Source organism: Dendrobates tinctorius, unplaced genomic scaffold (assembly GCF_039654945.1).
Source record: "Dendrobates tinctorius isolate UK_male_01 unplaced genomic scaffold, ASM3965494v1 ptg000014l, whole genome shotgun sequence".
Classification (NCBI taxonomy): Eukaryota; Metazoa; Chordata; class Amphibia; order Anura; family Dendrobatidae; genus Dendrobates; species Dendrobates tinctorius.
Genome location: NW_027361682.1, coordinates 25,042,509 through 25,114,597, shown reverse-complemented (window position 1 = coordinate 25,114,597; position 72,089 = coordinate 25,042,509).

Below are 72,089 nucleotides of genomic sequence, written 5' to 3'. Positions count from 1 at the left end.
AGATATCTAGCCAATTGAAAAAGTGATAGAAATAAAAATACATAAATCTTAACTCTTCCTTGAAGAAGACACATAGTATCCAGTATCAAACCCCCAAAATTATAGCGATGCAAGGATTAACTAGAGTCAATATTAATATAATCTGGGCAGTAAAGGATATAAACTGTAGGTTTAAGAATCCACTTTTCCTTCCAGCTCATGAAACTTGGATAAAATAACACAAACTTATGCAGCTTACTATTTTTTCTTTCAAAACACAATATTTTGAAATAATTTGTGGGTTTTATAAGTCTAGAAAAAGCCACAAGGGGCCAGGCTTCTGACGTAACCGTCTTTGAATTTCACAGAGTCCATTTCCATGTTGATGCGAGGGAATGATTTGACAGCACATGGGGGCTCCAAAGGAGGGGAACTGCTCCCCAAACACAAATTTCACTGTGGCTACTGGTGAAAAAACAAATAGTCTGGGCCATGATTAGATTAACCTCTCTCCCGCTGAAAGGGGCTATAATGCGGTCTATGGAGATAATCCCTATAAAATGAATCCTGCATGGTATAACATAGGTCTTACATACCTAATTGCGAAAATGGTGTCTCCAGCACGTATATTTACGTAGTCTGTTTGCTATTATGGAACTGTTTGTAAGTCACACGATCCCACACAAGTACATAAACTCAAAATGGCTGGATTTGACCCAAAGCCTCAATTATTTGGACAAGGGACCCAAATGTACCTTTGTTGTTATATTTCAATGGTTGCTTCAAAAAACTTGGCAAAAATCAATAGAGCAACGAATATAAGAAACATAATGTAATATATCCTGGTAGAAAAAATTACTTTTTATCCACGTTAACCACTTCTCCATCCTTTGCCTTCTGAACTTATTATTTTCTCAAAAAATACTGCCAAACTCCACCTTAAGAGAATAGCAAGAGTAGTTCACTTAGAGATCAGGTTTCATGGACCTCAAAGAAGTCAATGGAGAGTGAAGGGGGAAGAGGAAGGAACTGTTGTAGAGAGATACTGAGGCTAAGTGACAAGCAAAGATGCCTGCTGCTTTCTAATAAATGATATCACCCTAGAGCTGGATTCAAAGCTACACTGCTCAGCAGAGTTGAGCGACTTTTGGTTTTTTAGGGTCGAGTTTCGTTTCGTGAAACCCGACTTTTCCAAAAGTCGGGTCGAGCAAGATCGGCCTATTATAGGGAAAAGTCGGGGTCGTCCCGAAACACGAAACCCAATGTAAGTCAATGGGGAATAAAAGTCGGCAGTGAGAGGAGGACAGGAAACACACCTACAGTGCCCATTTGAATGCCAAAAGCATCAATTCTTCTTACTTAAGCTTGTCAACCTTAATTAACTTCATAATACAAGTTACGCACTGAAAAATGGGGATTATTTGGCTAAAGTTGTGGGGGGGGTAGGGCTGGCTCCAGGTTTTCATGTGCCCTGGGCGAAAGAGCGCCCCTTTAACACATACCACAACTCATCATGCTCCGATACGGCAGAGAAATAGCGGTATAGTACAATGAAAAATACTTCACTTTTTACATCTCATGACGAGGCCCATCTATTTCTCCATACAGAATCATTGGTCCCATATAATGTTTGAAACAGTATATGATGAGCTCCACATAATGCTACAGTATATGTTGGTCCCCATGGATGAAGCTCCACTGTCTTATGGGCCCAAATAATGCTCCAAACATAATGGGCCCCATTTCTAATGCTCTAGTGTATAATGGGCCCTGTAAATGCTGCTTCAGTGTCTGATGTCCACCTTTGGAATGTTCCAGTGTATGGTGGGCCCCATCTATCATTCTCCAGAGTATAGTGCTCCCCAAAAATTGCTGTCCCAACATTGAAAACAATCAAATAAGTCTCCTCGCTAGGGAATCCCTGTACTAGTCTGGACTCCTCGTCGTCCCCATCTTCCATCTCACTGCACAGTATTTCAACCTTGCAAGTGCTGTGATCCTGAGCAAGCAGGGGGGGCCCACTCGTTGGCGACGGCACTGGCACAGGGCCCCTGATAGTACGGTGGTGTGTCTGATGGCGGGTGGGCCGAACCTGCACTTTCATCTGCAGCTTCCTCTTTGTCACCGTGTAAGATGGAACTGTATATGGGAAGGGTAACCTGAGTTTCATCAGGGTCAGATTCAGGCCGGGTAGCGTGCGAAGGGAATGTAGTGGTCTGGGTCAATGTACCAGCAGATTCATCGAGCAGTGGCTGGGCATCAGTGCACTTGTGTCTCCCCCAGGAGTACGGTCGCCACAGTGGCGTTACCTTCCTCCTAGGGAGTGTGATGTCATGCTTGGGAGCAACGAAGGATCTCTCTCGCAGGTTAACTGATTGGGCGGCGTTATTCCCACGAGTCATGACCCTCCTAACAGCGTTCATGAAGGCAAAGTGTTTGTTTTACGTGGGCAGTATGGTTGCAAAGCTGAACCTTAAAGGAATGTCCAGAAGGGCACCACCAGGAGTGGAGCCTACGGCGTAATTTGACTCAACACGGGCAACTTCAACCATGCCAGCTACAGAACAGATGCACACATTGCAAGCTTAATTCCGTTAACGAACGAGACTCCGTCATGCCCCGCGGTCCGAGTCCGGCTTACTAGAGGGACACGTGAGGCTCTGGCACATGAGATTGGCCAATAACTGGTTTGTCATGCCCTTACATGTCCGTGGCTGCATGTGCGCTACACTGAAAAGGCCAGCGTTTGTCGCTTACAGGTGCAGATAACCCGCTGAACAACGTTAGTGATGGGGATCAATGATTACAATTATTACCCGCGAACGATGATTTCCTAGTAAGTGCAGGTCAACCGCAGTTCCGGAATAAGGCCTAACTGTCATTCCTGAAAAAATGAAAAACTGACGTGTGCAAACCACAGGTGCTGTAGCTTGCTTAACAGCTCGCCAGTCGTTCTCACGCCCAGTATGGATTACACGTGATTGCACAAAGGTGAGAAAGGGTACCGTATCCCCGGATAACATGTATGGATAGCGTACACATTCAAAAGATATGTCTATACATCAGGAGGCAGGCTCAGATGGTGTTAGGCCCAGTATGGCTTGCACGTGATTGCACAAAAGTGAGAAAGGGTACCGTATCCCCGGATAACATGATAACATATATGGATAGCGTACACATTCAAAATATATGTCTATACATCAGGAGGCAGGCTCAGACGGTGTTAGGCCCAGTATGGATTGCACGTGATTGCACAAAGGTAAGAAAGGGTACCGTATCCCCGGATAACATGTATGGATAGCGTACACATTCAAAATATATGTCTATACATCAGGAGGCAGGCTCAGACGGTGTTAGGCCCAGTATGGATTGCACGTGATTGCACAAAGGTGAGAAAGGGTACCGTATCCCCGGATAACATGTATGGATAGCGTACACATTCAAAATATATGTCTATACATCAGGAGGCAGGCTCAGACGGTGTTAGGCCCAGTATGGATTGCACGTGATTGTACAAAGGTGAGAAAGGGTACCGTATCCCCGGATAACATGTATGGATAGCGTACACATTCAAAAAATATGTCTATACATCAGGAGGCAAGCTCAGACGGTGTTAGGCCCAGTATGACTTGCACATGATTGCACAAAGGTGAGAAAGGGTACCATATCCCCGGATAACATGTATGGATAGCGTACACATTCACAATATATGTCTATACATCAGGAGGCAGGCTCAGACGGTGTTAGGCCCAGTATGGCTTGCACGTGATTACACAAAGGTGAGAAAGGGTACCGTATCCCCGGATAACATGTATGGATAGCGTACACATTCAAAATATATGTCTATACATCAGGAGGCAGGCTCAGATGGTGTTAGGCCCAGTATGGCTTGCACGTGATTGCACAAAGGTGAGAAAGGGTACCGTATCCCCGGATAACATGTGTGGATAGCGTACACATTCAAAATATATGTCTATACATCAGGAGGCAGGCTCAGACGGTGTTAAGCCCAGTATGTCTTACACGTGATTGCACAAAGGTGAGAAAGGGTACCGTATCCCCCGATAACATGTATGGATAGCGTACACATTCAAAATATATGTCTATACATCAGGAGGCAGGCTCAGACGGTGTTAGGCCCAGTATGGATTGCACGTGATTGCACAAAGGTGAGAAAGGGTACCGTATCCCCGGATAACATGTATGGATAGCGTACACATTCAAAATATATGTCTATACATCAGGAGGCAGGCTCAGACGGTGTTAGGCCCAGTATGACTTGCACATGATTGCACAAAGGTGAGAAAGGGTACCATATCCCCGGATAACATGTATGGATAGCGTACACATTCACAATATATGTCTATACATCAGGAGGCAGGCTCAGACGGTGTTAGGCCCAGTATGGCTTGCACGTGATTACACAAAGGTGAGAAAGGGTACCGTATCCCCGGATAACATGTATGGATAGCGTACACATTCAAAATATATGTCTATACATCAGGAGGCAGGCTCAGATGGTGTTAGGCCCAGTATGGCTTGCACGTGATTGCACAAAGGTGAGAAAGGGTACCGTATCCCCGGATAACATGTGTGGATAGCGTACACATTCAAAATATATGTCTATACATCAGGAGGCAGGCTCAGACGGTGTTAAGCCCAGTATGTCTTGCACGTGATTGCACAAAGGTGAGAAAGGGTACCGTATCCCCCGATAACATGTATGGATAGCGTACACATTCAAAATATATGTCTATACATCAGGAGGCAGGCTCAGACGGTGTTAGGCCCAGTATGGATTGCACGTGATTGCACAAAGGTGAGAAAGGGTACCGTATCCCCGGATAACATGTATGGATAGCGTACACATTCAAAATATATGTCTATACATCAGGAGGCAGGCTCAGACGGTGTTAGGCCCAGTATGGATTGCACGTGATTGCACAAAGGTGAGAAAGGGTACCGTATCCCCGGATAACATGTATGGATAGCGTACACATTCAAAAAATAAGTCTATACATCAGGAGGCAGGCTCAGATGGTGTTAAGCCCAGTATGACTTGCACATGATTGCACAAAGGTGAGAAAGGGTACCGTATCCCCGGATAACATGTATGGATAGCGTACACATTCACAATATATGTCTATACATCAGGAGGCAGGCTCAGACGGTGTTAGGCCCAGTATGGCTTGCACGTGATTGCACAAAGGTGAGAAAGGGTACCGTATCCCCGGATAGCGTACATATTCAAAATATATGTCTATACATCAGGAGGCAGGCTCAGACGGTGTTAGGCCCAGTATGGCTTGCACGTGATTGCACAAAGGTGAGAAAGGGTACCGTATCCCCGGATAACATGTATGGATAGCGTACACATTCAAAATATATGTCTATACATCAGGAGGCAGGCTCAGACGGTGTTAGGCCCAGTATGGCTTGCACATGATTGCACAAAGGTGAGAAAGGGTACCGTATCCCCGGATAACATGTATGGATAGCGTACACATTCAAAATATATGTCTATACATCAGGAGGCACGTTCAGACGGTGTTAGGCCCAGTATGGATTGCACGTGATTGCACAAAGGTGAGAAAGGGTACCGTATCCCCGGATAACATGTATGGATAGCGTACACATTCAAAATATATGTCTATACATCAGGAGGCAGGCTCAGACAGTGTTAGGCCCAGTATGGCTTGCACATTATTGCACAAAGGTGAGAAAGGGTACCGTATCCCCGGATAACATGTATGGATAGCGTACACATTCAAAATATATGTCTATACATCAGGAGGCAGGCTCAGATGGTGTTAGGCCCAGTATGGATTGCACGTGATTGCACAAAGGTGAGAAAGGGTACTGTATCTCCGGATAACATGTGTGGATAGCGTACACATTAAAAATATATGTCTATACATCAGGAGGCAGGCTCAGACGGTGTCAGGCACAGTATGGATTTGACGGCCCAGACTACACAGCGGAGGAGCAGGGAGAGGTAAAGATTGCAAATGCTGGGGCCCTGCCCAAGCAAGGGGGGCCCACTCGTGGGCGTTGGTACTGGCACTGGGCCCCTCATAGTACGGCGGTGTGTCTGACCGCGGGTGTGCACCACCACCGTCAGAGACACTTGATTGCACTATGAGGGACCCTGTGCCAGTGCCCGCACCCAAGAGTTGGCCTTCCCACCTGTCCAGGGCAACGGCACTCGCACGGTGTCGTGCGCTAGGTGGTGATCCCGGCCATGGGGGGGGAGGCAGCACAGTTAGGGAGTTTTAGAAAGTGGCATATATTGATGTTGGACATTCAGCTGATGCAAAAGGTGAAATAGGTCAAGTCCCAGGAAGAGGTGGACCAAAGCAAGCCATTTTTCGGTCACCATATGTGTCATCATGGGAAGGTGGGACAAAATCCTTGGAAACCCATGCATGGTTCATTTTAATGAAGGTTAGATCATCCACATTTTGGGTTGACAGACGGGTCCTTTTTTCTGTCAGGATTGATCCAGCTGCACTGAAGACTCTTTCCGATAGCACACTTGCAGCTGGGCAAGCGAGCTCCTGTAAGGCATATTGTGCCAATTCAGGCCAGGTGTCCAGTTTAGCAGCCCAATAGTCAAAGGGGAATGACCTGTGTGGGAGAACATCGATATGGGAGGAAAAGTAGTTTGTAACCATAGTTGACAACTGCTGTCTCCTGTCACTTTCCATCGATGCAGTATTACCAGTTGTGTGAGCGGTACTTGAAAAATCAGTCCACAACATTGTCATGAAACCCCTGTCTCCAACGCCACTTCTGCTGTGTGCACCATGAACACCTCTGCCAAGCTGCCCCCGGCCCGTACGGCTCGTGTGAGAACCATCACCGCTGCTGTGTGCTGGGAATGCCTCAAGCAACCGATTTACCAGAGTTGCTTGTTTATTAGCCAATATTAGGTCAAGGTTCTCCTGTGGCATGATGTTTTGTAATTTGCCTTTATAGCGTGGATCCAGGATGCTGGCCAACCAGTAGTCGTCATCGTTCATCATTTTGGCAATGCGGGGGTCACTTTTTAGGATCTGCAAGGCATAATCTGACATGTGGGCCAATGTTCCCGGTGTCAATGATGCACTGTGAGTGCTGGGTGGAGGAGCACTTTCTGGCAAATCCACATCCCTCCAGTCACGCACAAACCCTGTACCAGACCTTGCCACGCCAACATTTTCACTTGCCCCACGAGATGCATCCTCCTCCCCTAAGTAATCATCCCCATCATCATCATCCTCCTCTTCTTCCTCCACCTCGTCCAGGAGAGGTCCCTGAGCAGACAATGGCTGAATGTCATCAAGGATTCCCTCCTCCTCTTCCTCCTCGTCAACATTGGCTGCAGACGCCTGCTCCTTAAGGTGCGTCAAAGTTTGCATGAGCAGACGCATAAGTGGGATGCTCATGCTTAGGATGGCGTCGTTTGCGCTTACCAGCCGTGTGCATTCCTCAAAACACTGAAGGACTTTACAGAGGTCTTTCAGCTTCGACCACTGCACACCTGTCAACTCCATGTCTGCTCTCAAAGTGCCTGGCCGTGTATCCTCCCACAAATGCATTATGGCCTGCCTCTGCTCGCACAGCCGCTCCACCATGTGCAGGGTGGAGTTCCACCTTGTTACAATGTCGATAATGAGGCGGTGATTGGGAAGGTGGAGCAATCGCTGCAGCTTCTGCATACGAACGGAGTGTACAGGCGACCGGCGGATGTGCGCGCACAGTCTTCGCACCTTCTGGAGCAGGGCTGTTAACTCCGGATAATTTTTAAGGAAGCACTGCACCACCAGGTTCAAGGTGTGAGCCAAGCAATGTATGTGGCTGAGTTTTGAAAGGGCTATGGCTGCCACAAAATTACGGCCGTTATCACTAACTACCTTGCCTGCCTCAAGATGTACACTGCCCAGCCATGACTCAGTTTGTTGCTTCAAGTACTCGGCCAGCACCTCGGCGGTGTGTCTGTCGCCCAAACACATCATCTGCAACACAGCCTGCTGACGCTTTCCACTAGCTGCTCGATAGGGGGACACCTCATGTGCAACAGTGGCAGCTGCAGATGGAGTGCTCGTACGACTGCGCTCTGTGGACGAGCTTTCGCTTCTGGAGGAGGAGGAGGAGGGTCGAACGCCTACAGCCAACTGTTTCCTATACCGTGGGCTAGGCAGCACTGTCCCACCACCGCTGTCCCCTGTGGACCCTGCATCCACCACATTAATCCAGTGCGCAGTGATGGACACGTAACGGCCCTGGCCATGCCGACTGGACCATGCATCAGTTGTGAGGTGCACTTTTCCACTCACTGACTGCTTGAGTGCATGGACAATGCGGTCTTTTACATGATGGTGGAGGGCTGGGATGGCTTTGCGATAGAAGAAGTGGCGACTGGGTAGGTCATAGCGTGGTACTGCATAGGCCATGAGTTCGCGGAAAGCTGCGCTTTCCACCAACCTATAGGGCATCATCTCAAACGAGATTAGTTTGGCAATGTGGGCGTTCAAACCCAGTGTACGCGGATGAGAGACTGAGTACTTTCTTGACCTACTCATAGTGTCTGGGAGGGTGAGCTGGACTTGAGAGCTGCATATGGTGGAAGTAGCGGTGGACAGGGCAGACTGAGAGAGGGTTGATGATGGTAATGGAGTTGGTGTTCTTTCTGATGGCCTAGATTCAGTATTTCATTGATATAACAGTGGGATTCCCTGACTGCTGTGGCCTTGCAACGACACCTCAACATTTGCTGCTGTGCTAACCGGTGGACTTACAGTGGGGGAAACAATGTAGCGTTGCTGACTACCTTCTTTGTGATCAGTTGCACATGTGGCACTTGAGGTTTGGTGTTGTGTCCACGCTTGCAAGTGCATGGTGGTTAAATGTCTAAGCATGCAACTGGTATTCAAATTTTTCTGATTTTTCCCTCGGCTAAAGGTCTTTGCGCACTTCTTACAGATAACCTTGGCCTGATCATGAGGATTTTGTTCAGAAAAGTGCCACACTGCACTCTTCCTACTTTGACAGACATTTTGCGGCCTAGCACGCTGTGATCTTTTGACCCTCTGGAAAAGCTGTCCAGCAACTCTTTTGATTTTTGGAACCTGTCTTTGGAGTGCTCCGGGCCTGCCAGATAACAGCTGTTGCGATGTCGATGTCTGCTGTGGATGCTCCTCATCTGAGCTATTGGAAGCAGCACCCTCTTCCCCCAATGGATGCCAATCTGGGTCAACAACTGGGTCATCCATCACCTCCTCTTCAATGTCATGTGCACCTTCCTCTGTGTCACCGTGTATGGTGGTATAGTGTGTGGGAAGGGGCACCTGAGTCTCATCAGGGTCAGAATCTGGCTCTGTACACTGCGAGGACAATGTAGTGCTCGGTGTGAATGTAACAGCAGAATCATCTATCAGCGGCTGTGCATCAGTGCACTCCATGTCAGATTCATCTAGGCCTGGGTAATTCACCATTTCACTTGATAATCCAGGCATGGTATGTGAAAACAGCTCCATGGAGTAATCAGTAGTATGGCCTGTGTCATCCTTCAATCTTGGTTGGGGTGAAGGACACAAGGAAAGGTGTGGTTCATGAACATGAGCCTCCAATGACGACTCAGTGCTTTTTTTTTTTACAACTTCAGAAGAGGAGGCGATAGAGCTGGAGGCTGAGTCAGCAATGTAAGACAAAACTTTTTCCTGAAGCTCTGGCTTTAAAAGCGGTTTGCCAACTCCTAGAAAACTAAGTCTTCTAGGCCTTGTGGAGCCAGACGATGACGCAGGCTCAACACCTCCTGCATTCGGTCCTATTTTGCTTTTGCCACTACCATCAGATCTACCACCAACACCATCATTACTAGCTGCCAACCCCCGCCCAATTCCACGGCCTCTTCCACCAGCCTTCCTCATTTTTGGTAGAAATGTAGACAAAATCCAACAAACTATATAGTAATGTAAAACAAGGTACAAGGTGTCTATAGGACAGGGGAGATTTTGAATTTCTGCAGACACTTGTGGACACTGGACACTTTTGGATTGTGTGAGGCCCACTGAATATCAGAGCGCTATGTCACTGGCTCGATGTCGCAGGTGTGAAAAATGTCACTAGAGGGATAACAGAGATTTTGAATTTCTGCACACACTAGTGGACACTGGACACTTTTGGATTGTGTGAGGCCCACTGAATATCAGAGCGCTATGTCACAGGCTCGATGGCACAGGTGTGAAAAAAGTGACTACAGGATCACAGAGATTTTGAATTTCTGCACACACTAGTGGACACTGGACACTTTTGGATTGTGTGAGGCCCACTGAATATCAGAGCGCTATGTCACAGGCTCGATGGCACAGGTGTGAAAAAAGTGACTACAGGATAAGGGAGATTTTGAATTTCTGCACACACTAGTGGACACTGGACACTTTTGGATTGTGTGAGGCCCACTGAATATCAGAGCGCTATGTCACAGGCTCGATGGCACAGGTGTGAAAAAAGTGACTACAGGATAAGGGAGATTTTGAATTTCTGCACACACTAGTGGACACTGGACACTTTTGGATTGTGTGAGGCCCACTGAATATCAGAGCGCTATGTCACAGGCTCGATGGCACAGGTGTGAAAAAAGTGACTACAGGATCACAGAGATTTTGAATTTCTGCACACACTAGTGGACACTGGACACTTTTGGATTGTGTGAGGCCCACTGAATATCAGAGCGCTATGTCACAGGCTCGATGGCACAGGTGTGAAAAAAGTGACTACAGGATCACAGAGATTTTGAATTTCTGCACACACGAGTGGACACTGGACACTTTTGGATTGTGTGAAGCCCACTGAATATCAGAGCGCTATGTCACAGGCTCGATGGCACAGGTGTGAAAAAAGTGACTACAGGATAAGGGAGATTTGAATTTCTGCGCACACTAGTGGACACTGGACACTTTTGGATTGTGTGAGGCCCACTGAATATCAGAGCGCTATGTCACAGGCTCGATGGCACAGGTGTGAAAAAAGTTACTACAGGATCACAGAGATTTTGAATTTCTGCACACACTTGTGGACACTGGACACTTTTGGATTGTGTGAGGCCCACTGAATATCAGAGCGCTATGTCACAGGCAGAAATTGGCTAGTGTATCACAAACTACAAGGTGTATGTAGAATTGGGCAGAATAGGAATCTCCCTAGAGTGTAGGTCTGTAAGAACGGAACAAGTCCTCCACTTATCCTTCCACAGTGACACACAGCTTCACTGTGGCCGTGATAACAGCCGTTACACGGTACTGAGAGGAGCGTGCACATACACGGCTGTCCCGTGTACGTAAAATTGTCAAGCTCTGTGTTTTTTAAGTATACGGACTGACACACGCTGTCTCTCTATAGTTTTGAATGTGATCAAACAGCAAATATATTTAGCTGTTTGAAAGCTAGACAAAACTAGTAGGTGCAGGTCTGTAAGAACGGAACATGTCCTCGACTTATTCTCACAGAGTGACACACAGATAGCTTCACTGTGGCCGTGATAACAGCCGTTACACGGTACTGAGAGGAGCATGCACGTACACGGCTGTCCGGTGTACGTAAAATTGTCAAGCTCCGTGTTTTTTAAGTATACGGACTGACACACGCTGTCTCTCTATAGTTTTGAATGTGATCAAACAGCAAATATATTTAACTGTTTGAAAGCTAGACAAAACTAGTAGGTGCAGGTCTGTAAGAACGGAACATGTCCTCGACTTATTCTCACAGAGTGACACACAGATAGCTTCACTGTGGCTGTGATAACAGCCGTTACACGGTACTGTGTGAGGAGCGTACACCGCTGTATGGTGTGAAAAAATGCACGCTCAGTACCTCAGCAGGACAAAAACAAAAAATTGGGATTGCTTTTAAAAAAGCAGTTTGCAGAGCAGTGGGGAAACAGCAATGCAGCTGTCAGGAAGCCTTAGAAGGCAGCCTAACAACCAACACCGCTGATCCACCACAATATAGCCTCCCCTTGCACTGCACACACAGTGACTGGTGTGTTGTACAGGCAAAATCGCTAGCAGCAGAAGCAGTTTTTTTTCTTCTTGCCTGCCTAACGCTCTCCCTACAGAATCAGCAGCAGCAACCTCTCCCTATGCTAAGATCGGCAGAAGTAAGATGGCGGTCGGCATGCACGCCCTTTTATAACCCCTGTGACGCCCACCAAAGCAAGCCAATCACTTGCGTGCCCTTCTCAAAGATGGTGGTGACCCCTGCCTATGTCATCACATTGCCCACAGTGTCCGTGGATCCTGATTGGCTGAAAAAGAGCGCAAAACCAACTTTTGAAACGCGACTTTGGTGCGTAAGTCGCCGACCTCGTGGCCGACCTCATCCTAGGGTCGGGTTTCGTTTCATGAAACCCGACTTTGCCAAAAGTCGGCGACTTTTGAAATTGTTCGACCTGTTTCGCTCAACTCTACTGCTCAGTATTCCTGTATAATATTCTCCATGCTGTGGCATTCAACAAAATGTTTGTTTCACACCTGTCTCCTATTTAGTGCTTTGATCCTCTCCTTTTTCCTACGGATATGGCCTTTTGCTGTACTCCACATCCTATCTTACAAGTAGCCTGGCAATGGCATAATCTCCCATGGCCTTTTAAGACCACTTTGTCACACCTATAAGTCAGAGAATTGAGACTCTAATGTGTTCAATTACATTTCTTTTGAGATTGTCTCCATCTAGTTTCCTCTGTTGCTATCATCTAAGACACTTGTGATTTCTACTATTTACATGGGATGTTTCTGTGATCTTCTGGTTAACCCATTGTTTGCTGTAAGCATTACGAACTGTTATTACAGTCTGTACACATTATTTTGCAATCTGTTATAGATTCTTTAACTTGCATCTACCACTTACCGTATGTGACATGCTGGTTAACCATAGTTTTCTGTAAGCATTACAAACTGTTATTAGAGACTGCTTACATTATGCTACAATCTGTTGCAGATGTGGCTTCCTACACCTGAATGCTGCTTCTGATCTGCTTGATCCTGTTCAACTGCCCTAATTGCTCTTGGCTTTCAGTGTCTATTGCCTTGCTTGTTGTCTCCCTTCCAGCTGTTATGCACCTGTCTCCACTGGGCCCAGGTTTTGTCCCTTCTCTTTGGCAGCTGTCCTTTCATGTGCTCCACATTTTACAAATGGCCCCGCTACACCCCTGTGTCTGAGCATCGATCCGGAACAGTGTCTAAAAGACATGTATTTATACTCTGACTATATCCAAGTCCTCCCTTCCTTATAATCCCCTCAGACACCTGTGAACACTGCACAAGACAAGCAGGTTTACTCTTCTGTTGCTGTAAGCTTAGCTTCTTGTACTATTAATAAAGTGTATTTTCCCTACCTACATTTGCTGCAGTTCAACCAATTGACTGCTGTGAACATCTTGAACTGTTATTGGAGTCTGCTTACATTACCTACACCTGTGTGCCTGCTTCAGAATTGCTGTTTTTCCCACACCTGCCGTCCTGGTTCTGTGGCTTTCACCATGTCCTCCATTGGCAGATTATCTGCTGTCCAGAATAGACAGCATCATAGTTTCATAGTTTTTTAAGGTTGAAGGTAAAAATAAATCCATCAGGTTCAACCTATATCTTAAAGGGGTTGTCTGGTCAAATCCGATAACTCTTCAGTCACATTGTGTGACTGCAGACTTATGATTCCCTCCAGTGTATGCTGCAGGCATTCGCTGGTTGCAGACCTGGCAGTGGAGGGTATGTATAAGTTATACATATCCCCGGCCAGTGGGCACGGCCTCACTCTCCATACACTTGTACCCAGGGTCTGGCTGGCAAACTTTAACCTGGAGGTCAAGCACATAACACTGGCCCACGAGTTGCGCAGACCCGTCTTTAACTTGCTTACATCAGGCTGCTGTATAAAACATCAGAGGTAGCAAGGCTTTAAAAACAGTGGTTGGTGCTGTTTTCATATTGGGATCACACACACATGTGCAATTTTAGATACCGTTACATTATCGAACTGTTAGTAACCACTCAATCATTTAGAAGGACTAAGAATCAGTATTATCATTTAAATATGAAACATAAACAAGCTTACTACATAGATATGGGAACAGGACCGATCTTACTACATAAATATGAGAATGCACACAAGCTAACTACAGTAAATATTAACACCATAATAGAACAAATTTTAGTACATATATATGGGAACACACCCAAGCTTACCATATAGAAAAAACTTCCTTCTCACCCCTCAATGGGGGGGGGGGGTGGTCTTTGTTGTTTTTTCTCATTTTTGAGTCCTCTACCAGAGGCCTGGGAGTTTGAGGGTTCTGCGCAGGATCTTAGTTGTTCCCAGTATTGAGCTTTTCTTAACAGAGAGCTCAAATATTGCTCCTGGGATCTGTTGTAACCATTTTTCAAATTTAGGGGTCACTGCTCCAAGTGCTCCTATCACTACTGGAATCACTGTTGCCTACTAGTGATGGGCGAGCACTAAAATGCTCGGGTGCTAGTTGCTCGAGTCGACCATATTGAAATGCTCAGGTACTCGACCCAAACAACGAGCCCAATGTAAGTCTATGAGAAACGCGAGCATTTTTGCCCCGGCCCCCCTGGGGGTCTTTAGAGGGTCTAATAACTGTGGAAATTGATAGGAACAGTGTGCAAATGACATAAGAACATCATGGGGAAGACCCCTGAAAGCATTTCTGTCTCCCAGGTCACTGCTGTGAACATTGTTGTCAGAGTCTTACGCCACTTTTACAGGCGCACAATAAAACCTACAAAAACGAAACCAAAATGGATTTTCCTGGGAATTATGTTAAGGAACATCCTTTCCAGGGTAATGATTTGTATATAAGGCAAAATAAATAACCCAAAACAAAAATGTTCCTCCACACCATGGGCTATGTTCAGATGTAGCGTTTTTGATGCGTTTTTGAACTTTAGCATTGCTTTCAACAAATGTATTCACAGGGAAATGTCATTGTAACATTTTACAACCATATCTGGCCATGTGGTGTGTGACACATCATCAGACACATCCTGTTTCATTTATGAAGGTGCGACTCTGAAAAACACAAAGCTTATTTTTATAGGGCAATCAGGCGGCCTTTACTATTCTTAAATGGCCAGCAGTCGGTTCTCAATATTCTTAGAGAGCCATCAGCCGGCTATGCTTTGTTGTTCCCATTATTAAAGAATGGGTCTCCTATACTGTTATTGCATATGCAGTGAGTGGCAGGGCTGCCTAAAATTTGGATGCATCCCAATAATCCTTTAGGCTGTGTGCCCACGTAGCGATTTTTAAGCGTTTTTGCCGCAATTTTCGGCACGAAAACGCAGCGAAAACGTTTAAAAATCATGTACAGAATGCCCCCCATGCATTCCTATGGCATTCCGCACATGCTGTGCTAATGCTGCGCTTTTTTCCGCGGCGGAATCGCATCGCGGAAAAAATCGCAGCATGCTCATTCTTTTGTGCGGAATCGCAAAGAATTGCCGCGATTCCGCACCCATAGGAATGCATGAGAATCGCTTACTTCCCGCATGTGGCTATGCCCACCATGCGGGAAGTTAAGCGTCTCATGTGCGGTTGGTACCCACGGTGTGGAGGAGAGGAGACTGTCCTCCAGGCCCTGAGTACCATACCCCTGTAAAAAAAAGAATAAAAAATCGGGGTATATTTACCTTCCGGTGTCCCGCGCTGCATTCCCGGCCTCAGCGTTCCCAGAAATGCCTTGCGGCACGGTCCAGTGATGACGTAGTCTCGCGTGACTAGCGGTCTCGCGAGATTGCTATAGCAACGCGAGACTACATCATCACAGGTCTCGCAAGGCGGGAACGCTGAGGCCCGGGAATGCAGCGCGGGACGCCGGAAGGTAAATATACACCGATTTTTTTTTATTTTTTTTAGCATTTTAACATTCTATCTTTTACTATTGATGCCGCATAGGCAGCCTCAGTAGTAAAAACCTGGTCACACTTGTCAAACACTATGTTTGACTAGTGTGACCAACCTGTCAATCACTGCTTGAATATCGCACGCGAAAATCGCGATCATAATCGCGGTAATATCACGGTGAAATCGCGCGGAAAAAAACGCGCAATTTCTGGGAAGGAGTCCGGTTTTTGGTGTGCGTTTTAACACGCACCGTGGGCACACAGCCTTAAGGCCACGTACAGGATGGCCACCTGAAAGCATTGTTCCCATTATTAGGAAGTTGGTACTTCCATACGGGTCGAAAAATTTCAAAAGTCTCCGACTTTTGGCAAAGTCGGGTTTCATGAAATGAAACCCGACCCTAGGAAGAGGTCGGCCACGAGGTCGGCGACTTACGCGCCAAAGTCGCGTTTCAAAAGTTTGTTTTGCGCTCTTTTTCAGCCAATCAGGATCCACGGACACTGTGGGCAACGTGATGACATAGGCAGGGGTCACCACCATCTTTCAGAAGGGCATGCAAGTGATTGGATTGCTTTGGTGGGCGTCACAGGGGGTATAAAAGGGCGTGCACGATCTCAGTATAGGGAGAGGTTGCTGCTGATTCTGTAGGGAGAGCGTTAGGCAGGGAAGAAGACAAAAAAACTGCTTCTGCTGCTAGCGATTTGGCCTGCACAACACACCAGTCACTGTGTGTGCAGTGCAAGGGGAGGCTATATAGTGGTGTATCAGTGGTGTTGGTTGTTGGGCTGCCTTCTAAGGCTTCCTGACATTCCTGCATTGCTGTTTACCCACTGCTCCGCAAACTGCTTTTTTAAAAGCAATCCCAATTTTTTTTTTTTGTCCTGCTGAGAAGAAAAAAAAACTGCTTCTGCTGCTAGCAATTTGGCCTGCACAACACACCAGTCACTGTGTGTGCAGTGCAAGGGGAGGCTATATTGTGGTGTATCAGTGGTGTTGGTTGTTGGGCTGCCTTTTAAGGCTTCCAGACAGGCTGGCATTGCTGTTTACCCACTGCTCCGCAAACTGCTTTTTTAAAAGCAATCCAATCTCCCTTATCCTCTAGTCACTTTGGTCACAGCTGTGCCATCGAGCCTGTCACATAGCGCTCAGATATTCATTGGGCCTCACACAATCCAAAAGTGTCCAGTGTCCAAAAGTGTGTGCAGAGATTCACAATCTCCCTTATCCTCTAGTCACTTTGGTCACAGCAGCAGTGCCATCGAGCCTGTCACATAGCGCTCAGATATCAGTGGGCCTCACACAATCCAAAAGTGTCCAGTGTCCAAAAGTGTGTGCAGAGATTCAAAATCTCCCTTATCCTCTAGTCACTTTGGTCACAGCTGTGCCATCGAGCCTGTCACATAGCGCTCAGATATTCATTGGGCCTCACACAATCCAAAAGTGTCCAGTGTCCAAAAGTGTGTGCAGAGATTCAAAATCTCCCTTATCCTCTAGTCACTTTGGTCACAGCTGTGCCATCGAGCCTGTGACATAGCGCTCAGATATCAGTGGGCCTCACACAATCCAAAAGTGTCCAGTGTCCAAAAGTGTGTGCAGAGATTCAAAATCTCCCTTATCCTCTAGTCACTTTGGTCACAGCTGTGCCATCGAGCCTGTCACATAGCGCTCAGATATTCATTGGGCCTCACACAATCCAAAAGTGTCCAGTGTCCAAAAGTGTGTGCAGAGATTCAAAATCTCCCTTATCCTCTAGTCACTTTGGTCACAGCTGTGCCATCGAGCCTGTCACATAGCGCTCAGATATCAGTGGGCCTCACACAATCCAAAAGTGTCCAGTGTCCAAAAGTGTGTGCAGAGATTCAAAATCTCCCTTATCCTCTAGTCACTTTGGTCACAGCTGTGCCATCGAGCCTGTCACATAGCGCTCAGATATCAGTGGGCCTCACACAATCCAAAAGTGTCCAGTGTCCAAAAGTGTGTGCAGAGATTCAAAATCTCCCTTATCCTCTAGTCACTTTGGTCACAGCAGCTGTGCCATCGAGCCTGTCACATAGCGCTCAGATATCAGTGGGCCTCACACAATCCAAAAGTGTCCAGTGTCCACAAGTGTCTGCAGAAATTCAAAATCTCCCCTGTCCTATAGACACCTTGTAACTTGTTTTACATTACTATATAGTTTTTTGGATTTTGTCTACATTTCTACCAAAAATGAGGAAGGCTGGTGGAAGAGGCCGTGGAATTGGGTGGGGGTTGGCAGCTGGTAATGATGGTGTTGGTGGTGGATCTGATGGTAATGGCAAGAGCAAAATAGGACCGAATGCAGGAGGTGCTGACCCTGCGTCATCGTCTGGCTACATAAGGCCTCGAACGCTTAGTTTTCTAGGTGTTGGCAAACCGCTTTTAAAGCCAGAGCATCAGGAAAAAGTTTTGTCTTACATTGCTGACTCAGCCTCCAGCTCTATCGCCTCCTCTTCTTCAGTTGTAAAAAGTAAAAGCACTGAGTCGTCATTGGAGGCTCATGTTCATGAACCACACCTTTCCTTGTGTCCTTCACCCCAACCAAGATTGAAGGATGACGCAGGCCATACTACTGATTACTCCATGGAGCTGTTTTCACATACCATGCCTGGATTATCAAGTGAAATGGTGAATTACCCAGGCCAAGATGAATCTGACATGGAGTGCACTGATGCACAGCCGCTGATGGATGATTCTGCTGGTACATTCACTCAGAGCACTACATTGTCCTCGCAGTGTACAGAGCCAGATTCTGACCCTGATGAGACTCAGGTGCCCCTTCCCGCACACTATACCACCATACACGGTGACACAGAGGAAAGTGCACATGACATAGAAGAGGAGGTGATGGATGACCCAGTTGTTGACCCAGATTGGCATCCATTGGGGGAAGAGGGTGCTGCTTCCAATAGCTCAGGTGAGGAGCATCCACAGCAGACATCGACATCGCAACAGCTGTTATCTGGCAGGCCCAGAGCACTCCAAAGACAGGTTCCAAACATCAAAAGAGTTGCTGGACAGCTTGTCCAGAGGGTCAAAAGATCACAGCGTGCTAGGCCGCAAAATGTCTGCCAAAGTAGGAAGAGTGCAGTGTGGCACTTTTTTGAACAAAATCCTCATGATCAGGCCAAGGTTATCTGTAAGAAGTGCGCAAAGACCTTTAGCCGAGGGAAAAATCTGAAAAATTTGAATACCAGTTGCATGCTTAGACATTTAACCAGCATGCACTTGCAAGCGTGGACACAACACCAAACCTCAAGTGCCACATGTGCAACTGATCACAACGAAGGTAGTCAGCAACGCTACATTGTTTCCCCCACTGTAAGCCCACCGGTTAGCACAGCAGCAAATGTTGAGGTGTCGTTGCAAGGCCACAGCAGTCAGGGAATCCCACTGTTATATCAACGAAAGACTGATTCTAGGCCATCAGAAAGAACACCAACTCCATCACCATCATCAACCCTCTCTCAGTCCGCCCTGTCCACCGCTACTTCCACCATATGCAGCTCTCAAGTCCAGCTCACCCTCCCAGACACTATGAGTAGGTCAAGAAAGTACTCAGTCTCTCATCCGCGTACACTGGGTTTGAACGCCCACATTGCCAAACTAATCTCGTTTGAGATGATGCCCTTTCGGTTGGTGGAAAGCACAGCTTTCCGCGAACTCATGGCCTATGCAGTACCACGCTATGACCTACCCAGTCGCCACTTCTTCTCTCGCAAAGCCATCCCAGCCCTCCACCAGCATGTGAAAGACCGCATTGTCCATGCACTCAAGCAGTCAGTGAGTGGAAAGGTGCACCTCACAACTGATGCATGGTCCAGTCGGCATGGCCAGGGCCGTTACGTGTCCATCACTGCGCACTGGGTTAATGTGGTGGATGCAGGGTCCACAGGGGACAGCGGTGGTGGGACAGTGCTGCCTAGCCCACGGTATAGGAAACAGTTGGCTGTAGGCGTTCGACACTCCTCCTCCTCCTCCTCCTCCAGAAGCGAAAGCTCGTCCACAGAGCGCAGTCGTACGAGCACTCCATCTGCAGCTGCCACTGTTGCACACGAGGTGTCCCCCTATCGAGCAGCTAGTGGAAAGCGTCAGCAGGCTGTGTTGCAGATGATGTGTTTGGGCGACAGACACACCGCCGAGGTGCTGGCCGAGTACTTGAAGCGACAAACTGAGTCATGGCTGGGCAGTGTACATCTTGAGGCAGGCAAGATAGTTAGTGATAACGGCCGTAATTTTGTGGCAGCCATAGCCCTTTCAAAACTCAGCCACATACCTTGCTTGGCTCACACCTTGAACCTGGTGGTGCAGTGCTTCCTCAAAAATTATCCGGAGTTAACAGCCCTGCTCCAGAAGGTGCGAAGACTGTGCGCGCACATCCGCCGGTCGCCTGTACACTCCGTTCGTATGCAGAAGCTGCAGCGATTGCTCCACCTTCCCAACCACCGCCTCATTATCGACATTGCAACAAGGTGGAACTCCACCCTGCACATGGTGGAGCGGCTGTGCGAGCAGAGGCAGGCCATAATGCATTTGTGGGAGGATACACGGCCAGGCACTTTGAGAGCAGACATGGAGTTGACAGGTGTGCAGTGGTCGAAGCTGAAAGACCTCTGTAAAGTCCTTCAGTGTTTTGAGGAATGCACACGGCTGGTAAGCGCAGACGACGCCATCCTAAGCATGAGCATCCCACTTATGCGTCTGCTCATGCAAACTTTGACGCACCTTAAGGAGCAGGCGTCTGCAGCCAATGTTGATGAGGAGGAAGAGGAGGAGGGAATCCTTGATGACATTCAGCCATTGTCTGCTCAGGGACCTCTCCTGGACGAGGTGGAGGAAGAAGAGGAGGAGGAGGATGATGATGGGGATGATTACTTAGGGGAGGAGGATGCATCTCGTGGGGCAAGTGAAAATGTTGGCGTGGCATGGTCTGGTACAGGGTTTGTGCGTGACTGGAGGGATGTGGATTTGCCAGAAAGTGCTCCTCCACCCAGCACTCGCAGTGCATCATTGACACCGGGAACATTGGCCCACATGTCAGATTATGCCTCGCAGATCCTAAAAAGGGACCCCCGCATTGCCAAAATGATGAACGATGACGACTACTGGTTGGCCAGCATCCTGGATCCACGCTATAAAGGCAAATTACAAAACATCATGCCACAGGAGAACCTTGACCTAATATTGGCTAATAAACAAGCAACTCTGGTAAATCGGATGCTTGAGGCATTCCCAGCACACAGCAGCGGTGATGGTTCTCACACGAGCCGTACGGGCCGAGGGCAGCTTGGCAGAGGTGTTCGTGGTGCACACAGCAGAAGTGGCGTTGGAGACAGGGGTTTCATGACAATGTTGTGGACTGATTTTTCAAATACTGCTCACACAACTGGTAATACTGCATCGATGGAAAGTGACAGGAGACAGCAGTTGTCAACTATGGTTACAAACTACTTTTCCTCCCATATCGATGTTCTCCCACACAGGTCATTCCCCTTTGACTATTGGGCCGCTAAACTGGACACCTGGCCTGAATTGGCCCAATATGCCTTACAGGAGCTCGCTTGCCCAGCTGCAAGTGTGCTATCGGAAAGAGTCTTCAGTGCAGCTGGATCAATCCTGACAGAAAAAAGGACCCGTCTGTCAACCCAAAATGTGGATGATCTAACCTTCATTAAAATGAACCATGCATGGGTTTCCAAGGATTTTGTCCCACCTTCCCCTGATGACACATAGGGTGACAGAAAAATGGCTTGCTTTGGTCCACCTCTTCCTGGGACTTCACCTATTGCCTTTTGCATCAGCTGAATGTCCAACATCAACATATGCCACTTTCTAAAACTCCCTAACTGTGCTGCCTCCCCCCCATGGCCGGGGTCACCACCTAGCGCACGACACAGTGCGAGTGCCGTTGCCCTGGACAGGTGGGTAGGCCGACTCTTGGGCGCGGGCACTGGCACAGGGTCCCTCATAGTGCAATCAAGTGTCTCTGACGGTGGTGGTGCACACCCGCCGTCAGACATACCGCTGTACTATGAGGGGCCCAGTGCCAGTACCGACGCCCACAAGTGGGCCCCCCTTGCTTGGGCAGGGCCCCAGCATTTGCAATCTTTACCTCTCCCTGCTCCTCCGCTGTGTAATCTGGGCCGTCAAATCCATACTGTGCCTGACACCGTCTGAGCTTGCCTCCTGATGTATAGACATATATTTTGAATGTGTACGCTATCCATACATGTTATCCGGGGAAACGGTACCCTTTCTAACCTTTGTGCAATCACGTGCAATCCATACTGGGCCTAACACCGTCTGAGCCTGCCTCCTGAGACATATATTTTGAATGTGTACGCTATCCATACATGTTATCCGGGGAAACGGTACCCTTTCTAACCTTTGTGCAATCACGTGTAATCCATACTGGGCGTGAGAACGGCTGGCGAGCTGTTAAGCAAGCTACATCACCTGTGGTTTGCACACGTAAGTTTTTCATTTTTTCAGGAATGACGGTTAGGCCTAATTCCGGAACTGCGGTTGACCTGCACTTACTGGGAAATCATTGTTAGAGGGTAGAGTTGAGCGATACCAGCCGATACTTGAAAATATCGGATCGGAATGGATCGGCCGATCTTAAAAAAAAGTATCGGTATCGCCGATTCCGATACCGGGAACCAATGCAAGTCAATGGGGCCAAAATATCGGAATTAAAAAAAACCCTTTCTTTCCTTGTAGGTTAATTCTACATGAAGAAAAACAACTAAGAATAATGTAGAATGTATTGTGGGAGGTGGAGGAGACATTAAAGCCATAGAGGTTTAGCCCAATCAAATGGAATAGCAGGAATTAAACTTTTTTTTTAAAGATGTTAGGAGTTACAAAGATATTGACTATGTTAGCCTCATTTATATTTTGCCAGACATGTATGTCTTCTTCTTCTTTCTTCTTTCTTCTTCTTTCTTATTCTTCTTCCTTTTTTTACCTTCTTCTTCTTCTTCTTATTCCTTTTTTTACATTCTTCTTCTTCTTCTTCTTCCTTTTTTTACATTCTTCTACTTCCTTTTTTTACATTCTTCTTCTTCTTCCTTTTTTTACATTCTTCTTCTTATTCCTTTTTTTACATTCTTCTTCTTCTTCCTTTTTTAAATTCTTCTACTTCCTTTTTTTACATTCTTCTTCTTCTTCTTCCTTTTCTTACATTCTTCATATTCTTCTTATTCAACAATTATTATCCTACATATTCAACTTCTTCATCTTCTTCCTATTCTTCTTCATCATATTCTTGTTTGTGTCAGGCATTCCTGTAGTTGTTATCTAGAAAAGTTAGAAGTTTACACCTTCCGTTCTGCCTGTCACAAAAGATTTACAACAGGATTTGTCCGCGTTCAGTTTGGCCTGCAGCAGCAGGCCTTTTCCAGGGGCACCACGAGGAGGAACGGACTCACGCCCATACACTGCTTAGTCTTCTTCTGCTTATAAATAAGATAATATCATTTGCTCAGAGTATTAGTCTTATGCTTAATGTTCTTCTGCTTTGTTTTTTTTATGCTTCTTTGTCTACTCTCTCTTGTTGTTCTGCATCTTGGTGGTTGTCTTCCTGTTCTTTGTCCTCTTGAACCAGCTGACGGTACTGGCACCCGGAGGGGCAGCAGAAGGAACAAGAGCCAATGGCACAACCGAGGACCAGCTGACGGTGCTGGAACCCGGTTACTAAGCAGGAGGTACCTGTGCTACAAAGCACTACCAAGGACCAGCAGACGTTGCCGGAACTCGGATACCGAGATGGAGGCACCTAGGCCAAAGGCTCTGACGAGAACCAGCTGACGGTGCTGGAACCCGGAGGGGTAGCATAAGCTGCAAGAGCAAATGGAAATAGCGAGGACCAGCTGACAGTGCTGGCACCCGGAGGGGCAGCAGAAGGAATAAGAGCCAATGGCACAACCGAGGACCAGCTGACGGTGCTGGAACCCGGTTACTAAGCAGGAGGTACCTGTGCTACAAAGCACTACCAAGGACCAGCAGACGTTGCCGGAACTCGGATACCGAGATGGAGGCACCTAGGCCAAAGGCTCTGACGAGAACCAGCTGACGGTGCTGGAACCCGGAGGGGTAGCATAAGCTGCAAGAGCAAATGGAAATAGCGAGGACCAGCTGACAGTGCTGGCACCCGGAGGGGCAGCAGAAGGAATAAGAGCCAATGGCACAACCGAGGACCAGCTGACGGTGCTGGAACCCGGTTACTAAGCAGGAGGTACCTGTGCTACAAAGCACTACCAAGGACCAGCAGACGTTGCCGGAACTCGGATACCGAGATGGAGGCACCTAGGCCAAAGGCTCTGACGAGAACCAGCTGACGGTGCTGGAACCCGGAGGGGTATCAGAAGTTACCCCTGAAAAGCAAAGTTGGCATGCCGCAAGCTGGCCGCAGTTACCGAATCACACAGTCCTACAGGGGGTGCTTGTCCTACTGGCACTATGGAACAAGCCTTTCTTACCAGAACCCGCAGTCCACATAGGAAGCACCTAAACTGCTGGCACCCTAGCCTCGGCTAACCCAACCGCAACACGACATGGCAACTTGGGGTGGCAAACTGACATTGACACTTCCCGGAAACAGCAGGCAGGGCTGGAACCAAGCTGGGCAGGAGGGAGTACCCGTGCCAAAGTCAGTTATGAGCAGCAACTGGCGATGTAGGAGCCCAGGACAAGCACTTAGCAGGCTGAGGCCTGATGTGCTGTCAATTGGGAGGCAGCAGGACAGATTGCTATCAAAACAGCAGGGGAACAGCTGACGTTACTGAACCCCACAAACACAGGAGCTAGTGTTTTACTCTGTGAAGACGGCACTTCCGAGCAACAACTGGCTGTGTTGAAGCCCAGGGACAAGCACGGAGCAGGCTGAGGCTGCATTGAAGAAATTTTAAGATCGGTTGTAGACTACTAATTTGAACCAAGCTCCACTTAGGCCTGTGGCTTCACTGATTTTCGTATTTCCCCTGTCCTCCAACCCCGCCAGTTACAGCTCCGAAGTGGCGTCTGCACAATCCACACTTGTTCCTGTGTTACAGGTGTTCAGTCCGGTCAGTTAATCCCCTGATGTGTGTCCGGCAATGTCACCTGCTCTGTCCACATTCCCATAATGGGAATGTGTACAGAGCAGGCGACATTGCCGGACACACATCAGGGGATTAACTGACCGGACTGAACACCTGTAACACAGGAACAAGTGTGGATTGTGCAGACGCCACTTCGGAGCTGTAACTGGCAGGGTTGGAGGACAGGGGAAATACGAGAGACAGTGGAGCCACAGGCCTAATTGGAGCACGGTTAAAAATCAGTAGTGGTACGACTGTGTAGGCAGCAGGAGACTTTGCCATCTACACAGCAGGGGATCAGCTGACGTTACTGAACCCCACTGAGACACGGGAGCAAGTGTCTCTTTCCGTGTGGACGGCACTTCCGAACTACAACTGGCTGTGTTGAAGCCCAGGAAATAGGAGGGTGTAGGCAGAGGCCTACTGTATTTTGAATGAGGTGACAGCAGGAGAGACTGCCATCCACACAGCAGGGGATCAGCTGACGTTACTGAACCCCACTGAGACACGGGAGCAAGTATCTCTTTCCGTGTGGACGGCACTTCCGAACTACAACTGGCTGTGTTGAAGCCCAGGAAATAGGAGGGTGTAGGCAGAGGCCTACTGTATTTTGAATGAGGTGACAGCAGGAGAGACTGCCATCCACACAGCAGGGGATCAGCTGACGTTACTGAACCCCACTGAGACACGGGAGCAAGTATCTCTTTCCGTGTGGACGGCACTTCCGAACTACAACTGGCTGTGTTGAAGCCCAGGAAATAGGAGGGTGTAGGCAGAGGCCTACTGTATTTTGAATGAGGTGACAGCAGGAGAGACTGCCATCCACACAGCAGGGGATCAGCTGACATTACTGAACCCCACTGAGACACGGGAGCAAGTATCTCTTTCCGTGTGGACGGCACTTCCGAACTACAACTGGCTGTGTTGAAGCCCAGGAAATAGGAGGGTGTAGGCAGAGGCCTACTGTATTTTGAATGAGGTGACAGCAGGAGAGACTGCCATCCACACAGCAGGGGATCAGCTGACATTACTGAACCCCATTGAGACACGGGAGCAAGTATCTCTTTCCGTGTGGACGGCACTTCCGAACTACAACTGGCTGTGTTGAAGCCCAGGAAATAGGAGGGTGTAGGCAGAGGCCTACTGTATTTTGAATGAGGTGACAGCAGGAGAGACTGCCATCCACACAGCAGGGGATCAGCTGACGTTACTGAACCCCACTGAGACACGGGAGCAAGTATCTCTTTCCGTGTGGACGGCACTTCCGAACTACAACTGGCTGTGTTGAAGCCCAGGAAATAGGAGGGTGTAGGCAGAGACCTACTGTATTTTGAATGAGGTGACAGCAGGAGAGACTGCCATCCACACAGCAGGGGATCAGCTGACATTATTGAACCCCACTGAGACACGGGAGCAAGTATCTCTTTCCGTGTGGACGGCACTTCCGAACTACAATTGGCTGTGTTGAAGCCCAGGAAATAGGAGGGTGTAGGCAGAGGCCTACTGTATTTTGAATGAGGTGACAGCAGGAGAGACTGCCATCCACACAGCAGGGGATCAGCTGACGTTACTGAACCCCACTGAGACACGGGAGCAAGTATCTCTTTCCGTGTGGACGGCACTTCCGAACTACAACTGGCTGTGTTGAAGCCCAGGAAATAGGAGGGTGTAGGCAGAGGCCTACTGTATTTTGAATGAGGTGACAGCAGGAGAGACTGCCATCCACACAGCAGGGGATCAGCTGACGTTACTGAACCCCACTGAGACACGGGAGCAAGTATCTCTTTCCGTGTGGACGGCACTTCCGAACTACAACTGGCTGTGTTGAAGCCCAGGAAATAGGAGGGTGTAGGCAGAGGCCTACTGTATTTTGAATTAGGTGACAGCAGGAGAGACTGCCATCCACAAAGCAGGGGATCAGCTGACGTTACTGAACCCCACTGAGACACGGGAGCAAGTATCTCTTTCCGTGTGGACGGCACTTCCGAGCTACAACTGGCTGAGTTGAAGCCCAGGAAATAGGAGGGTGTAGGCAGAGGCCTACTGTCTTTGGAATGCGGAGACAGCAGGAGAGACTGCCATCTCCACAGCAGGGGATCAGCTGGCAATGATGAACCCCACTAACACTTGAACGAATGTGTTTGGCTCTGTGGAGACGACACTTCTGAACACCAACTGACGCTGTTGGAGCCCAGGATTAGGCGAGGAGCAGGCTGGGGCCTACTGGATTTTGGCAGGTGAAGGCAGCAGGAGACTTGCCATCTCCACAGCAGGGGAACAGCTGGCAGTGCTGAACCCCACTAACACTTGAACGAATGTGTTTGGCTATGTGGAGACGACACTTCTGAACACCAACTGACGCTGTTGGAGCCCAGGATTAGGCGAGGAGCAGGCTGGGGCCTACTGGAACACACCAGCAGACCTGGATACAGTTACCAACCACTAATTTAGTCTGTAAGAGGAATGGCAAAGTCTTTGGAGATCCAGGCCTTGTTCATTTTCAGAAAAGTCAGCCGGTCAACATTATCGGAAGATAGTCGCGTGCGACGGCACTTCCGAACTACAACTGGCTGTGTTGAAGCCCAGGAAATAGGAGGGTGTAGGCAGAGGCCTACTGTATTTTGAATTAGGTGACAGCAGGAGAGACTGCCATCCACAAAGCAGGGGATCAGCTGACGTTACTGAACCCCACTGAGACACGGGAGCAAGTATCTCTTTCCGTGTGGACGGCACTTCCGAGCTACAACTGGCTGAGTTGAAGCCCAGGAAATAGGAGGGTGTAGGCAGAGGCCTACTGTCTTTGGAATGCGGAGACAGCAGGAGAGACTGCCATCTCCACAGCAGGGGATCAGCTGGCAATGATGAACCCCACTAACACTTGAACGAATGTGTTTGGCTCTGTGGAGACGACACTTCTGAACACCAACTGACGCTGTTGGAGCCCAGGATTAGGCGAGGAGCAGGCTGGGGCCTACTGGATTTTGGCAGGTGAAGGCAGCAGGAGACTTGCCATCTCCACAGCAGGGGAACAGCTGGCAGTGCTGAACCCCACTAACACTCTAACGAATGTGTTTGGCTCTGTGGAGACGACACTTCTGAACACCAACTGACGCTGTTGGAGCCCAGGATTAGGCGAGGAGCAGGCTGGGGCCTACTGGATTTTGGCAGGTGAAGGCAGCAGGAGACTTGCCATCTCCACAGCAGGGGAACAGCTGGCAGTGCTGAACCCCACTAACACTCTAACGAATGTGTTTGGCTCTGTGGAGACGACACTTCTGAACACCAACTGACGCTGTTGGAGCCCAGGATTAGGCGAGGAGCAGGCTGGGGCCTACTGGATTTTGGCAGGTGAAGGCAGCAGGAGACTTGCCATCTCCACAGCAGGGGAACAGCTGGCAGTGCTGAACCCCACTAACACTCTAACAAATGTGTTTGGCTCTGTGGAGACGACACTTCTGAACACCAACTGACGCTGTTGGAGTCCAGGATTAGGCGAGGAGCAGGCTGGGGCCTACTGGATTTTGGCAGGTGAAGGCAGCAGGAGACTTGCCATCTCCACAGCAGGGGAACAGCTGGCAGTGCTGAACCCCACTAACACTCTAACGAATGTGTTTGGCTCTGTAGAGACGACACTTCTGAACACCAACTGACGCTGTTGGAGCCCAGGATTAGGCGAGGAGCAGGCTGGGGCCTACTGGATTTTGGCAGGTGAAGGCAGCAGGAGACTTGCCATCTCCACAGCAGGGGAACAGCTGGCAGTGCTGAACCCCACTAACACTTGAACGAATGTGTTTGGCTCTGTGGAGACGACACTTCTGAACACCAACTGACGCTGTTGGAGCCCAGGATTAGGCGAGGAGCAGGCTGGGGCCTACTGGATTTTGGCAGGTGAAGGCAGCAGGAGACTTGCCATCTCCACAGCAGGGGAACAGCTGGCAGTGCTGAACCCCACTAACACTTGAACGAATGTGTTTGGCTATGTGGAGACGACACTTCTGAACACCAACTGACGCTGTTGGAGCCCAGGATTAGGCGAGGAGCAGGCTGGGGCCTACTGGATTTTGGCAGGTGAAGGCAGCAGGAGACTTGCCATCTCCACAGCAGGGGAACAGCTGGCAGTGCTGAACCCCACTAACACTCTAACGAATGTGTTTGGCTCTGTGGAGACGACACTTCTGAACACCAACTGACGCTGTTGGAGCCCAGGATTAGGCGAGGAGCAGGCTGGGGCCTACTGGATTTTGGCAGGTGAAGGCAGCAGGAGACTTGCCATCTCCACAGCAGGGGAACAGCTGGCAGTGCTGAACCCCACTAACACTCTAACGAATGTGTTTGGCTCTGTGGAGACGACACTTCTGAACACCAACTGACGCTGTTGGAGCCCAGAATTAGGCGAGGAGCAGGCTGGGGCCTACTGGATTTTGGCAGGTGAAGGCAGCAGGAGACTTGCCATCTCCACAGCAGGGGAACAGCTGGCAGTGCTGAAACCCACTAACACTCTAACGAATGTGTTTGGCTCTGTGGAGACGACACTTCTGAACACCAACTGACGCTGTTGGAGCCCAGGATTACGCATGCCGCATGCAGAGGCCAATGGGCAGCGGTTTTTATGGAGGTTGTGGACTACTACTGATTCTAACCATGCTCCACTTAGGCCTCTGGCTCCACTGTCTCTACTATTTACCCTGGCCTCCAACCCCGCCAGCTACATCTCTGAAGTGGCGTCAGCACAATCTACACTTGTTCCTGTGTTACTGGTGCTCAGTCCCGTCAGTTGATCCCCTGATGTTTGTCCGGCAAGTTCGCCAGCTCTGTCCTCATTCCCACTACTGGTTATGGGAATGTGGACAGAGCAGGAGACCTTGCCGGACACACATCAGGGGATAAACTGATGGGACTGAGCCACAGGAACACAGGAACAAGTGTAGATTGTGCTGACGCCACTTCAGAGATGTAGATGGCGGGGTTGGAGGTCAGGGGAAATAGTAGAGACAGTGGAGCCAGAGACCTAAGTTGGGCACGGTTAAAAATCAGTAGTGGTTTGAATGTTGATGGAGCTGGTGACTTTGCCGTCCACACAGCAGGGGATCAGCTGGCATTACTGAACCCCACTAACACAGGAGCTAGTGTGTTTCTCTGTGCAGACGACACATCTGAGCGACAACTGGCTGTGTTGAAGCACAGGGATTATAGTTCAGGTGGTAGAAAAATGAACACACCAGCAGACCTGGATACAGTTGCCAACCACTAATTTAGTCTGTAAGAGGAATGGCAAAGTCTTTGGAGATCCAGGCCTTGTTCATTTTCAGAAAAGTCAGCCGGTCAACATTATCGGAAGATAGTCGCGTGCGACGGTCTGTTAGTACACCACCTGCGGCACTAAAGACACGTTCCGATAATACACTGGCAGCAGGGCAAGCCAGCACCTCCAATGCATACTGGCTAAGCTCTGGCCATGTATCCAGCTTAGAGACCCAAAACTTGAAGGGGGAAGAGCCATCTGGGAGTACAGCGACAGGGCAAGACATGTAGTCTGACACCATCTGACGGAAGCGTTGCCTCCTGCTGACTCGAGGCGTCGCTGATGGTGTAGACAATTGTGGTGGACACACAAAACTTTGCCACATTTGGGCCATAGTGGTCTTGCCTTGTGCTGCGGCGCTGCCTCTGCTCCCTCTTTGTGCAGAGTTTCCTCCACTGCCTCGACGCACAGAGCTGCTTTGTAAAGCACTAGCAACAATGCTGTCGGGTGGAATGGAAAACATTATGGACTGCACCAGTGACTCTTCGTACTCCCGCATTTTACGCTCCCGGTTCAACGTTGGTATGAGCCTTTGTACGCTGTCCCGGTAGCGAGGATCTAGGAGGGTGTACACCCAATAATCAGCCGAGACGAGAATGTGGGCGATGCGGCGGTCGTTTCTCAGGCACTGCAGCATGAAATCAACCATGTGCTGCAGACTCCCAACTGCCAAAGAACCGCTGTCCCCTGTTTGAGGCGTGACCTCGGCCTGCTCTGCATCACCCCACCCTCGCTGTACATACTGAGTAGAGGTTTGTGTACCTCCCTCCTCTGGAGAGATGTCTTCCTCCTCCATCGACTCCTCCTCATCCTCCTCACAAAGTGTCCCCTGCCTAGGCCTTTGTGAGGAAACATGTAGCGCAGACTGTCCAGAAGCAGATGGCATTTGGGACTCCTCATCCTCCACCTCTTCTGAAACCTCATCCCTTAGTGCTTGCAGTGTTTGTTGAAGCAGGCAGATAAGGGGGACAGTCATGCTGACTAGTGCATCATCTGCACTCGCCATCCGCGTGGATTCATCGAAGGCACGCAAAACGAGGCAGATGTCCTTCATAGAGGCCCACTCAATGGTGCTGAAGTGTGAACGGCGCACAGTGCGACTTGTTTGCGCCTGATGCAGCTGGTACTCCATGACTGCTGCCTGCTGCTCACACAACCGCTCCAACATATGTAACGTTGAATTCCACCGGGTGGGTAGGTCACATATGATGCGATGTTCCGGAAGGCCAAATCGTCGCTGCAGAGCAGCGAGGCGCGATCTTGCCGTGCTGGAACGTCGCAAGTGAGCGCACTCTATGCGGACCTTGTGCAACAGTGCAGCAAGATCCGGATAGTCCCTCAGAAAGCTCTGCACGACCAAGTTAAGAACATGTGCCAGACATGGGATGTGTGTGAGGTTGCCTAGGCCAAGAGCTGCCACCAGATTTCGGCCATTGTCACACACTACCAAGCCCGGCTGGAGATTCGCTGGCCCAAACCACACATCGCTCTCCAGCTTGATAGCATTCCAGAGCTCCTGCGCTGTGTGGCTTCGATTCCCCAAAGAAATTAATTTGAGTACAGCCTGTTGACGTTTGGCCACGGCTGTGCTCATATCGGTCGTAACAGGCTCCTGCTCTGCTGTTTCTGAGGAACTTGAGTAGGAGGAGGAGTCTATGTGTACAGACTGGAGTCCTGCAATCCGTGGCGTTGGAAGAACACGTACAGCGCCACTCTCCAGATCCGTACCCGGCTCCACAACATTGACCCAGTGGGCAGTGAGGGAAAGGTATCGTCCCTGTCCATGGTTACTGGTCCACGCATCGGTGGTCAGGTGGACCTTGCTACTAACGGCGTTTAGTAGCGCATGTTTTATTTTGCCCTCAACATGTTTCTGCAGGGCAGGGACGGCTCGCCTGCTGAAATAAAAGCGGCTGGGCACGTTGTATTGGGGGACTGCCAATGCCATTAAGTCCCGGAAGGTGTCAGTGTCCACCAGCCTGAATGACAGCATTTCAACTGCCAGAAGTTTGGCAATGCCAGCATTCAGAGACTGTGCTCGGGGATGGTTTGCCGAGTAAGGGCGCCTTTTATCCCATGCCTGTGCTACCGATGGCTGTGATGGATGGGAACGTGCTGCTATGGGTGTAATCTGACAGGGTCTCCGGACAACAGTGGCAGAGGTTCTTCCTTGGCGATCCTGTGAGGAAGCCGAACCAGCAGTGTGTGAGCTGGAGGAAGAGGGCCCAACACGAACTGAAGAGGTGGTAGGTGGTGCTGTACGTTGGCCTACGTCTTCAGGGTGTCTCTGCAACTCCAACTCGTGCTTGGTGCGCACATGTTTCCACATATTTGTGGTATTGAGGTTGCTGACATTTCTCCCTCTTTTGACTCTCTGATGACACAGCTTGCATTTGACAAAGCAAATGTCATCTGCAACTGTGTCAAAAAAGGACCACGCACTGCAACTCTTGTGAGCGCCCGGTTTGCCTTTGGAAGGAGGAATGCTCCTAACGGGTGCCGAAGTGGAGGGTACAGGCAACCAAGTCTTCCCCCTCCCTCTGCCTCCTGTTTTGGCCGGTAGGGGAATCTCTTCCTCCGAGCTGCTCCCACCACCTTCCTGTTGCTCACACCATGATGGGTCAAGGACCTCATCATCTTCCCTCCCCTCTTCAAACAGCTGCTTCTCCGGGGTTGTCTCGCCAGCACCGTACGCACCAGAAAGTGGCAACTGAGTCTCGTCATCATCTGATGCGTACTGAGGTGTGCTGACCATAGGCACTGGCCCACTCGCCTCTTCAGATTCAGAGGGACAAAGAAGTTGCGCATCACTGCATACTCCCTCTTCTTCACATTCAGGAATGCTGCTTGGCTGGCCCCCTCTTTCCAAGCCAACAGATTCCGAGAACAGAAGTAGAGACTGTGATGGCTCCTGTCCATGTCTCTCTGACTGCCTGGGCACTTTGGCAGGTGGTGAAGAGACAGATGGTTGCTCTTCGGTGCTCTGACCCTGAGAGGATGCGGAAGTAATTGAAGTCGATGCGTTAGCTGCCATCCATCCGACAACGGCTTCAATTTGTTCCTCCCGCAGCAGTGGGGTACGTTGAGGTCCTACAAAGCTGCGCATAAAGGACTGTTGCCTGCTAAAACTGGGGGATGCTGATCCACTGGTGCCCGCAGCAGGCCCAGAATCCCCACGTCCTCTACCTGTAGAATCCCCACGTCCTCTCCCTGCAGAATCCCCACGTCCTCTCCCTGCTGAAACTCCACGCCCACGCCCACGCCCACGCGCCTTACTCCCTGCCTTCTTCATCTTGCAAGACTGCTTAAGATAGGCAAAAAAGTACAAAGGGGGGCCTTAGTGTGCTTATTCCTGAACAGCTGGTTACAGGTACAAGAAACACTAATTTTATGAAGTGTGTGTGTGTGGACTAGACTTTAATAGGAGCTGATGTGGCCTACACAAGTTCAAAATGTAGTGTTTGGTGAACTTTTTTTGTGGTTTCTTTGTTGGAAACAAACTCAAAGTATGTGAACAAAGAATTGAAACTGATAGTATCACCAACTTTTTGGAGCTATTACAATGCAGGCAGGTAACCTACAATGCAAAAGATGAGGCTCCAAAAAAATTGGGTAATACTAATCTGGCTGCGCCGGCAGGGCACAAGCCAGAAAAAAAGGCTCCTCTATCTACTCCTATATAGTGTTTGCAACCAACCAATGTTGATGGATACGGATGGATGCACACTAATAGGAGAAGAAAAAATGAGCTGCACTCAAAGACAAATACGTGTGAGGCAGTGACGCACGTTGAGCGTCCTACAACCAGACGTAGCTGCAGGACACTCTACTCAGCGTGAGCTGCACTCACACACAGTCAGAGGCCTCTCAGACAGCCGTCAACAGTGCAGCTAAGTGGGCACTGGCACTGACAGGCTGCAGAAAGGCTCCGCTGTGTACTCCTATATAGTGTTTGCAACCACCGTAGATGGAGACGGATGGATGCACACTAATAGAAGAAAAAATGAGCTGCACTCAAATAAAAATATGTGTGAGGCACTGACGCACGCTGAGCGTCCTACAGCCAGACGTAGCTGCAGGACACACTACTCAGCGTGAGCTGCACTCACACACAGTCAGAGACCTCTCAGACAGCCGTGAACAGTGCAGCAAAGTGGACACTAGCACTGAAAGGCTGCAGAAAGGCTCCGCTGTCTACTACTAGTGTTTGCAACCAACGTATATGGATACGGATGGAAGCACACTAGATTGAAATTATGTAAAAAATGCAGCTCAAAAAATAAAAGATGTATGAGGCAGCAGTGATCACACTGGGTGGCCTACAGCCTGACGTGGCTGCAGGACCCACTCCACAGCATGAGCTGCACTCACACAGCCCTTGCAGACAGCTGTGAACACTGCTGCTAGGGCAAAGAAGGCTACAGTGGTGGTTTATGTAGCCTGGGTAAAGCACTAGATGTTTGGTGGAATCGCTATTTCTAACTGTCCCTCACAGTCTTCTACAGCAGCCTGTCCCTAACTGAATTCACAGCAGAGTGACCAGAAATGGCGGCTGCGGTGGCTTTTATAGTGCATCATGACATCATTTCGGCAGCCAATCACAGCCATGCCAATAGTTAACATGCCTACATGCCTAACAGGATGTGCCCACACTTCGGAGGATTCCCATTGGCTTAATCAAAGCAAGCAGGCTCATAGCATGATGGGAACTTCCGATTCCGATTCCGATTCCGGAATCCGATATGACAAAAGTATCGGAACTAAGTATCGTAATTCCGATACCGCTAATATCGGCCGATACCCGATACTTGCGGTATCGGAATGCTCAACACTATTAGCGGGTAATAATTGTAATCAGTGATCCCCATCACTAACGTTGTTCAGCGGGTTATCTGCACCTGTAAGCGACAAACGCTGGCCTTTTCAGTGTAGCGCACATGCAGCCACGGACATGTAAGGGCATGACACCAGTTATTGGCCAATCTCATGTGCCAGAGCCTCACGTGTCCCTCTAGTAAGCCGGACTCGGACCGCGGGGCATGACGGAGTCTCGTTCGTTAACGGAATTAAGCTTGCAATGTGTGCATCTGTTCTGTAGCTGGCATGGTTGAGGTTTCCCAGGTGGAGTCGAATTTAACCATAGGCTCCACTCCTGGTGGTGCCCTTCTGGACATTCCTTTAAGGTTCAGCTTTGCAACCATACTGCCCACGTAAAACAAACACTTTGCCTTCATGAACGCTGTTTGGAGGGTCATGACTCGTGGGAATAACGCCGCCCAATCAGTTAACCTGCTAGAGAGATCCTTCGTTGCTCCCAAGCATGACATCACACTCCCTAGGAAGAAGGTAATGCCACTGTGGCGACCGTACTCCTGGGGGCGACACAAGTGCACTGATGCCCAGCCACTGCTCGATGAATCTGCTGGTACATTGACCCAGACCACTACATTCCCCTCGCACGCTACACGACCTGAATCTGACCTTGATGAAACTCAGGTTACCCTTCCCATATACAGTTCCATCTTACACGGTGACAAAGAGGAAGCTGCAGATGAAAGTGCAGGTTCGGCCCACCCGCCATCAGACACACCACCGTACTATCAGGGGCCCTGTGCCAGTGCCGTTGCCAACGAGTGGGCCCCCCCTGCTTGCCCAGGATCACAGCACTTGTAAAGTTGAAATACTGTGCAGTGAGATGGAAGATGGGGACGACGAGGAGTCCAGACAAGTACAGGGATTCCCTAGCGAGGAGAGTTATTTGATTGTTTTCAATGTTGGGACAGCAATTTTTGGGGAGCACTATACTCTGGAGAATGATAGATGGGGCCCACCATACACTGGAACATTCCAAAGGTGGACATCAGACACTGGAGCAGCATTTACAGGGCCCATTATACACTAGAGCATTAGAAATGGGGCCCATTATGTTTGGAGCATTATTTGGGCCCATAAGACAGTGGAGCTTCATCCATGGGGACCAACATATACTGTAGCATTATGTGGAGCTCATCATATACTGTTTCAAACATTATATGGGACCAATGATTCTGTATGGAGAAATAGATGGGCCTCGTCATGAGATGTAAAAAGTGAGGTATTTTTCATTGTACTATACCGCTATTTCTCTGCCGTATCGGAGCATGATGAGTTGTGGTATGTGTTAAAGGGGCTCTCTTTCGCCCAGGGCACATGAAAACCTGCAGCCAGCCCTCCCCCCCCACAACTTTAGCCAAATAACCCCCATTTTTCAGTGCGTAACTTGTATTATGAAGTTAATTAAGGTTGACAAGCTTAAGTAAGAAGAATTGATGCTTTTGGCATTCAAATGGGCACTGTTGGTGTGTTTCCTGTCCTCCTCTCACTGCCGACTTTTATTCCCCATTGACTTACATTGGGTTTCGTGTTTCGGGACGACCCCGACTTTTCCCTATAATCGGACGATCTTGCTCGACCCGACTTTTGGAAAAGTCGGGTTTCACGAAACGAAACGCGACCCTAAAAAACCAAAAGTCGCTCAACTCTACCAATAACCCTTTGAACAGACGTTCTGGATGGCCACCTGAAAGCATTGTTCCCATTATTATGAAGTTTATACTCCCATACTGTTTGCCTATGCATTGAATGCAAGCCTGCCCTGGCCAAAGTTGCATGCACCCCAATAACCCTTTGAACAGACGTTCTGGATGGCCACCTGAAAGCATTGTTCCCATTATTATGAAGTTTGTACTCCCATACTGTTTGCCTATGCATTGAATGCAAGCCTGCCCTGGCCAAAGTTGCATGCACCCCAATAACCCTTTGAACAGACATGCTGGATGGCCACCTGAATGCATTGTTCCCATTATTATGAAGTTTGTAGTCCCAAACTGTTTGCCCATGAAGTTAATGCAAGGCCTGCCCCAAATTTGGACGCACCCCAATAACCGTTTGAACAGACGTACTGGATGGCCACCTGAAAGCATTGCTCCTATTATTAGTAATTTGGTACTCCCATACTGTTGCCTATGCATTGAATGCAAGGCCTGCCCTATCCCAATGTTACAGGCACCCCATTAACCCATTTGAACAGATGTACAGGATGGCCACATGAAACCAAAGTTCCCATTATTAGGGAGTTGGTACTCCCATAATGTTTGCCTATGCAGTGAATTACAGTGTTGAGCCTGGAGAACCTGCATTGGAGAGTGTCAGTGTTGAGGATGAAGATCCGGCAGTGGAGCATTGCAGTGTTGAGGTTGAACACCCGGCAGTGGAGCATTTCATTGTTGAGCCTGAAGAACTTGCATTGGAGAATGTTAGTGTTGAGGCTGAAGAACCTGCATTGGAGAATATCAGTGTTGAGGCTGAAGACCCAGCATTGGAGCATTGCAATGTTAAGGCTGAACACCCGGCAGTGGAGCATTTCAGTGTTGAGCCTGAAGAACCTGCATTGGAGAATTGCAGTGTTGAGGATGAAGACTGAGGCTAGTTTCACACTAGCGTCTATTCAACGCAGCGCACAGCGCCGCCAAGCCCCGCCCCCTGTCGGCTCCCTGCCCGCCCCATCCGGTCATCGCCGCCTACTATCGCACATGGACGCTTGCGATCTTTGTACCCTATCTTTAGCATAGGGTGCACAGATCGTGCGCTGGCCGTGCGCTAGTAGGATGGATTTTGGCATGTGCTGCGCACTTTTGAAGGTGCGCCCGTGCGCACCGAACGCAGCATGTTGCATTCGGCGTGCACGGCGCACCTTCAAAAGTGCACAGCACACCCCAAAATCCTACTAGCGCACGGCCAGAGCACGATCTGCGCACCCTATGCTAAAGATAGGGTGTGCAGATCGCAAACGTCCATGTGCGATAGTAGGTGGCGATGACCCGATGGGGCGGGGCTTAGCGGCGCCGTGCGCTGCATCGAATAAATGCTAGTGTGAAACTAGCCTTAGTAGTGGAGAATGTCAGTGTTGAGGCTGGACATCTGGCAGTGGAACATTACAGTATTGAGACTGAACACCTGGCAGTGGAGCATTGCAGTGTTGAGCCCGAAGAACCTGCATTGTAGCATTGCAGTGTTGAGGATGAAGACCCAGCAGTGGAGAATGTCAGTGTTGAGGCTGAAAAACCTGCCATGGAGAATTCCAGTGTTGAGGCTGAAAAAACTGCAGTGGAGAATTGTAGTATTGAGGCTGAATACCCGGCAGTGGAGCATTGCAGTGTTGAGCCAGAAGAACCTGCATTGGAGAATGTCAGTGTCGAGGCTGAAGAAACTGTAGTGGAGAACTGCAGTGTTAAGGATGAAGACCCAGCAGTGGAGCATGTCAGTGTTGAGGCTGAACACCTGGCAGTGAAGCATCGCAGTGATGAGCCCGAAATACCTGCATTGTAGCATCGCAGTGTTGAGTACGAACACCTGGCAGTGGAGCATTTCAGTGTTGAGCCTGAAGAACCAGCAGTGGAGAATTGCAGTGTTGATGCTGAAGAACCTGCATTGGAGAATTGCAGTGTTGAGCCTGAAGAACCAGCAGTGGAGAATTGCAGTGTTGAGGCTGAAGAACCTGCATTGGTGAATTGCAGTGGTGAGCCTGAAGCACCTGCAGTGCACAATTGCAGTCTTGTTCCTGAACACCCTGCAGTGGAGCATTGCAGCGTTGAGCCCGAAGAACTTGCATTGTAGCACTGCACTGTTGAGGAAGAAAACCGGCAATGAAGCATTTCAGTGTTGAGCCTGAAGAAACAGCCGTGGAGAATGGCACTGTTGATGCTGAAGAACCTGCATTGGAGAATTGCAGAGTTGAGCCTGAAGAACTAGCAGCAGAGAATTGCAATGTTGAGCCTGAAGAACCTGCAGTGGACAATAGCAGTATTGAGGCTGAATACTCGGCAGTGAAGAATTGCAGTGTTGAGGCTGAAGAACCAGCATTGATGAATTGCAGTGGTGACCCTGATGAACCTGCAGTGGACAATTGCAGTGTTGAGGTTGAAGACCCAGCAATGGAGAATGTCAGTGTTAAGATTGAAGACCTGGCAGTGGAGAATTGCAGTGTTGATGATGAAGAACCTGCATTGGAGCATTGCAGTGTGGAGGCTGAACACCCTGCAGTGGAGCATTTCAGTTTTGAGCCTGAAGAATCTGCAGTGGAGAATGTCAGTGTTGAGGCTGAAGGATCTGCAGTGGAGAATTTCAGGGTGGAGGCTGAAGAAACTGCAGTGGAGAATTGCAGTGTTGAGGCTGTAGAACCTGCAGTAGAGAATTTCAGTGTTGAGGCTGAAGAACTGGCAGTGGAGCATTGCATTGTTGAAGCTGATGAGCCACCAATGTTCACATTACTAGGAAGTGGGTCTCCCATACTGTTTTTGCCTATGCATTGAATGCAAGGCCTGCCCCAAATTTCTACACACCCCAATACCCCTTGGAAGAGACGTGGAGGAGGGCCTTCTAAAAATCTGTTCCCATTACAAAGGAGTGGGTCTCCTATACTTTTAATGCCCATGCAGTAAGTGTATGGGCTGACAAACATTTCCCCCAGGAGGGTATGCATCAACATACTGTCTAAAAATTTTGTTTACGGGCATCATAAACACCATTTAAAACAATAATGTGGATGTTGCATCATGGACCACGGTCACCCTGGTGATTTAGTGGTGGTGGATGAAAAGACGTGGAGGAGGGCTCCTAAAAATCTCTTCCCATTACAAAGGAGCAGGTCTCCTATACCTGTAATGCCCATATAGTAATTGTATTGGCTGACAAACATTTCACCCTAGGGGGTATACAATAAACATACTGTCTAAAAAATCATAAACACCCTTTGCAAATTGACCATATCTGACAGGAAATTATCTCACAATCCCCTTATACCATGCATTGTTCTCCCTCCCCCCACTGCATCTAGCTCACTAATCCTTGCATCTTCTCCCCCAACCACTTGCACCAGTGACGCCATTCTGTCTCATCTCCTCCAGCCCCTTTTCCCTGCTGTCTCCACTCACCTAACAAAAATATTCAACCTCTCTCTCTCTTCCGGTATCATTCTCTCCTGATTTAAGCATGCCATCATACATCCATTACTTAAAAAACCATCCCTCGACCAAAACTGTGCCGCTAACTATAGACTTGTCTCTAATCTCCCCTTCATGTCTAAACTCCTGGAACGCCTGGTTCACTCCCGTCTTATCCGCTATCTCTCAGCTAACTCTCTTCTCGACCCTCTACAATCCGGTTTCCGCTCTTTACACTCTGGATCATCAGCTCCTCCTCACTATGCTTCGCTCCATCGGCCTCATGGACACCATTCTCTCCTGGTTCTCCTCCTATCTCTCTGACCACTCCTTCACTCTATATTTTTTTGGCTCCTCCTCCTCTCATCTTGCCCTAAAGGCCCCTTTACATTTAGCGATGCACCAGCGATCCTGACAACGATACGACCCGGTCAGGAACGCTGGTGCATCGCTAAATGGTCGCTAGTGAGCTGCCAAACAGGCAGATCTCACAGCGATGTAGAGACGCAGCAGCGGTCGTTAATTACCTTTCAGACGCGGCGATGAAGACGTCCTCCCGCCCGCGTCCACACATCGCTCGTCGGCGCCAGCAGGAAGCCCAGCAGGAAGCGCCCGACGAGAAATGAAGCTGCACGATCTCACACGATCAGCGACAGACAGCGGGGGAGCCGGTCGGAGGTATCACACAATATCGCTGCTGCGTCACAAAATCAGTGACGCTTTAGTGATATTGCTAGCGATATCGCTATGTGTAAAGGCCCCTTAACTGTTGGAGTTCCTCAAGGATCAGTCCTAGGTCCCCATCTTTTCTCTTTGTATACTGCCCCTATTTGTCAAACAATCAGTAGATTTGGTTTCCAGTACCAAGTCTGTGCTGATGACACCCAATTATACACTTCTTCTCTTGATATCATGCATGCCTTTTTAGAAAACACCAGTGACTGTCTTACCGCTGTCACTAACATCATGTCCTCCCTCTATCTGAAACTGAACCTGTCAAAAACTGAACTCCTTGTGTTTCCTCCCTCTACTAATGTACCTATGCCTGACATTGCCATTTCTGTGTGTGGTTCCACCATTACTCCCAAGCAACATGCCCGCTGTTTAGGGGTCATATTTGATTCTGAGATTTCATTCACACCCCACATTCAATTACTAGCTCACTTTTGCTATCTGCACCTCAAAGACATTTCTAGAAATCGACCCTTTCTTACTTTCAACTCTGCAGAAACTCTGACTGTTTCTCTTATTCATTCTCATCTGGACTATTGTAACTCTCTACTAATCGGTCTCCCTCTTACCAAACTCTTCCCTCTCCAATCTGTCTTGAATGTTGCAGCAAGGATCATATTCCTCACCAATCGTTATAACTTTGCCTCTACCTTGTGCCAGTCATTACACTGGTTACCCATCCACTCCAGAATTCAGTATAAACGTATTACCCTTACTCACAAAGCACTCCATGGCTCAGCACCACCCTACATTTCCTCCTTCATCTTAGTCTACATGTGACCTCCGTTCTGCTAATGACCTGAGGTTAACATCCTCAATAATCATAACCTCCCACTCCCATCTCCAAAGCTTTTCACGTGCTGCGCCAATTCTTTGGAATGCATTACCCAAGTTAATATGATTAATCCCCACAGTTTTAAGCATGCCCTAAAAATGCATTTGTTCTCACATGCTTTATGCATTTAATAGCCCTCTGTGTCTGTACTGTTACATACTTAGGCTGATAACCGCCGGTTCATGCAGCATTACATTAACACCCAACTCTTACACTTTGGCTGGTCCGAACAACGAAAGCAATTGTTACCATATACCTTTTGTGCCTCCCCTTTTTCCTCATAGATTGTAAGCTTGCAAGCATGGCCCTCATTCCTCTTGGTATCTGTTATGATCTATGTGATTATTGTTATGCTGTAATGTCTATTGTCTGTACAAGTCCCCTCTAAAATGTAAAGTGCTGCAGAATATGTTGGCGCTATAGCAATAAAATTATTATTATTATTATAATAATGTGGGTGTTGCATCACAGACCACGGTCACCCTGGTGATCTAGTGGTGGTGCATGAACAGACGCGGAGGAGGGCCTCCTAAAAATCTGTTCCTATTACAAAGGAGCGGGTCTCCTATACTTGCACTGTTCATACAGTAAGTGTATGAGCTGACAAACATTTCCCCTTGGGGGTTATACATCAACATACTGTCTAAAATATTTGTTTACGGGCATCATAAACACTCTTTACAACAATAATGTGGGTGTTGCATCACAGACCACAGTCACTCTGGTGATCTAGTGATGGTGGATGAAGAGGAAAAGGAGGAGGACAACAGCAAATAAGCCAAATCAGGAAGCGTTTACCCATGTGTGGTTGTGAAGAGGTGCATTGGAATAGACCTCCCAAGAAAAGACACTGGATTTGACTTTACATTACGCTGCTATCATTCAGTGGTAGCAAACCCATCTGTCTAATATACTTTTTTGTTAAACAGAAACTGGCACAATTTTAAGAAATTTGTATAAAATTATTTTATTCCACATGGAAAATTTTTAAAAATATCACAAACACAAAAATAATTGTACAAGCCAAAATCACCTCTATGGCAGGACACAAAGAGGCTACAGACCACTTTAAATATGTGATTATAAACATATAATGCTAAATAGGTACTGGCCCTTTAATTATAACCATAAAGGGTTAACAATTTAACAGGTCTCCAATAAATAAATTACAGCCTGGCAAGCCATAGCTAATTCATGTAAAAAAATTAATGGAGTACTATTAAATCTCCCCACTGCCGGGACACAGTAACCACATAACCATATTAAATGAAAACTCACATATCAAGTGTCTTGTGCCACGTCCCTCACCCCGACGCGCGTTTCATCCTCTTCATCAGGGGACCCTGGGGTTCAGTCCACAAAGTCGGGTGCCTTGCTGCCATGTGTCTGATCATGCTGGTGGTGGTCAGGCTGGTAGTTTTGCTACCCCTGCTGATGTGGGCATGGCAGGTGGTGCAAATGGCCTGTTTGGGTTATCGCCAGTCTTTAAAAAACAACCAGACTCGGGAAGACCTAACAGTTGTACTGCCAACTTCTGTCGTGTTGGTGTTACAGGTAACAGTTCCCCGCCTTCTGTCTGTGGCCACCACACTGCTTCTTCCTGCCTGTTGGGGAGCTACGCCTCCCTCCCCCTGTGTGCTGCTGCCCTTGCTCTGCATGTCCTCCTGCCAGGTTGGGTCAGTTAATATATCATCCAACACATCATCTTCCATTAATGCACCCTGTTAATCCTCCTGACTTTCTGGCAATTGTGTCTCATCATTGTCCACCTCTTCTGACACGATCCAACCATCGTCTTTGTGTGACTGTGGCTGCTCAAATATTTGGGCATTGTTACATGCGATCTCCTCTTGCCCCGCTTTAAGTGAACTGAGCGAGAGGCCCGAATCTATAAATGGAAAAGTGAACAGCTCTTCAGAGTGTCCAAATGTGGGATCAGTTGTCTCCGATCACTCGGCATGGTGGGAGAAAGGAGCAAAAGGGTGATGAATATGCGGTCCAGACTCACGGCTACTCAGAATTGTGAAAGACAGGGTGGTGGTGGTGTCAGTAAATTGACTAGAAGCATTATCCTCTATCCAGCCAATAAACTTTTGACACTGCTCTGGGTTCAATAGTGGTGTGCTGCTGCGGTCCCTTAGTAATTGGGACTTGATGGTCAGTTGAGAAAATGTGGGTGTTTGTTGTGGCCCAATTTCAGCTTGCCCGTTGTCATGGCCTCTGCATGCACCATCACCATCACGTCCACTTCCCCATCCCTTGCGACGCGGATTGCCCATTTTAAATGGAGTACAATATTTTCCACGTTCACTAAAAATGGCTGAATTTGGAGTGGTATCCCCGGCTGGTTGACAGCCGTCCAGCAGGGAATACCGCGTTGCCGCTGACTGCACGCTGGCACTACCACTCTCATAGGTATACATACAGCACAGACTCTATGTCCAGCGCTGCGTGCATCGTAACTCTTCATTTATGACTGGGTGAATAACATCATGCTTCTATTTTCACCTGTGACCATAATTCTATTTGCAGTCTGCTACTGATGAAGGCTGAATCTGGCCAAAACATCTATTATTTTAGCTGCATTAAACTACACAAAATCTTTCTAGAAGTTGAGTGCCAAGTTCTTTTTTACTTATATATGTTGTGGGGACCTACTTGTGCACTTGCTTTAGTAGTGCATATGGTGTTTTTTCCTCTAATAACTAGGCTAAGACACAGCAAAAAAATTCAATGGAGGCCTGAAATGGCACAATTTTGAGCGCACTGATATGTGATGCATGTGGTGGACAAACCCCATCGTAAAATATCTGGCCTGTAGGTACCAATTTTTGCAGCAAACTGGTGTCAATAACTAGGCTAAGACACAGCAAAAAATATGCAATGGAGGCCTGAAATAGCACAAATTTGAGCACACTGTTATGTGATCCATGTGCCAGAGATACCCCACTTTAAAATATCTGGCCTGTATTTTTTTTTTTTTGGTTCTGCAGTAAACTGGTGTCAATAACTAGGCTAAGACACAGCAAAAAAATTCAATGGAGGCCTGAAATGGCACAATTTTGAGCACACTGACGTGATGCATGTAGCGGACATACCCCAGTGTACAATATCTGGCCTGTTTGTAACAATTTTTTTTGGCAAACTGTTTTCCTTTCTAATACAACAAAATTTAGCAGTAAGCAAGAAATGGCAGAATTTTCAATGCACTGAGATGTGATCCGTGTGACAGCCAAACCCCTTTTTAAAATAGCTGGATTTTTACGCTGTTATATAGAAAGGATCTGGCTGTATTCTACAGTGCCAACAAGCAAATGGAGCAGAAATGTTGTGCTCTGGATTGCTTTTAAAGAAAATAATCAGGATTAAGATCTCAAAAAATTATTACTGGTCCCTGATAACTGGGAATATGTATATAAATATCTGTAATAGGCAGCAGCAGACAGTACTGGAAAGAACCCTCTTGCTATATGCAATGAAGTGTGCCACATACGCTGCCTGCCTGCCTAACACTGATATCTATAGACCCACATACACTGCCTGCCTAGCACTGATATTTATAGAACCACATACACTGCCTGCTTGCCTAGCACGGATATCTATATACACCTTGATTAGTCCTCAGAAGGACTCTTAGTTGAGATGGATTTGCGTATTACAGATGGTATACCCACACTAACTAAGAAATTTGCAAATCTCTCCCTATCTCAGCAGCAACTCTCCCTACACTGCCTGCGCCCGGAGCAGACTGTGATGAGCAGGGCGGCTTCTGGTCTGCTATAGACCTGATGACGCTGTGCAGCCAGCCAATCACTGTAATGCCACAACCAACATGGCTGCGGCATTACAGTGTGTGGCAGATAATCCTTGCATGTTGATTGGTGCTCTAAAGAGCGCCAAACATGCAGGGTGGGGACTTGAACTCCCGCCGAGCAACCCCGGAAGTACTCGGCGAGCTCCAGGCATTGCTAGCACAGCGATGCTCAGGTGAGCACCGAGTAGTGACGAGTGTGCTCACTCATCACTAGTCCAGATTTAAAAAATCAAACTGGTCCAAACCAACTACCATACTCAATATTAGAACACAAGCCAAATAAGCCATATTGGTTATGAGAATAACCAGTGTAACTCTTGCACTCCATTATTGGTCTTTTCTCCAAAATGTCACAGTAGCCGTTTATCAACATAATGCCATCCCCACATGTTGCACATACTAATGTGGGTTAAATGTGCTACCATGATCAGCATCTCCAGACTTGCCTCCCATTGAGCTCATCTGGGATGTCATTAATCAGCAGTTGCCAAGGGAGATGCCAGCAGTGGATCTTGATGATTTGCTCAAGTGCATTCAGTGCAGCAGAACCATTGATATCCTCACTGATTTCAGTCGAGGCTGTAAGTGTGGGGATTTCTACACATGACGCTCATACTCCTGACTTAATAAATCGAGATATTTTGAAAATGTTGCTCCCATTTTTTGATTCTTTGCAGATCAGTGACATGTTTACATCCTGTGATTTCCATAACTCCACGACTTTTCCTTCTTAGTGTTGCAAGTTCAATGTTGAGGAGTGTATTCATCATTTCATATCTCTCTGTTTCATATTTATAAATAATTCTTTTTATCTCCATTTTTTTCCTTATATATCTTTCATGCACAGGACAAGGTACATCAAGATGTTTTGGGATTTTCAACAGCAACAGTAAAAAAACAAAGCCTGGTCCTCTGCAGGTCTCCACAGGGCATCGCCTACACACACACAAGTTTCCAGTTTGTCTCGCTGGAAAGATTAACACACCAGTAACCTGTTCCCTCCGACACCCCTGGTTTTGGATAAAGTATGGCTGCTTGCTCGCCTCCAGCAGATTTTCAGACTGAGAGATATGTTGCTGACAAGGAGGAATTTATTTCTTGGTTTATATTGTTATTGTAATAGTCCAACTGTTGCCACCCAGGCCAATGAGATGCTGAACACCTTAGCCAAATGCAAACCCCTCTCTGCAGGGTGCCTACTAGCGGAATTCCAAACAGATGCGCTGGTGATTATGTGTCTTGCTCCCTCGGCTGTTGCGGACCAGCTGCTGACATGATTAAGCCAGGAACCTGTTTATGTATTGGACTGTTTATTTGCTCATTGCTCTCTGCAAATCAAGCGAACACATGTAATACTGGACCCCAGAGGGTGCTCATTGCAAAGCCCTGACTTAGCACTTTCAGCCCCAGATGCACTTAGAGAGGGGCTGTAAACGTCCAAGTGCTGTTGCACCAAGCTTCCCATAGAATTACGGATTAGAGATTTCTGGTCGTGCTGTCAGATATGTTACTATTAATGTCGCAATTATTTATTACAGGCTTTTGGATAGGGTTTTCAGACATTGGCTCCCTATCAACCAGTCTAAGATTACCCAAGTCTTCAGCATTGATGGGTTAGCTCACAAACATTATTTGGGTGAGTAATAATTGTATGATCAGTGGAAATCGCACCCATCACAAGAACTGGTACAGCAGGTGTACAATTTCCTAGACCACCACTCCTCATGAGAACTGGGAGGTTCCATATCTTCCAACTGAATTTAGTGGTGGTCGAGTATGCACACTACTTCTCAATAGAGTGCTAAGGAGCTAATGGAAAAAGCATAGTACAGTCCCATTGATAGTGAATGGAGTGGTAGTGCAGATGTGTGACCACCACTCCATTCAAATGGACTACCTGGGACACCTATGGTCTCTTGGCCATTGGAGGGACCTAACAGTGGATACGTTATAAACGATGTTCATTGGCCAACCTATTTAACGCAGATTTGCCACTTTGGCAGAAATGGGGCCAGTAGACTTTTCTCCTTTATATAATTCAGACTTTTCTAGAAATAAATTTAGATGGAGAATGTCATGATCTGAAGTGGATCTGACAGTTTTTTAAAAGCACAGAGTGAACTTTTTTTTCCTTTTGGCAAGTTGCCAAAGTGACTTGACTGTCCCCGGTGGTGGTTAGTGGTATCGCACCTTAGGTTTCAGTTTAATGTGCACGTAATTAGCAATCAGGTGAGGGGCTCTATAATTGAGTCTCAGGGTGTGCAATCACTGCTGGTGATATTGATTGATTCATTCTGAGTTTGTGAAGCCTGGTTGAACATGGAGCTGAAGAGTGAAGAGAAGTCCTGCGCAGTCAGCCAGAGGAGACGAGTGGCAGCTAATGGTGTCTGCAGGAATTGCTGGCATGGCGTGGAGGAGTCGCAGTTTATGGTGTCGGCGGGAAGTGCGTGCATGGCTTTGTGGAGTGGCGACTATGGAGAGAGTTGCACTTGGCACGCTTGACTTGGTGGCCGAGAGCTGGACTCAAGCATGCTTAGAATTTTGGCAGAGGCTGACTCATCCTTGGGACTCTGTTATTGGACTGCTGCAACTGGAGATGGACTCTGCTCCAAGGCTGCACTATGGTGTAAGATCCAGGATGGTGATGGATCCGGGTGGAGGAGAAGACGCACGCAGGTGGTGGGGCTCTGTTGCAGGAGCATAAGCACAGTGCCTAAAGCTAAGTGGTGTTTCCCCTGTATTGTCTTCTTTCCTCATGTGTGTTGTTAGTGCAGTGGTGGGATTAGTCTCCGCACCGACCAATTCCCTAGTGAGGGTTTAGGGTCAGGGCGAGCAAGGGTTTAAGGTTCGCGTACGGCGACAGGTGCAGAGCCTGTATAGGGAACGTAAGGAGTGCAGGGACACTGGCTCAGGGGAGCTTAGGAGGTCTCCACTCCCCTATTCCCTATCGCAGGGCCCACCATTGTTAATGTTTCCCAGGTTCCCTGCAATAGGGAATAGGGGAGTGGAGACCTTCTAAGCTCCCCTGAGCCAGTGTCCCTGGACTCCTTACGTTCCCTATACAGGCTCCGCACCTGGCGCCGCACGCGAACCTTAATCCCTTGCTCGCCCTGACCCTAAACCCTCACTAGGGAATTGGTCGGTGCGGAGACTAATCCCACCACTGCACTAACAACACACATGAGGAAAGAAGACAATACAGGGGAAACACCACTTAGCTTTAGGCTCTGTGCTTATGCTCCTGCAACAGAGCCCCACCACCTGCGTGCGTCTTCTCCTCCATCCGGATCCATCACCATCCTGGATCCTACACCATAGTGCAGCCTTGGAGCAGAGTCCATCTCCAGTTGCAGCAGTCCAATAACAGAGTCCCAAGGATGTCAGCCTCTGCCAAAATTCTAAGCATGCTTGAGTCCAGCTCTCAGCCACCAAGTCGGGCATGCCGAGTGCAACTCTCTCCATAGTCACCACTCCACAAAGCCATGCACGCACTTCCCGCCGACACCATAAACTGCGACTCCTCCACGCCATGCCAGCAATTCCTGCAGACACCATTAGCTGCCACTCGTCTCCTCTGGCTGACTGCGCAGGACTCCTCTTCAGCTCCATGTTCAACCAGGCTTCACAAACTCAGAATGAATCAATCAATATCACCAGCAGTGATTGCACACCCTGAGACTCAATTATAGAGCCCCACACCTGATTCCTAATTACGTGCACATTAAACTGAAACCTAAGGTGCGATACCACTAACCACCACCGGGGACAGTCAAGTCACTTTGGCAACTTGCCAAAAGGAAAAAAAGTTCACTCTGTGCTTTTAAAAAACTGTCAGATCCACTTCAGATTATGACAGAGAACCTCTCTAAGGCTAAATCTATCCATTCATTATTGTATTTCATTTACATAATTTAGTACATGCGAATATATAAAGTGTAGATGGGCACATTTAATGTCTGCAAAATCTGTGGAGAGTAATACATTTACTATATAAAAAGGAGAAGGGAAAAGAGGGAGATGAAGATGCAGGTTCTCTTATAAAAGAGGGGTATGCAGCTGCAGGTTTGCTGAGGCGGAAGAGGTGAATTCATCTGGAGGATTCTGTCATCCCCTGGGGCATATATGACCTATTAATATGGGCATACAGGTAATAGAAATGTTAAACTAGTCCTGCCTGTATGCCTCATATTAATGGTCTTGTTATTGAGAAATCTTATATTCTTTCCTTATGCTAATGATTTCTTCCAGGCTCCAGGGCGTGCGGTGCCTCAAAGAAATTCCTGCCTCCTGTCTTCATTATAATACTACCCCACTCCCATACACGTCAGTTCTGGCACCTCCACAATATGTACCTTTACCTCCCTTCTGTGGTAAACCAATGTTTTGGCAACACATTAACAGTTACGGCCAGCCAAACATTTGATTGGTAATATATTATGTTCTGACACATGTACCAGGCAACGCATCCTCTTAGATATTACAAATCAATAGGGATATTTTAGTTTTTTAACTTTTGCACTAAATAAATATATTTTTTTGTTTAATTTTATCTCAAACTTTTTTTCTTTGATCTTTATTTTATCCTAACAACACCTCTTGATAAAAACTAATAGCTAAGTGTAGACTACAGAGCATCCTGTGAGGTTAAGCAACGATTTAGTGAGTATATTAGATTAGACACAAGAGAGGATAAATGGGCAAAGATGGTCCAAAGTCAAAAATTGTCAGGGATACCTGTTACTTTCTGTCGTCTTGACATATACCGTAGTTGCTTTCTGGATTGTGACTAGAGATCAAGCAAAATTTAAATTTGTATGTTCTCATGCTTTTCCCGGGAAATTTCATTAGAGTAGAAATTATTGTCTGTAATTTTAATGTCCCTTATAGACCCCAGAGCATAGTTAACATAATATGCAAAAAATACTTATAATCACCTTACCGTAAATTTCTCAGGCCCCTCCACCTCTCACTGCCACCTTACCGCATCTTCTGATCCCCTGATGCTCATACTGGAGTTCCCAGGTCTCACACACTGTGCCGGACTTCCGGCTCTTCTGAGCCCGGTAAGGTTCTGAGTAAGCGTGCAGAACGCCACAGCATCATGACATTGTAACGTACACTGTGACCTTCCGGCACCAGTGGTGATGAGAAGATGCGGTGAGGACTGAATGGGTAGTGGTGAGTAGTGGAGAGGCTAGAGATGTGAGCAATAAGGTAACAATAAGGATTTTTTTGACGTTTTGATTGCCAATTATGGTTTAAAATAATGTCGGTCAGCATCCGCCATTTGCCAAATCAGCGCTGAAGCAAGTTAAAAAAAATCTGCATTTTTGGTAAAGGAGGATTTTTGTTAAATTGAAGTAGAATTCAATTCCTTTCATATGTATTCGCTCATCTTCATTTGTGACATAATTGATTTGTGGTCCAAGATGATCAGAAGTCAGTAAAGAAAATTTGTCTAGTTCTCCATACAAGTCAAATTTTCTTTTTAAGGGGTTTTGGAAAATTTAAAGTTATCACCTATCTTGCGGCTAGCTGACAAATTGCCAATCACTGTTGATCCCACCCACTGGACCTCCCCCAATCCAGGGAGCAAGGCTCTACAGACCCTGATTTGAATGACTACTTTTAGCAAAAAGATGACAACTTGCAAATGTTGGAGTAATCCTTTAACCCTACGCTATTTGTATAGCATATTATCTAAGGGGCACAAATAGTGTAGACACTCTATGCTATTTATTTACTGTACTGCCAGTAATGTTGCCCTTGCTGTATTTGTATGCTTTCTTCAGAGGTACACATTGGGGAATACTTCCAACGAACTTAAAGAATGATGAAATGTGCAAAGACCCTAAAAATGTATACAAAATTATAACTATGGAGGTACAGAAGAAAGGAACCACATGACGGTTCATTGTGTCACTGGAGGCAAAATTCGAATCTAACCAAGGGCAAGTTGAGTTTGGAGATCTTCTGTATGGGTTTCATTTGGGTCTTCGGTCTCTTCCTAAATATCCCAATAGGAAAAATCATTTCCTATTAAAATGGTCCTAATGTGTGAGTGAGAGGCAGAGAATTTTGTTTCTTGTACCCCGCTTTTGTAAAAAAAAAAAAAAAAAAAAAGGCTTGAATTGGTTACGAGTGCCAGCTTTTATTTTGTATATCAATAACCCGTTTCCATTGAATAAGAAATGCTGATAAAGCCTCGGAAAAAAGCAATCATCGTCATCCAATGATGCTGTTATCGTCCTGAATACTTGCAGACATATTCATCCTCACACCGTCAGATTCTCAAGTTACTATATTACTGCAGATTGGTGCCAAACTCTTACTTTGCTAGGTCATGCGTGGAGCTCAAAGCTGGAGTGAAAGCCTTTATTGGCCCCAAATCAAACTTGTGTCTCCAATTTGCTAAATGGGGACAGGTCATACTGGTTCTCATGTGAGCCCAATCCACTTCACCTTATGGTGAGCCTAGCTAAAGTATGTTGACACTAATGGCATAGAGCAGTAACCAAGTGTGAAGGTAAGCAAGATCACATCTGTGCTGCAGATAACTGGAGACTTCCAAATCAGATGATTTGGGCATAGAGCCTTCATTGTTAACCCCAAAGTGAACCCACACATGTATATTAGTTAAAAGTGTTTAGCATGTACAGTGAAATATCCCCCATCCTCCTGTTGTGCAAATGTTATTCTGGTATCTGCCTCTCTTGGCTATCCGAACTCTGTTGTGTGTCTTTGTAGATTGTCCGGTGAGATCCAATGTGATCATCTGCCTGGGCCTATAGAAGGTCTACCGAGACACATACCTGTGTCTTGCTGCTCAGACTTTCCAGTTGCTCCATAGTTCTGCCTGCTACCTGTTCCCAGTCTTCCAGGACCTCTGCTATCTGTCTGCGGTCTTCAAGGTCCTCTGTGATCTGTTCCCAGGATTCTGGGCCTGCTGCTGCATGTCCACTTGCAACCTTCATGCCATCTGTTATCCGCCTGTGGCTTCCAAGACCTCTGCTACCTGTTGCAGATCTTCCAGCACCTCTACTATGTGTCCATCTATGGCTTCCAAGATGTCTCCTGTCTACCAATGGGTTCCAGGACCTTTGCTACCTGTTCCCTGTCTACCAGGACATCTGCTATGTGTCTGCCTGAGGCTTCCAAGATTTCTCCTGTCTGCATGCAGCTTCCAGGGTCTCTGCTAACTGTTCTCAGTGTTCCAGCACCTCTGCGACCTGTGTGCAGTATTCCAGGACATCTATTACATGTTTCAGGACTCCTGTCTGTCAGTGATCTTACAAGACCTCTACTATCTGTTTTTTGCATGCCTCATCTGTCTGCTGCACTGATGACTGTGGCCCGTGTGCCCACCCCTAACCTTGGGCTTTGAGACTCAACCTTACCTAGTAAGGCTAAAAAGTTCCTAGAACTTACGACCAATAATTCATCCTCTAGAATTTTCCAATCATTTCAGTAAGAAAAATAATGCAAAGTCTGGCATAAAATAGCTAAAAGTATAGACTGGGGTCATAATGTTTGGTTTTGTCTATGGTATTTCAGAAGACAAGATGGGCCGGTCAATATTATAAATTGCATTCATAACAATTATATCTTAGAGGTCAAACTCTGCTATGTAAAGTATATTCAAAATAAGGTATTGTAATAAAATGTCCAATATTGACATACAGTGTAGCTATCTCCAGTCTGGCATGAAACATTTATAAAATATGTAAAGAGGTCATGATGATTAGTTTGAAAGTGATGAAATAGACAAGATAGGCAGTAAAATATAAAATTGCATCAATAACAGTTTTCTAGGTCAACATGCGCTATGTAAATTATATTATATACCTGACGACTGTAATACATTTCTTTAATTGACTTCCAAGGTAGCAAATAAATATCATTAATAACAGAGCTAATCTGCATATTTTTTATAACGAAACTTTGCCAATAATACTTCTCCTGACGGAAACATAGCAGGTCACTTTCAGGATATCTAATTCCATCCTAAACCAGTATCAAGGGAATCATATTCAACCAGGCAAACCAAGCTCTACACTAATGAGGGGCAAGTATCCCGAAACAGCTGCTGGCAGATAAGCTATAGGCTTGGCTACTATCCCTAGTCATATTGCACTCGTGAAAGTTATGTTTCCATAGAGGAGAGCTAATCTGCAATTGCATGATTAAAAAATGTTATGAGATTAGAGGTTTTCCAGGATTATAAACTAATGGCTGCCTTCTTGCTTATACAGCACCACCTCTGTCAATAGGTTGTGTGTGGTACGGCAGCTCTGCACCATTTAATTTAATACAGTACCAGACCCAACCTCTAGAGAGGGGAGGCACTGGTTTTTTTTAAAGCCAAGTTTTTATAATCCTGGAAAAGTCCTTCGACATTGAGCTTTTCCTCAAAACTGAACAAATTACCAAGAAAATATATATTTAGGTTTGAGAAAGGCTGTGAAGCCATTTTAAGGTAGAGATGAGCAAAAAGATTCATAGTACTCTGGTCCAGTATCCACTTTGATACTCCGCGAACTTCCTCGGTTGGCACAAGAAAGCCTCATGACATTGTTGCGTGAAGCACATCTTGATGTTGGTCATGACATAACAATGTTGACCGGTCTGCAAACAATGTCCTATGAATAATGATCAGAGGATTTGGGAATGTTTAGCTTGCAAAAAAGAAGACTGAGAGGAGACTTAATAACTGTCTTCAAATATCTGAAGGGCTGTCATAGTTTAGAGGGATCATCTTTATTCTCATCTGCACATGGAAACACGAGAAGCAATGGGATGAAACTGAATCGGAGGAGACATAGATTGGATATTATAAAAAACTTTTTGACACTGAAGGTGATCAATGAGTGGAACAGGCTGCCACAAGACATGGTGAGTTCTCCATAAATGGAAGTCTTCAAACAGAGGCTGGACAAACATTTGTCTGAGATGGTTCAGTGACTTCTGCATTGAGCAAGGGGTTGGACACGATGACCCAGGAGGTCCCATCCAACTCTACCATTCTATGATCCTATGATAGCTTGAAGCTTGGTAATCACAAGAGGCACCCAAGGTGCCAGCATGTGAGTGCCTCCTGAGGAAATTAGCATTTCCCTGGTACAGCTTCCATGGAGTACCGAAATGAATGCCAAACCAAGGTAGTGGGAATCTTTTTGCTCATCTCTAATGGAAGGGAAAATTGGTTGGATGACATCTCCACTTTCTTTTGTGGGATTTTCTAAGAAATGAAAAAGTTGAGCATTTGGTGAATTTTTTACCTCAGTATTGGTAGCCAAAACAGGAGAGACAATCAGAGTAAAAGTATAATAGAAACACATCACCACTTTTGCATTTTTCACCCACTCCTGGTTTTGGCTTACGAACACTGAGGTAAAAAAAACTCACCAAATACTCAAAGTGTGCAATTATCATGTTGAGTGTAATTTTATGGAGTTGATGCTGTGGTTGTCTGGCCCAGTATGGGGAGGCAGAAAGTTACAGATGAGGGGTGCTAAACTCAATATATGTTATGATATAGCTACACCTCTGGGTAAGGTAAATGGTGGTCCTTATTACAGATTCTGCATTGGGGCACAGGAGTTTCATGATTTGATATTCAGATACAAATCACATATTTTTATAGATATGCAGTAAGTGATCATGTGTGAGGTTTTTGTATTTAGAGAATGAAGGGCACAAATTAAACGTGAAATTCATCTTGGCACAAAGACTGTTCTGTACGTGACTATCTCCATGAATCCCACTGGCATCACACCATCTTCTCGAGAAAGAATTCGCCCACAACCCCCCTCTGCACATCACCTGGATAGATATGATTGTCCCAAGGGGGTGGATTAGCATTCTACACCACAGAGACAAACATTCAGCTCTTATCCTTAAAAAGGATACTCTGTTTACTTCCCTTAGGTAATCTGAGCGCAGGTCAAGTGGCCACAGACGTTACACAGCGCCCACTCACTTGGGTCTGTTGCAATTCGGTCCCTGATTGCCAATCGTGTGACTCTCACTTCCTGCAGTCTGCACATTTTTCACCTTGGGGTCAAATTATAAATAAGTTCAGTTTTTATTCTTTTTGATTGTGTAGTGGCAACAGATTCTATATCAGTGTAGCCAAACTGGGTCCCCCACTTTGCCACACTGTGGATCTGCTTTATAATTCAATTGTTATCTGCAGAACGATGTTGCTAAATTTAGTAAGACAGGCTGAGAATCTTGTACATGTGGTGATCATACACATAATATTAACACCAACTGATTGATCTGTGGATAAATATGTGCATGGCTGACTTACATGGCACCTGTCAGGTCCCCCATGCCCTCCAAACCATCAGCATGTCTATATTCATTTATTAATACCCTGACTAACAAGCCCTTTATACTGGATCACACATAAACAGATGTGTAAAAATGTCTGTCAGAGGCCACAGGCTCAAAAAGGCAACCTCGGGCAGACTTGACGCAAACCACTCTGTCTAGAAGATTCCAGAGGAACACTGGCCTTCACCTTTATCCCCTGTACAGGTATCTGGACTTAAAATGGGGTCCCCTGGATTGCTGCTATCCAGAAGAGCAAATCATAGGGAATAGATTAGACAGATAGTTAGGTCAGAATCAGGAGATCGGTGTAGGGACAAAATTGCAAGGAATGAGAATAGTAAAAATGCAAGCCAAGGTCAAAAGTCAGGACTGTCCACTACTGGGACAGGGCTGGCTCCAGATTTTTGTGGGCGAAAGAGTTTCATGATGCACAGATACGGCAGAGAAATATAGGTATAGTACAATGCCAAAGATTTCACTTACTTCTTACATTACATGAGTGATATCTATTGCAAATTCTACAATAGCTCAGCAACTGGCGCATCCTCTCAGCGCGCAGTGCGTACACTAGGGGGATTCAAAAGTCTTCAGTTAGAGGGACTGATGACTTTTTGTTTTAGACTGGACAGTATTGGTCTCCATTCATTGTTTAGTGCACCATATAGTCCTCCATACAGTATAGTGGGATCACATAGTCTACCCATACAGTATTATGGGCACCACATAACCTTCCATACAGCATTAAGGGCACCACCACATAGTCTTCCAAACAGTATAGTGGGTCATATATATTGCTCCATACAGTATAATGGACCTCATATATTGATCCATTCAGCATTATGGACCCATATATTGCTTCATACAGTATAATGGGCCCCACAGAATGCTCCATACAGAATGGGCCTGTATCATGCTTCGTACAGAATAACAGCCCCCTTATAATGCCCCACACAAAATAATTGACCCCATATATTGCTCCATACAGAATAATGGGCCCCATATAATGCTCCACACAGAATGGGGCCCATATAATGCTCCATATAAAATGGCCCCCACATATTGTTACATACAGAATAGTGGGCCTCATATAATGCTCTATACAGAATAAAGGATGTCATATAATGCTTCACACAGAATAATGAACCCCATATCTTGCTCCGTTCAGTATGAGCCCCATTTAATGTTCCATACAGAATGGACCCCAAAAAATGTTGTATACAAAATAATGGGTCCCATATAATGCTCCATACACAATAATGGCCCCATATAGTGCTCCATACAGATTAAGGGACCCCTTATAATGCTCCATACAGAATAACTGACCCCATATATTGCTTCATTCAGTATTATGGGCCCAATATATTGCTCCATACAGTATAGTGAGCCCCATATAGTGCTCCATAGTGTATAATGAGCCCCATATATTGCTCCTTACAGTATAATGAGCCCAATATATTGCTCAATACAGAATAATGGACCCCATATAGCACTCCATACAGAATAACAGATCCATTATGATGTTTCATATCGAATAATTGACCCCATATATTGCTCCATGCAGAATAATGGGCCTCATATAATGCTCTATACAGAATGGGCCCCATATAATGCTCCATGCAAAATAATGGGCCTCATATAATGCTTCATACAAAATGGGTCCCAAATAATGATCCATACAGAATAATAGGCCTTATATAGCGCTCTATACATAATAAAAAACCCATATAATGCTTCATACAGAATAATGAATCCCATGTCTTGCTCTATACAGTATAATGAGCCCCATGTAATGTTCCATACAGAATGGACCCCATATACTGCTCCATACAGAATAACTGCCCCATATAATGTTCCATGCACAATAATGGGCCCCATATAATAACCTATACAGAAAGGGCCCCAATGCCCCATATAATACTCCATACAGAATGGGCCCCATATAATGCTCCATACAGAATGGACCTCATATAATGCTCTGTACAGAATAGGCCTCATATAAAGTCAAAAGGTAATTTGCAAATTTTAAGCAAATTTTTTACACATTGGTTAATCTGACCATGCTTATAAGGGATGCCATACACAACAGATAGCTTTAAGCCTATCGTTGATCATACGGCCAGCAGATAACTATCCCAACTCCTCCATACACAGGAGCATCTGATTAGTCAATCGCTTCTGTGTTCTATATGAGAGAGCCGCTGTCAGGCTGCTCTAGTAGCAGCTTATCTTGATGAGAACAAAAGGATTGGTAGTTGTAAATCAGATATGTCCAATTTTTATATCTCCTGACATCACCCGTCGCAGGGAACGTGGAAGACCCCCAGGCACTTTAGACTATCACTGGAGCGTGTCAATATTAGTGGGCTCAACCTACAGTCTAAGGGTACCGTTACACCTAGCGATGCACCAGCGATCCCGACTAGCGATATGACGCGGTTAGGATCGCTGGTGCATCGCTAGGTGGTCGCTAGTGAGCTGCCACACAGGCAAATCTCACCAGAGACATCGCAGAGGACGGGGGTCGCTACTTACCTGTCACACCAGGCGATCCTGCGTCCTCCCGCCCGGCTCCACGCGTCGCTCGTCGTCACAGCAGGAAGCGCCGCAGGAAGTGACCGACGAGGAATGGTACAGCCTGTTCTCGCGCGATCAGCGATAACCAGCGGGGGAGCCGGTCGGAGGTAAGTATCACATGCAGCGATATCGCTAGTAATATCGCTGCAACGTCACAAAATCGGTGACTTTGCAGCGATATTGCTAGCGATATCGCAGTGTGTAACGGGGGCTTAATGTGTATCACCAGTAGGATAGTGGTTGGTTTATAGATTAGCTATCTCTCTTAATGACTCCAATCACACGTACCTTCGGCCGACAGCAGTTTCACACAACCAATCCTCTTAGACAGACACATCGGTTTGACTCAGCTTTCAATGAGGAGAGGGAACTAAGCCACTCTGACTTCTCAAGAATAAAAGGATTAGGCTCTTAAATTCAACATGCCCAACCCTATTTTATCCAACATCCTTCAGAAGATTTGGGAGGTCTCTAAACACAAAAGGTGGTTGGTCACTCCTGATAAAATAGCTATCTTTGCCCAACTTTTATCTAATGTTTCATAGGTGCTTTAGAGGTTGGTTGATGGACAGTTATCTCTACCACTGTTTGATACACATGCACGAGTTCTGCAGGTTCAGTCTTTCAGTCTACATTATTATAGTTAACAACAAGTTCTTGAAGTATGGGACTAAATTGTAGAAAATTCTCAGAAAAAAAAATCTAAAATAAAAAAATATATAAAACACATATACTGCATATGTAACAGTCATGCCTAATAAATTGCCCAGAGTTGCACGTGAATAGTGAATTGTGCCGGATATGTGGCTTATTAATCAAGGGATGTAATCCAAAGGGTACACTTGCCTTTCTAAAAAAATAGTAATCACCCAATTTTAAATGGCTAATGAAGGCAATGTTCTTCTTAATAAGCATTTTTCCCAAAGCATCTAAACTAAAAAAATAATGCAACTTTGCAAAAAGTATCAGACTACTTACTCTGGGTTTGTTTGTTGTCAGTTGCCAAGGAGACAGATAGTATGCAGAGGATCTGTCGTTGCAAAACAATTGAGACCTAGTGCAAAGCTGCTTCATTTTTTATTTTTCAGACATTGAGACGAGAAAATATATAGTTGCTAAGTTGGACATCTCCTTTTTGTAGAAAATATAAGGTGAAGTCATAGTCACATAGTAACATAGTTTTGAAGGCTGAAGGAAGGAAGACCTTATGTCCATCTAGTTCAGCCTATTTTTAGTGCAGCTGTTCTGCATTGTTGATCCTGGGGAAGGCAAAAAACCCACAGAGTAGAAGCCAATTTTCTCCATAGGGAAAAAAATTCCTTCCCCTAAGCTGCGTCAACCATCTACCTATAATATTATGTTATTCGTAACCTTCTATACTGTTACTCACAAGAAAAGCATCCATTCCTTTCTTAAATTCATTCAGTGAGTTGGCCATCACCACTTCCTCAGGAAGAGAATTCCAGAGCCTCACTGCTCTTACCATGAAGAACCCTCTTTTAAGCTGGTGCAGAAATTGTCTTTCCTCCAAACGAAGAGAATGCCCCCTTGTTCTTGTCACAGTCCTTGGTACAAACAGTTCATTGGAGAGATCTCTGTATTGCCCTCTGATATACTTGTACATATATATTAAGTCTCCCCTAAGTCTTCTCTTTTCTAGAGTAAATAGACCTAATTTTGATAACCTTTCTGGGTATTGTAGTGAACCAACTCCATTTATCATTTTAGTAGCCCGCCTTTGAACCCTTTCAAGTTCAGTAATGTCTTTCTTGAGCACCGGCGTCCAAAATTGCACACAATCCTCCAAGTGTGGTCTGACGAGTGAATTGTACAGAGGGAGAATTATGTTTTCATCTCATGTCCCCAGACCTCTTCTAATGCATCCCATGACCCTATTTGCTTTGGTGGCAGCTGCCTGACACTGTGCACTCCAATTTAGCTTCTTATTGTCTAAGACGCCTAAGTCTTTTTCCATGTCTGATTTCCCCAGCAGTTTCCCATTTAGTAAGTAATTATAGCATCTGTTTCTCCTTCCCATGTGCATAACCTTACACTTATCTGTGTTAAACCTCATTTGCCATTTTTCAGCCCAATTCTCCAATTTACTCAAATCTGTCTGTAGTTGCAAACTGTGCTCCTTTGTGTTAACTACCTTACATAGTTTTGTATCATCTGCAAATACTGATATTTTACTGTGTAAGCCATCCACTAGATCATTAACCCCTTCACCCCCAAGGGTGGTTTGCACGTTCATGACCGGGCCAATTTTTACAATTCTGACCACTGTACCTTTATGAGGTCATAACTCTGGAACGCTTCCATGGATCCTGGTGATTCTGACACTGTTTTCTCGTGACATATTGTACTTCATGTTAGTGGTAAAATTTCATTCAAATAACTTGCGTTTATTTGTGAAAAAAATGGAAATTTGGCAAAAATTTTGAAAATTTTGCAATTTTCCAACTTTGAATTTGTATGCCCTTAAATCACAGAGATACGGCACACAAAAAACTTGATAACTAACATTTCCCACATGTTTACTTTACATCAGCACAATTTTGGAACCAAAATTTTTTTTTGTTAGGAAGTTATAAGGGTTAAAAGTTGACCAGCGATTTCTCATTTTTACAGCACCATTTTATTTTTAGGACCACATCACATTTGAAGCCACTTTGAGGGGTCTATATGATAGAAAATACCCAAAAGTGACACCATTCTAAAAACTGCAACCCTTAAGGTGCTCAAAACCACATTCTAGAAGTCTATTAACCCTTTAGGTGCGTCACAGGAATTTTTTTGAATATTTAAAAAAAAATGAACATCTAACTTTTTTTCACAAAAAAAATACTTCAGGTTCAATTTTTTTTATTTTACCAAGGGTAACAGGAGAAATTGGACTGCAAAAGTCATTGTGTAATTTGTCCTGAGTACGCTGATACCTGATTTGTGGGGGGGAACGAGTGTTTCGGCGCATGGCAGAGCTCAGAATGGAAGGAGCGCCGTTTGACTTTTTCAATGCAAAATTGGCAGGAATTCAGATCAGACGCCATGTCACGTTTGGAGAGTCCCTGATGTACCTAAACAGTAGAAACCCCCTACAAGTGACCCCATTTTGGAAACTAGACCCTCCAAGGAACTTATCTAGATATGTGGTGAGAACTTTGAACCCACAAGGGCTTTACAGAAGTTTATAACGTACAGCAGTACAATTAAAAAATCATATTTTTTCCACAAAAATGATCTTTTCACCCCAATTTTTATTTTCCCAAGGGTAACAGGACCCTAAAAGTTATTGTGCAATTTGTCCTGAGTACGCTGATACCCCACATGTGGGGGTAAACCACTATTTGGGCGCATAGCAGAGCTTGGAAGGGAAGCAGCGCCATTTGACGTTTTTGGCTGGAATTGAGATCGGACACCATGTCGCGATTGGAAAACCCCTGATGTACCAAAACAGTGGAAACCCCCCACAAATGACACCATTTTGGAAACTAGACCCCCTAAGGAACTTATCTAGATGTGTGGTGAGAACTTTGAACCCCCAAGGGCTTCACAGAAGTTTATAACATAAAGCCGTACAATTAAAAAATCATATTTTTTCCACAAAAATGATCTTTTCACCCTCAATTCTTATTTTTCCAAGGGTAACAGGACCCTAAAAGTTATTGTGCAATTTGTCCTGAGTACGCTTATACCCCACATGTGGGGGTAAACCACTATTTGGGAGCATGGCAGAGCTCGGAAGGGAAGCAGCGCCATTTGACGTTTTTGGCTGGAATTGAGATCGGACACCATGTCGCGATTGGAAAACCCCTGATGTACCAAAACAGTGGAAACCCCCCACAAATGACACCATTTTGGAAACTAGATCCCCTAAGGAACTTATCTAGATGTGTGGTGAGAACTTTGAACCCCCAAGGGCTTCACAGAAGTTTATAACATAAAGCCGTACAATTAAAAAATCATATTTTTTCCACAAAAATGATCTTTTTCACCCTCAATTCTTATTTTTCCAAGGGTAACAGCACCCTAAAAGTTATTGTGCAATTTGTCCTGAGTACGCTGATACCCCACATGTGGGGGTAAACCACTATTTGGGCGCATGGCAGAGCTCGGAAGGGAAGCAGCGCCATTTGACGTTTTTGGCTGGAATTGAGATCGGACACCATGTCGCGATTGGAAAACCCCTGATGTACCTAAACAGTGGAAACCTCCCACAAATGACACCATTTTGGAAACTAGACCCTCCCAAGGAACTTATCTAGATGTGTGGTGAGCACTTTGAACCCGCCAGTGCTTCACAGATGTTTATAACGCCCGGGCGTGAAAATAAAAAATTCGTATTTTTTCCACAAACATGATCTTTTAGTCACCATTTTTTTATTTTCCCAAGGGTAACAGGAGAAATTGGACCCCAAAAGTTGTTGTCCAATTTGTCCTGAGTATGCTGATACCCCATATGTGGGAGAAAACTACTGTATGGGCACATGTCGGGGCTCGGAAGGGAAGTAGTGACGTTTTGGAATGCAGACATTGATGGAATGGTTTGCGGGTGTCATGTTGCCTTTGCAGAGCCCCTAATGTACCTAAACAGTGGAAACCCCCAACAAATGACCCCATTTTGAAAACTAGACCCCCTATGGAACTTATCTAGATGTGAGGTGAGCACTTTGAACCCCCAAGGGCTTCACAGAAGTTTATAATGCCAGGGCATGAAAATAAAAAAAATCGTATTTTTTCCACAAACATGATCAATTAGTCCCCAATTTTTTTTTTCCCAAGGGTAACAGGAGAAATTGAACCCCAAAAGTTGTTGTCAAATTTGTCCTGAGTATGCTGACACCCCATATGTGGGAGAAAACTACTGTATGGACACACGTCAGGGCTCGGAAGGGAAGTAGTGACGTTTTGGAATGCAGACATTGATGGAATGGTCTGCGGGTGTCATGTTGCCTTTGGAGAGCCCCTAATGTACCTAAACAGTGGAAACCCCCCACAAATGACCCCATTTTGAAAACTAGACCCCCTAAGGAACTTATCTAGATGTGAAGTGAGCACTTTGAACCCCCAAGGGCTTCACAGAAGTTTATAATGCCCGGGCATGAAAATAAAAAAATCGTATTTTTTCCACAAACATGATCAATTAGTCCCCAATTTTTTCATTTTCCCAAGGGTAAAAACAGGAGAAATTGGACCCCAAAAGTTGTTGTCCAATTTGTCATGAGTACGCTGACACCCCATATGTGGGAGAAAACTACTGTATGGACACACGTCGGGGCTCAGAAGGGAAGCAGTGACGTTTTGGAATGCAGACTCTGATGGAATGGTCTGCGGGTGTCATGTGCGTTTGGAGAGCCCCTGATGTACCTAAACTATTGAAACTCCCCACAAGTGACCCCATTTTGGACACTAGACCCCCCACGGAACTTATCTAGATGTGTGGTGAGCACTTTGAACCCCCAAGTGCTTCACAGAAGTTTATAACGCTCGGACGTGAAAATAAAAAAATCATTTTTTTCCACAAAAATGATATTTTTGCCCCCAATTTTTTATTTTCCTAAGGGTAACACGAGAAATTGGACCCCAAAAATTGTTTTGCAATTTGTCCTGAGTAGGCTGATACCCTACATGTGGGGGTAAAACACTGTTTGGGTGCATGGCAGAGCTTGGAAGGGAAGGAGCACCATTTGACTTTTTCAACTCAGAAATGGCTGGAATTGAGATCAGACGCAATGTTGCATTTGGAGAGCCCCTGATGTGCCCAAACAGTGGAAACCCCCAATTCTAACTCCAACCCGAACCCCAACACACCCCTAACCCTAATCTCAGCCCTAACCCTAACCCTAGCCCTAAACCTAACCCTAACCCTAGCCCTAACCCTAACCCTAACCCTAGCCCTAATGGAAAAATGGAAATAAATACATTTTTTTATTTTATTATTTTTCCCTAACTAAGGGGGTGATAACGGGGGGGTTGATTTACTATTTATGGCGGTTTTTATGTTTGGCAGCTTTCGCACGCTAAAAGACGCTTTTTATTGTAAAAATAGTTTTTGCATCACCACTTATCGAGAGCTATAATTTTTCCGTATTTTGACCCACCGAGTCGTGAGGTCTTATTTTTTGCGGGACGAGTTGGCGGTTTTTTTGGTACCATTTTCGGGCACGTGACATTTTTTGATCGCTTTTTATTCCGATTTTTGGGACGCAGAATGAACAAAAATCATCGTTTCATGAATTTCTTTTGGGGGAGTGCGTTTACACCGTTCCGCGTGCGGTAAAATTGATAAAGCGGTTTTATTCTTTGGGTCAGTACGGTTACAGCGATACCTCATTTAGGTCTTTTTTTATGTTTTGTCGGTTTTATGCAATGAAAACTATTTTATATAAAAAATAATTATTTTTGCATCGCTTTATTCTGCGAGCTATAACTTTTTTATTTTTTCGCTGATGATGCTGTGTGGCGGCTCGTTTTTTGCGGAACAAGATGACGTTTTCAGCGGTACCATGGATATTTATATGCGTCTTTTTGATCGCGCGTTATTACACTTTTTGTTTGGCGGTATGATAATAAATCATTATTTTTTGCTTCGTTTTTTATTTTTATTTTTTAAGGGGTTCGCTAAAGGGGTTAACTAATGGGACAGTTTTATAGGGCGGGTCGTTACGGACGCGGCGATACCTAATATGTGTACTTTTATTGTTTTTTTTTTTATTTCCAAAAAATGGCTTTATTTGGGGGAATTTTTTTTTTTTTTTTCTAATTTATTTTTAATTATTTGAACACTTTTTTTAATTTTTTTTTTAACTTTATTAAATAGTCCCAGGTGGGACATCACTGTCCTGTGACAGATCGCTGATCTGTCACATCACAGATCACTGTGACAGATCAGCAATCTGTCACAGGCATTGAAGAAGACTTCCTCTTGCCTGCGCTTTGCAGGCACTGAGGAAGCCAGCTTCCTGCAGGACCCTGAAGGCCCCCGTCACCATCTTGGATTCGGGGGCCTGCAGGAAAGGAGCCCCCGGCAGCAGCGCTGCACATTGCGCTGCCGTGGGGGGCTCAGGGAAGCACGGAGGGAGCCCCCTCACTGCCGATGCTTCCCTTTAACCCCCGGTACACCGCGATCGTGTTTGATTGCGGTGTGCAAGGGGTTAACGTGTCGGGGGCGGTCCGTGACCGCCCCTGACACATTGTGCCGGGTGTCAGCTGTGATAATCAGCTGACACCCGGCCGCGATCAGCGGCGCTCACCACGTGGGCGCCGCTGATCGCGGTAGACGTACTATCCCGTCCATGGGCATAGGGGCCTGGGTCCCATGGATGGGATAGTACGTCTGATGTCAGAAAGGGGTTAATAAATATATTAAATAGTAGGGGGCCCAATAAGTCCCAATATATGACCATGTAAAGTGATAAAAGTGATGAACTGGAAATGTAGAAAAACTCGATAATTTTGAGTGTCCAAAATGGAAATATAAAAAATGAGTCATGACTAAAGAGGGATATTGGGTTTCTTGTCCACAATATGTCTAAGGCCCTACTCCTCTGTTTAATTAGTGCGATTTTATGTAGAATTTTTCAACTTTTTTAATTACCGTATACTTAGGAATGTGATGGGACATTTATAAGGGAAAAGATAATTGTACTGAAGGCACGTTCTGGCAAAGTAATGGATACCTTGTGCTTGACAAGAGGAAATAAATATTCATGTGCAAATCAATATGTTTATTATCATGGAAGAATATAATTATTCTGCTGAAAATTTCCATTCATGAATTTAAGATGTGCAGGCAGCGATGCAAATGAAGACATTAGAGATACTGACATTCTGGTAGCAATATACATCATGTGAGTAGTGCTAGTTACATTATATCTAAACAGGTACAATATATCTGTACACATCTCTAATGTGTACCTGTCATTTTAGGTAACTTTCCAGAATAAACTGATGTTTTTCTACACGAGGAATTAACTATATGACTTGTTTCCTGCATTTTCTCTAGCTTTCCCCACTCGAGGTTATATCTCTAATTTTCAGTTGTCTACGAGCTAGTGGATTGAGACTACCTCCTATGATAATTCCCAAACACAGACATAAGGGATTTCTGCTCTCTCTAGGACATTAAATAGCAGTACTGAGCAGTGTATTTGTGAATCCAGGCATGGGATGAGATAAAAAAACTAGAAAGCAACAGCACAAACTCTCTGTGCTCCTCCCGTCTCCATAGGCCCTATAAGACAACTGTAATCAGATTCCTCTAAGCTGGCAGTCCATATTGTGTTCAACAGAATGCATTTTATCAGTTTTCAGAGAAAATTATGAGTTCAGGAAGCAGAAGTAGGGGACAAAGTGGCTTATAAGAGAAGAAAAAAGCATATTGCTCTGATATGAGTGTTATTCCAACTATTAGGCACTTTCAGAACAAAGATTTTGAGAAACAATGTCAAAATGCAATGTACGATCACTGGGAACCCCCAGAATTTTCTAGGACTTCGTGACCAGTCCCGTGACAAAGGTCAGTCTTGGGAGATTTGGAAGTAGGTGAGGAAGGAGAATCAGCCATTACTAGTTTACTGGCATATGATTTTTCTTGTTTTGTTGCCTTCAATCTACATTTTGGGTGTTGTTGGGGTTGCAATGATTGGACTCCATCACACATTTAGGGGTGGGGGTTTGTGATCTATGGGCGTCCAATCATTACAGTGAATCATTGCCCTGGTCAGGTCTATTTAGGTACAGGTCCATAATTGGAAACTAAATCTTTGCTTAACTACAGCCGTCCCTTCGATGGTACAGGTGTAGGGAGTCTTACAAGCAATCTTGTGTGGGACAAAAGTACGCAAATTAGCTCTACTTAAAAAGGAATAAAACTGTCTCTTTAGCGACTATAGATTGCTATCCTGCAAGTCAATGTTAGACCAATCTGAGATTTGACTTTGAGACATGACTAGGGATCTTAGCTAAACCAGGCAACCATCCGTGGACAGTTTCTGGATTTTTGCTCCTCATCCGTGCAGAGTAGGATTCTGGTTACCTGGCTGAGATGCCCTTGACTTTGAAGCCTGGCTACAAATTTGCAATTTTAACAACGGAGAGAAACTTTTTAAATAGGGCTTTAGCCACAGGTTAATATGATATATGTTCTGCAATTTGAGTAATTAACATAAACGGCAATCTTGGCAATATACAAGGGCAGAGGTGGCACCAGGAAACTGATCTCACGCAGAAATCCCAGAATGTAAGAAGACATAGTATTTCATGTTTTTGTATGCCTTGCTCATACTGTTGCATTACATCGAACCAATCAGGGTCTGTGGGGGGTCAAAAAATGTTCTCACCATTTAGTGCAATTAGCTCCAACCGCCTGTCTACTGCACTGCAAAGTGCAGCCAAGATAAGCAAGAGAGAGCCAACTTCAGATTTCTCCTGGTTATTAAACCTAAAATCAGAGCGCTCGTCTGTCTGTGAAAACAGATTGAAAGCAGGAGAGCAGAAACCAGTAAACCCGGCCTGAGGTTTCATTAAATATCATGTGTGTTTCGATTGCAAATTGCTGTTGGCATATTCCCCATTGTTAAACAGCCAAAAATTACTGTCAGAAGATGGGGGTGAGATGGACGAGAAGATGGATCCAAAGGAATCTCAACGTTGTCATGTTATTGCAGTGTGCTATGAATTTGTCTAGATTAGCTATTGTGGTGTAATGACCACTGTGTCCACTAGGGGGCGCTGTGTGGATGTCCCAAGAGAACAGATGAGCGGCAGAATACTGAGTGGCTGTTGTGTATCTCAAAGTGGGTGGCTTTGAGATGAAGGCTTGGTTATGCGCTGATTAGCAGAGCTGATCTTTCGTGCCTATGTGTTAGGGAGAAGCCTTCAGGCAGCTGGAGAGATGGGCGGGTTCTAGCTGCCTACAAATCCACCCAGGGGTGTGTCTGATAACACCTATAGTAAAAGGCTATGTGAGTGTGTGAAGGACCTGTGATGAGGTCATAGCCATGTGACCCGGTGGGCGTGGCTACGGACCATATATGGTGGCCAGGGTAGGTCACATGGTTGAATGCAGGGACCTGATTGGTCCAGTGTGGAAGGTCCCGTGAGGAGAAGGATCTCCTCAGTGACAGCCTGTGGAGCGGCTGTGTGTGTAATGGCGGCCAGTGTCTGAGAGTCCCTGAGGAGTGAGTGGATTTCTGCAGCCTGGAGAAACAGCCATGTGGGAACCCTGACGTGGGTGAGATAAGGATGAGGCTGAATAGCCTATATAACGGACGCTGTGACTAATGGCGATGTGTGCCTGACCGTTCCCAGGGAGAGGGATGGAACGCTTGCAGTGTAAAGCAGCATGCAAGGTAACCCGGAGACGGGACTGCTACTGAGAGACTGTATAGCCTCCAGTCCTCAAGACCCACCAACAGATCATGTTTTCAGGATTTCTTCTGTATTGGACAGGTGAAGCAATTATCACCTGAGCAATACAGAGGAAATCCTGAAAACATGATCTGTTGGTGGGCCTTGAGGACTGGAGTTGGGGAACCCTGGTTTAGAACACCTAAAGCATTTGCTAATATATGGGTATACTCAGTTGAACCACCATAAAGAAAAGCCAAGGTCTTTTTTTCCAAATTTTTTTTTTTTTATACAATAGAGTGAATATATGTAGACAAATATAACTGACAGCACCTAGAACAAGGTAGGTTTTGAAAAAACGATACAGATAATCTCAGGAAAAGAGGGGAATATCAAATATAAGCCCTCTTGAATACCAATACAAACAATATTTTTATTTGACAAAAATATATAAAAGTAGTCCTATTGCATTAGAGGTCTTCAAAGACGACATGGTAAATAGTACATTACAAAAAACAAAACCAACCTATCACCACCCAACCACAAACACACAAAAAACAGCTGAATAGCCAATAGAGTTTATATGTCTTTGCGGAAAAGAGCACCTGCTTCTAAATTGAAGCAGTGTGAACTATGCTATAGCTCACTAAACTTGGTGAAAACATTGTCTCAAAAAATGCCCATAAAAAACTGACCCTCAATAAGAGGTAGTCTTCGCCAGCCAGTCATCCCGTAGACTGGGCCATATATAGAGTACTAGATGGCCAAGAATTCCACTACCTGGATGTAATATCCCTAGTCTAGAAGCTCTCCCTCAAGCAATAAAGAAAATGGGCTCTTATAATGAAATGCATATAAGCTTGATGTACAAACATGCTCTGACTACTCAGCTAGCAAATATCTGAACATGCTTAGTAATTTATAGTCCTTATCAAATACAGGAATCCTATATCATTGTTTTGGTCTTTGGTACAGTCAATCCCAAGACCACAAAAAAAAAGCATGTCGAGAAAAGACCATAATAGGTTACTTATCTAAATCCATGCTTTTGGGCATGCTTTTTTTTTTGTGGTCTTGGGATTGACTGCACCCAAGACCAAAACTGTGATATAGGATTCCTGTATTTGATAAGAACTATAAACTACTAAGCATGTTCAGATATTTACTAGCTGAGTAGCCAGAGCATGTTTTTACATCAGGTTTATATGCATTTCACTATAAGGGCCCATTTTCTTTATTGCTTGAGGGAAAGTTTGTAGACTAGGCCTTGGGTTTTCTTTATGTTGGTTCAACTGAAGAGTAGTTTAGTCATACGGGGCTAGGGCGCCCAAGTGTCCAGATGGGCTATAGGCCCGGACAGCTCAACAGCCACATAACGAACGTTAAGTCGTTAAAGCCCACGTTACCCACGGTCACTGCATGTCTTAGCAGTGGGCAAGAATAGGAAAGGAAAGATGTGGCCAATGCTTTTAGGGCAGAAGTTGGCTGGACTAAGGAAATTAAGGGAGTTGGAGCTTTGACGAGATTGGTACAGAAAGGCCGGATGCTTCACCAGGGGTCACCAAGCGTAGTGACTGATTAATTCGTGTGTGGGGCGAAACAGGCTGAAGGAAATGTCATTATAGTGAGGTCAGGCCAGGAAGGAACTGGGAAGCAGTCTAAGATAGTCCGTTCCAGGCATGCACTGCACTGAAGTGACAACGAGCAAGGGAAAGATAAAGAAGCAAGCAAATGCTATGATGTACCAACTGTGGATGTAACATCTGAAATCCTAAGTAAACAAAATGTTAAAGTTGTCTCGGATTATATCTCCATTAGTGTGAGTCGCCTAGAAGAGGGACCATTATGGCCACGGAAGTGACTAGGTGAAGCTAAATCTGGAGATGCAGGTATGCCAAGGAGAAGGTTATTGTTTCATGTAGGGGAAGGACTGGACACAGCTTCTACAGTAATACAGGTCACAACTACAGTCCTGTTCCTCCCTTAGGCTGGTTTCACATTAGCGTTTTTTTTGCGCAGCGCATTGTGGGCGTCCATGCCCTTGCATCATGCGCACCTATGTTTAACATGGCGTGCGCATGGTCTAGAGTTTGCACGCGTTCATATGCATTTTCATGCACATGTGTTTTTTTAAGGTGTGCGCCTAGGCACGCCAGAAGCAACCTGTTGCACTTTTGGGTCCGTCCAACGGCGTAAAAAACCAGCATGCACACACTTGCACACGGAATGCGACAAAATAACGCATTACTGTCTATGGGAACACAGGCATGCGCATGGACATGCGCACGCCTGTGCTACAAAACGCATGTGTTTTAAGAGTTAACATGGCTAGAAACTGGTTAAAACGCATGCCCCCAAAAACGCAAACGCATGCAAAACGAGGTTGATATCATGTTATTTGTGTATCTGTGTCTAGCTTCCCTGCGTGGACAACTGTTGTCAGCTTTTACCGTTTACCCATATAGTCTATATTTAATGGTTGAGTTTGCTCTTACTCCCTCTCCGACTCTTCACTGTATCCTGCGTACCTGCGATCCTACATTTGGCGTAGTTGGCAGGATACAGTCTCCGAGTGCGAGCGGGGAAGCTACAGACCAAGGGGTTGACGGAGGCCCCTGGTCCAGCATATCTTTAGGGGCTATGTTGAATAACCTGCCAAGATTGACAGGCAGCAATACAATGCTGTGGAGCTGGACGGAGGGAATGCGGGGGTTGTTGCAGATGCACCCGATGACCCCTGACCTGGAGGCCGAGGTGGCCCTGATGGCACTGGACGGGGATGCCCGGGACTCAGTGATGTTAAGACCCCTGGACAGAGGGACACTTTCCCCAGGGTATTACAGATCCTGGAGGAGACCCATGGGGACTCGCCTGGCGTGGGGGAACTGAGGACCTGACTGTTTAATCGCATGCAGCAGGAGGGGGAGACGGAAATGCAATACATGAATGTCTTGCAGGAACTATATACAGCCATTGAACGAAAGGATGGGGTAGGCATGGGGCCCATTGACATAACCCTACGCGACCTCTTGGTGACTGGACTGCGGGACCCCCTGACAAAACAGGCCTTGCGGGAGCGGGTACAAGTGAACCCGCATTTGACCTTCTCCGAGATATGGAGTGAGGCACGTACACGAGAACGAGAGCAAGGAGTGACAGTCCCCGTAGGAAAGGCCCGGAG